General features: G+C 42.7%; 6 protein-coding genes across 8 annotated transcripts in view; 2 read left to right on the forward strand and 4 right to left on the reverse strand.

Moving 5' to 3' along the window:
* Positions 1-1,214, reverse strand: part of LOC125500929 — a 2,646-nt gene extending 1,432 nt beyond the window's left edge. Inside the window, exon 1 of the mRNA XM_048655166.1 lies at positions 955-1,214. Within this exon, the coding sequence (XP_048511123.1) occupies positions 955-1,144 (190 nt within the window). The 5' untranslated portion in view covers positions 1,145-1,214. The remainder of the gene's footprint in view (positions 1-954) is intronic.
* A 13,732-nt stretch (positions 1,215-14,946) lies between these two features.
* On the forward strand, positions 14,947-20,288 carry LOC125501083. The gene is made up of 4 exons (XM_048655981.1): positions 14,947-15,445; positions 18,032-18,142; positions 18,236-18,763; positions 18,985-20,288. The coding sequence occupies exons 1-4, from the start codon at positions 14,947-14,949 to the stop codon at positions 20,286-20,288; spliced, it is 2,442 nt and encodes an 813-aa protein (XP_048511938.1).
* An 18,256-nt stretch (positions 20,289-38,544) lies between these two features.
* LOC125501084 lies at positions 38,545-39,578 on the reverse strand. Its single transcript, XM_048655982.1, has 3 exons — positions 39,276-39,578; positions 38,686-39,209; positions 38,545-38,596 (listed from the first exon to the last, which is right to left on the reverse strand). The coding sequence occupies exons 1-3, from the start codon at positions 39,576-39,578 to the stop codon at positions 38,545-38,547; spliced, it is 879 nt and encodes a 292-aa protein (XP_048511939.1).
* Positions 39,579-41,138: 1,560 nt separating this feature from the next.
* Positions 41,139-45,113, forward strand: LOC105683896. Its single transcript, XM_048655983.1, has 4 exons — positions 41,139-41,256; positions 41,312-41,538; positions 41,618-42,516; positions 44,924-45,113. Exons 1-4 carry the CDS (start codon positions 41,139-41,141, stop codon positions 45,111-45,113), a joined length of 1,434 nt encoding a protein of 477 aa, XP_048511940.1.
* Positions 45,114-49,841: 4,728 nt separating this feature from the next.
* Positions 49,842-57,381, reverse strand: LOC125500950. Of its 3 annotated transcripts, none has more exons than XM_048655192.1 (4): positions 55,590-57,381; positions 53,125-53,305; positions 50,359-50,464; positions 49,928-49,993 (listed from the first exon to the last, which is right to left on the reverse strand). In XM_048655192.1, the coding sequence occupies exons 1-4, from the start codon at positions 55,671-55,673 to the stop codon at positions 49,948-49,950; spliced, it is 417 nt and encodes a 138-aa protein (XP_048511149.1). In that variant the 5' UTR covers positions 55,674-57,381; the 3' UTR covers positions 49,928-49,947. The 3 variants fall into 3 exon arrangements, with proteins under 3 accessions (XP_048511151.1, XP_048511149.1, XP_048511150.1); XM_048655193.1 differs by lacking the exons at positions 49,928-49,993; positions 55,590-57,381 and adding exons at positions 50,000-50,269; positions 55,285-55,583; XM_048655194.1 differs by lacking the exon at positions 50,359-50,464 and having other exon boundaries at positions 49,842-49,993; positions 55,590-57,028.
* A 4,312-nt stretch (positions 57,382-61,693) lies between these two features.
* LOC125500951 (cyclin-dependent kinase inhibitor 1C-like) lies at positions 61,694-64,045 on the reverse strand. Its single transcript, XM_048655195.1, has 3 exons — positions 63,496-64,045; positions 62,724-62,839; positions 61,694-61,958 (listed from the first exon to the last, which is right to left on the reverse strand). The coding sequence occupies exons 1-3, from the start codon at positions 63,500-63,502 to the stop codon at positions 61,725-61,727; spliced, it is 357 nt and encodes a 118-aa protein (XP_048511152.1). The 5' UTR covers positions 63,503-64,045; the 3' UTR covers positions 61,694-61,724.
* Between the last annotated feature and the right edge of the window lie 7,022 nt (positions 64,046-71,067).

Consider the following 71,067-nt stretch of genomic DNA (forward strand, 5'->3'; position numbering starts at 1 on the left):
ATGATGGAGTGGAAACTCGAAAGAGGTTTAAAATTTCTGAGAATCCAGCGTCTGTCAACTCGTTCCCGAATTTTGAATAAAAACCCAACGACAGTTATGATCACCGAAAGGTTGTGAAACGTTATTTTTCAAGAGTTAACCGAAGTAGGTTAACTTTGGAACGTTGCCAGTCGTTGAAAAAGCGTTCACAAAATTTGAATGGATTTAGAAAGGTTCCTGAAAAGTTTCTCAAAATAATCCTGGAAGATGATTTCGAACATTTTTTGAACACCATGGCGTCCAGGTGCACCGAGGTACAAATATTTTTTCGTGCCGTACAATGTAGTCAATTTCTTTGACAAAGCCACAGATGGTTATCAGCTTTGCAGCGACGCTGTAGCAACAGGGTCGCTTTCAATTTTCCAAAATGTCAAGGACGATTGCCAAAAATTCAGCAATACGAGTTATTTGCCGTTTACAGCATTGAGAATTGTTAACTTTCCTGGCAATTTCCAGCCTGCGCAGATTTATTTCACTTGAACCGTTTCCGAAATCGCCTCTTTGTTACTCTGGTGCACCTGGGCGCCATGATTTTAAAAATTCTAAAAAAATTTTCAATGGGATTATTCTGAGTAACTATCCGGGAGCCTCTCAAAATTTATTAGAATTTTGTCAATGCTTTTTCAACGACTGGCGACGTTCCAAAGTTTACCTACTTCGGTTAACTCTATGGGAAAATAACGTTTTTTGACCTTTCGGTGATCATAACGGTCGTCGGGTTTTTTTTTCGAAATTCGGGAACGAGTTGACAGACGCAGGATTCTCCGAGCTTTTGAACCTCCTTCAAATTTCTGCTCCAGCATTTTTTTCTTCGTAGGTCAAGTCTCCAAACTGAGGCGTCTAAATTTCATGCCCTGACATGACAGTAGGGGCTGTATGGCGCAGTTAACAGTCGATTTCTTGGTTCGTACTCACTTTCCCATCGGTAGTCGAACACTGGACTCATGGCTTCCACCAAAGACTCCACCAAATGACCCTCGATTGTGGATGCATTCCACTCAACTTGGCAACTATTGCCATCCCAAACCGCACAATTAGGGTTGTCCCGGGTGGGACTTGGTTTTAGTGGAGAGAAAGGTAACCGTAACCAGTCTGAATCATACATTATTTCCTGACGCGATTCTCATTTTTCACAGGGGGAATGCCATGTCAATTCTATGAATCAAAAACAGTGATCCTCTAGGTTTAAAACACTTCCCGATTTCTTTAAAAATTTCTTTGTTCAGCCGTTTTCGAGTTAATAGTGTTCTCAAACTCAAAACATCGTCCTAATCGATTTTCTGATAAGGAACTCAAAAGTGTCATGATCGACGATAAACGTTTTCCGATTATAGGAAAAAGTACGGTGTTTTATTTTCATGTTTTCACCTTTTTTTCAATTTTTTTCAATTTCTCATAATTTTTTTTTCCAATCCTATTACTAGTATAGGTCAACAATTGACGGTTCAAATGAGAGATCGTTTGTATTGTAAAAGAAAATAAGCAAAATCAAATCTGCGAAAATGTTCGTTGTTCACCTATGAGATATTCAAAAATTTTACGAAGAAAATCAACTTGACAACTTAATAACGGTGTTACCACTGAAATATATCTTGAGGTTATTTACGTGTTAACCGGGTTATCGACCGAGTTTGGACGTGGAAACGTTAAAAGAGGTTCTGGTTTTTTCACCCTGTGAGTTTGTAATGGTCGAAGTTTCCTTCTTGTCGAGAATTTGTCGAGTAGATTTTTTTTGTGAATTTATCGACCCAATTATTGGTAATATTATCGACCCTCCACAGTATGGCATAGTAAATTTTGTTCGTACCGACTGATAGATTGATTTATCTTGCCGTAGGGTGAAGTATTGCTTAGTTACCAGCAAAGGTCATTTTCTTTTTTTGTGATGTGTTACTCCGGTAACAAGGACCGAATTCTGTATTTTCGCGGTTATCATTATTTCTTCTATTATAATTGTTCACATATCAAGACTGACTTTGATTTTAATATCGATTCTTCCATATTGTGATTGTGTGCAAACTATTTATTTTGATCATTGAACCACATGTTGCTATGATGGTGATATTTCGAGTTTTATTCATTTCAATTTTATTTTAATTTCTTCCCACTGAAATCAACGGCACGACGCTTTCGACTGACAATGAATCAGCTGGTGCATTGTTCGTACGGTTCATCCGGGTCGTGTTCCCCGTGCGGCTCGATGGGCTCGTCACATCGTCTTATCGAAAATGGGATCTTAGAGTTTGTGAGTCGAGTATTAGCTTATTAGAAGTTCTGTAAATGAGTTTCACAGAATGATGAGAATAAATGAGTCTTGAATGAATTAAGTGGAGATATAGGTGTAAGACGGGGTATTTTAGCTGATTTTCATGAATTTTTCCAACGTATAAGGAATTTATATAAATTTGTGAAATGTTGGGGTTATTTCATAAATATACTCGAGAGTATGTACAAAAATTTCCAAACATTTTGCGTGAAAAATGACGTGGATATCAGCTGACGTGCATAGTAAGTCACCGCACGGCCGGCCATTTTGCGTACATCTTGGAGGACAAAATTTTAATGCGAAATTAATTTGTCAAGAAAATTCACTTTTTACATAAGTCAAATCTTTTCTATATGAACCTCAATCTTCACAAAAAAATTGAAAATCTCTATTCTCTTGAGCAGTGTAAAAATTAAGTTCGAATTTTTACCATGTTTTTATTCTTACTCTCTTTTGCAATAAAAACATAGTGAAAAGAAAGATATTTCTTAGGACGGAGTTTCACATGGAGCGTATATGTATGAAGAAGATATTTGGAAAGTTTCATCACGAATAATCAAAAACTCTACGACCTAAAGTGTACGCAAGTTCGAAAAATGTAGGAAAAACGCGTTTGAAAATTAGTTTAATTGAAATAAAAATCAATGTATCGACCGCAGGTACTTAACCAAATTCTTGTCACTCCCGAACCAGCTTACAATTAGATTTCGCTTTGAAATTTTCACAGTATATTTTTGAATGGTTCTACTATCTATTTATGAAAAAAAAAAAAAAATGGATTGTATGAAGCCGCCACACCTATTTCCCCCCTCAAAAATGAGCGTGAGTCGAGATTGATGCTGGTTTTCATGATCACATCTGGAGAAGTTGTTTTTTGGATAATCGCGTGGGCGCGGTTTTCCACTATTGGATGCGGGTGTTCAACGTTTTCTGTTCTATGGACCTAATTTTATTTATGATATTTAGAATATGGGGTGTACTTCTTTCGAAAGCTTTCCTCAGTACTAAGGGCTAGCTACCGTGCAGCTACATCTGTTAAGATTTTTCAGACTACCTGATGAATTTCGTTTATACCCAATCATTATAGAATATTTGTAACATGATTAAAATAGTTGCAAATAAATAAAAGGAGTGTTCGAAAGCAAGATCTATCATATCGAAAATGGCTGAAAAAATGAGAGAGGGTCACCGTTCTTTATTGATGGAATCGACGGAGAATTCCCCATGCATGGAATTAACATATTTTTCTCATTTGTGAACCACAGCGTCATGATACATTACTTTTTACTGTATCGAATGGACTCCAAATGAGTGCAGCGTATCCATTTTCGGAGACACACCAGTAGTCGAATTTCGGAAATTTTGACGTCCCACTGAACGCCAACAGCTTTCCATGGTTACTCGAAATGCATAGGATCATAAATGCAACGGCAATCGTGAAATCCTTCATGTGAGAGGCCATGGTTGTTATTTTTTTTGCTGATTGGTGTCTTGTCCAATGATCAGTTCGAAGCTGTCGTTTGTTTTTACGTCCTCGCCGTACACGCAATCATCATAAATAATCGCCACAATGGTAAGGAGTTTTTCTGAAAAATCGCCAACCTTGAATTAGCAACGGTGCCAAAACAATCAGTTCTAGTAGCAGACGGACGAAAATTCATTACAATTTGAATTTGATTTCCTTCAATAAGAGCATCAGCTGTGATGTCGAAAACAGTTGACAAACACAATTCTTTTTCGTCTTGATACCAGTGCTCCGCAGTGAGGATTTTACCAGTGAATGAAATCGAATACAATATTCGTTATTCGAAAAACGGTAATGTTGTTTTGAGGGATCAAGATTCGCGGCAGCCAATCGCTGCCAAGTACCGTAGGCGGCGATCGCGTTCACGATATCTCAAAATCTAATGTTCGGAAAAAGTACGAAATTGTCTTTTCTGACAGAAATAGGGCTCTCATTCAGGAAATGTCCACTGTGCTTCATTGTGTATAGCAATACAAAAGTTCAAACTGATGCTGTGAAAAATGACATCAACTATTTGATGAAAAAACCGAAGACATAGCGCTTCTCTGTGTTGTGGAATCCAAATTAGCGCCAAGTTCAAGAACTCATTCAATCGTATCGATTGCGTAGTCGGTTTCCGATTCCGATTTATTCATAATTTACGTCACAGGTCATTCGACAATGATTGTTTCGCCGTCGAAGTACAGCCCGAAGAACGTCTGAACCTTGTAACGATACTACAGCTTGTTGGGTATTCATTTGTTTCGACGCTCATAGAAGCGGTTCGATTTGTTGGCCTTCTCTTTCAATGCAAACGTCAACACAAGGCGAGATGGACGTCTGTGAAGTTAGCACGACATTTTGCTAAAACAAAAACCAATCGTGGGAGTTCTGACAGCACTTCAAAGAGTTCTACAGTTCCTGATGGTTTTCAGAAAAAGTTCCGCGCATCCAAGTCAAAAAACGTGACCGAAAAAAATGGCGTGCCAACTTCTCGTAAACACCCAGTGTCTCCAAATTCAATTTTTTTTTTTTTGAATCGATAGTTCTCGCGGAGTTCTATAGTTCTGGCAAGGCAAAAAAATAGTTCTGTTGATCTGTAGAAGTAACGGATAAAAGAAAATTTGAGTTTTGGAGTGGGTCGCGGCTAGCTTGGGAAGAGTTGTGACGAGAATCCGAATAACTTTTCTCCGTAGGACCGATACCCAAAGAGTTCCGGTACATTGAAGAATTCAAAATTCAGGGGTGGTCAATTTTTTGAAAGTTCTCGGAGTTCTGTGATGAATTCTGGGCGGATTAGAAAGAGTTCGAAAAAAATTTAACCTAAATTTTAAAAACTAAAAAACGTTTGTAACTTCTCCAATTTTGGTCGGATCTAAAAATTTTCAAGGGAATTATGGGTAGCACTCCGGTAGCGCTACTAAGAATTGAGGTCTGAACACCCAGAACTCAGGGTGTTCAGGGACAGAATGTTGTAAGACTATGAAAAAGTGATTTTTGTGAGCAGCCATTGTAAATTGTGACAGCAAAAGCCAAAGTCACTGGCGGTTTCATAAAACTGCATAAATTGTTGACATCTCCGCAAGTCCGGACACAAACTCATCGATCCGTCATAGGAAAAAATTGAGCGATCTCTCATACAGTGCGTATCGGATATCTCTTTTTATATCCACCGGAGAATTGACACGTGACGAAATGGTACGCGTGCGTCACGAAAACGGACTGATCGACCCCGATCGAGGGCAGTTGGAGATAGCGAGTCAAGGTAAAGTGGCGAAGAAGTAGAGGTGAGGAACACGATGAAAGATCAGAAGAAAAAACTATATTGTGTCTGTGGATGTGTATATGCAGGCTGAGTGTGGTGCGCACTAGGTCCACTAGAATGAGTTGTGTTTGTATGGGTGTTGTTATGTACGGAAGAAGGCATTCGTTGCTGAGCAGTTGTAATTGTCTGCGTATTAGCTACCGACGACTGTATTGCCGATACCGTCCCCCCCCCCCCCCCCCCCCGCAGCACTTTCAGACATAGGTTGATAAGAGCTACGAGATGTAATAGGGTCGGCAGCAGGCGATGGTGTTCGTGAGTTTACCGTTATTTCTGAATTTCGCAAAGAGATTTCCATCATTTTCGTAAGTTTGTCAATTTTGAGCTCATACGCTGTTACTCTCTCTGTTATTTCCTGTCTAAATTGATTGAATTGGTCCTGTACCGAATTTCCCGGGACTGAGTGCGGTCAGGAAAAAGCGTATCTCCCGAGTTACTCGTCATGACTCTTGGTCGTATGTTTTCTATTGTTTCGTGATCGTTCTGAGGCGGAATAAGATTCGGTAATGAAGATCTGGTATTACATTGTTAGGTGTACGTATTTGGCATTTGATTATAATTTGGTGGTAGATCTTGCTGAAATTGAGCTATGAAGCTATCTAAAGGTGCAAGCTCGTATACAGATCTATTGTGCATTGACTCTTCCGAACGTATGGATGCGGAACTATTTGCTCTTGGTGGTGTTCGATACAAACTCATATTATGCGAAATGGCCGTTAGCGAATTTAGCTCGGTTTAAAAGTCGAACCCTTTATGTACAGTTTACGAATATCTTCGCGATATATTGCCTCGTACAAGCCACGTATCAAGGTTATTTAAACCCGCTATAACAGTCGGTGTGATGTACACATAACCGAAGAATTATTTAAAACGAGAGAATGTATATAATGTGGTATGTATATCAAGCAGCAAAAATTAAATTAACATATAATATGCACGGACAAACAAAATTTCTCACTTACAATTAGTCTAATTTTTCTTTCTTGTGAACGATTCGATTTTTTTTTTTTTTTGTCTCACTTTTCAGCAATTCCACTTCTATCGCGTATTGTCTAACTGATTTAAAGGTAATATTGTTGTCAGTAAATGTTTTTTCTGACCTGTATAACTTTGGTCAATTACTGCCTGCGGCGGTGGATCAGGAGAACAACAGATGTCTTGAACCTTTTTTCTTTTCTTTTTTTTTTTTGTATTGTGTTGCGAATAGGCTCAATTTTGAACAAGAATTACGTTAGACAACGGTAGATTCAAAATTGAATTACGTGGAGTTCCTTCATTTGAAAGAAAAATTAGAGAATTTCCAACATTCAATTTTTAATAAACAATTAACTTATAACTAGTGTGTTTGATCCAACGTATCAGTCTTGTTTCTATTTTCTACGATTATTAATTTTCGGATTTTTGAAACAGTAAAAGAACTTTGCAATCCCGGAATTCAGCACTCTCGTATGCAACTAGCACGTTGGGCGCCAATGTAAAAGTGACTGTCCTTAGTGAGGGTCACCTCAGAGGAGAAATCCGAAACGTCGCTTACAAATGGCTCCCCATCTTCGATTTCTTTGTTAATTAATTGGAGCTGATCCCGGCAGCTCGTGTCGAAATTCAGCCCTTGAAAATGGGCGCCACTAAGAGAATTATGCAGCTCTTAGTCTGCTATCCGGCTAGCTAGCGATACGACGGGAGTACGAGAGATGAGATTTGAAACGATCTGGGCGTTGGTCCTTGCTGCCGGTAATCCTGTAAGACCTAGTTCAGGATGGGATGAAGAAAAATTTCGTCGTAACGAAGTACGTAATATTATAAAAATGTGGACAATTCAGTATCCGGGGGATAAGTCTTTAACCCCGAATAGATTTCTAGCAGCCTTAGAATCTCGGGCCATGCGTTTTGACATTTATAAAGAAGAACTGCTAATACATTTAGGCACATTTTTAGTTGGCGAAACAGCCTTATGGTTTGATCAAAATTTCCACCGGTGGAACAATTACGAGCAATTTAAGATCAACTTCCGTCAGACCTGGAGCTCTTCTAGCAACGATAGTCAAACAATGAACGAAATTTATAACACCTACCGCAAGCCTGACGAAACTATGATCGACTACTGCCGTAAAATGCAGCAGAAATACCAATTAATGCAAAACCCGCCACCGGAAGCCGCACAAGTTGAATTAATCCGTAGCAGGTTACCATCCGAAGCTCGGAACCTCATTTTCTCAAGTGATTGTCGCACATATAGCCACCTTAAGCAAACCATCCAAGAAGCTCAATTAGCGATTGAGGTAGGCAGAGTCTCTGATGGAATTACAGGCGAACTGCAGGAGAGGTCATCCAAGCCAAAAGACAGTAGGTCACGTTTCTCAGCTATGCAAGTAGATACCGAGACCACGATTTGGTTAGACCACGAAGGTGAACTGGTTCCCTTGGCGATCGAAAGAATCCCGACCGACAATGAGGATTACTCCGATAATGCTACCGTTTTAGCAGCCATGACAAACCGGAAAAACTAGATCAATAATTATAGACCAGAGTTCCGAGCCCAAATTAGACGCGACACACCTACACGCACACTCCCGTCAAGCGCTAACAATAACTTTGGAGGGGGGAATTTTCAAAATCGGTCAACTAGCAAGCCCACCAATACTACCGCTAGCGATAAGAGGGACAGCTTGCCCAGTTTTGAAGCCCGACTTGACGAAATAATGAGAATGAGAAAATGCTCCCGAAGAAGAACACATTAACGATAGCGAATGGGAAGATGAGATAGAACCAAACATAGATCTCGAGAAGAAAACTCCATTACCTCCCATAGAATACCTAAACACCGAAAATACAGAATCGAAAGCGTTATATCTCCCGGAGATATTGAGGGCAAAGCCACTATCCACGCATGTTTTACACAGGCTCGCATCTCGAAAACAATTCCTCGAGGGTACAGGACCTCGTCCACCACGCGTCACGGCCCGGTTGCCCGTGGCAGTTTGGTTATTCGGTATTCGCCTAGAAGGGATCATAGATACCGGTAGCGAAAGGTTCTACCTCAACAGCAAGGTATACGAACAAGTACGCGACCTCGCCTCTGGTGAACTTGCTCCCGATGACACATCCCGTAGAGGTGTTCAGTTAGCGAATCATACCGCATGCCAAGGTAAAGGCGGTGCACCGTTTGTACTCCAGATCGGCGACACTGCAGGGGAACAATGCCCTCTCATTCAAATTACATATCGATTGTGAATCTAAGAGTTGGTGGATAGGTGAAAGCGCCAGCAAACGGAGATTCGAACTAATTAATTGTCAAGAATATTCCAATAACTGCTGCATTCTCGAAAGCACAGAAAAGCAGGATTTTGAACAATTCCTCCTACAGGAATTTGAAAAATTTGAAGAAACGAGAAATCAAGGCCTAACCAACTTGGTACGTCATAAAATCGAAATAATCCCAGGTGTCAAACCTACTCGTATAAAACCTTACGGCCGTAGTCCAGTAGTAACGAAAGCTTTGAATGAGGAGATTGAGTCACTATTGTCCAAAGGCTATATCCGCCGTAGTACTAGTCCTTGGTCATTCTCACCAGTTGTGGTTAAAAAAAAGAATGATTTTTGGCGATTTTGCGTTGATTATAGACCTTTGAACCGAATAACGATACATCCCGCACATCCGCTCCCGAATATGCTACGTATTCTATCTGCACTACATAGCGCTGTATATATCAGCACCATAGACCTTAAAGATGCCTTTCACCAAATATTGATGGATGAGGAAAGTATCCCGCTCACTGCCTTTACAGTCGAAGGTAAAGGATTATTCGAGTGGACGCGGATGCCTTTTGGCCTCACGGGTGCTCCAAGTACATTTCAGCGCGCCATGGATCTAATTAGGGAACGAATCGAACATTTGATTCACGAACGCGAACTACCAGCGAAATGGAGAGAAAAGGTTTTCGCGTACCTTGACGATTGGGTAGTTATAAGCGACACACTGGAAGAACATAAGTCCATTTTGAGCTTAGTTTTTGAAGTCTTCCGAGAGGCAAGATTGCTCATCAATCTAGCAAAATGCGAATTCGCGAGACCCGAAGTGAAGTTCTTAGATTTTATCGTTGACCAATATAGGTTGAGGCCAGATCCTCAGAAAATCGCTCCTATCGTAAATTTTCCTCGACCAACTAATCGAAAACAAGTTAGAAGTTTTTGCGGCATAGTGAACTGGTACCATCGCCACCTCAAGAACGTAGCTCGCTGTCAGGGTCCCTTCAACAAATTATGCAGCCCTATTTCCGAATGGAAGTGGACTGAAGCCAAAGAACAAGCTTTTCAAGATCTCAAAAAGACCCTAGTAGATGCCAAACCTTTGAGCGTACCACAACCAAATCTACCGTACTTTCTTCATACCGACGCAAGCGATTCGGGGTTAGGTGCCTTCTTAGTCCAGAAAGACACGGAAAGTGGTAAAGAATATCTGATTATCTGTTTAAGCCGACCGCTTAGAGAAGTGGAAACTAGGTATACCACAACCGAAAAAGAATGCCTAGCTGTAGTATGGGCTGTGAGGAAACTTCGTTGCTACCTCGAAGGTGTTCCCTTCACCGTTATTACGGATCACTCATCCTTATCGTGGCTACACTCGCTTAAAGATCCGAATAATTGTTTAGCTCGATGGGCAATGGAACTTCTATCGCACCGCACTAAAATCGAACACCGTCGCGGAACCGAGAATGAAGGACCAGATGCCTTGTCGCGTATGTTTGAAAACGAACAACCCGTAGATTGGTTAGATATTATGCAGGGCCTCCCGAAGGGTGAAATACTCCATATCCAAGTCAAGAAATGGTATGACCAAAAAAGAGCGAACGTACGGAAATCTCCTGAGCGTTTCCCTGAATGGAAAATTGAGAACGATCGATTATTTTACTACCGTCCTAATTATACCAGAGAAATATAAGGGGACGATATAAATGCTTGGAAGATGGTCCTAAGAGACTCAGAAGTTGCGGATGTCCTAAGATCCAATCCCGATCGCCGGCCACTTAGGTCGAGACAAAATGCACTCCCGAATTAAAGAAAAATACTATTGGCCAGGAATGTCCCGGGACATCCAGAATTATGTGAACGACTGCCGAATCTGTCTTTAGGTGAAAAACAAACAAACTCCCGCGCAAGTCCCCACGAGGACAAGACAACCTGTTTCACCAGGGGCATTAGTAGCAGCTGATGTTGCAGGTCTATTTCCTCGGTCCAAAGGCGGATTTTCTTATGTTTTAGTGGTGCAGGATTTGTACACGCGATATGCTGAGATTTTTCCGTTGCGAAAACAAACCGGCAGGGAAGTTCAAAAACGACTCAGCGAAGTGTTTTGTCATTTGGGTGTTCCATATATCCTCATTACCGATAACGGTACAGAATTTGCAAACTCGGTCGTAAAAGATTATCCCCAAGAAACCGGCGTAAAATTATCTACAACTCCCGTCGCACATCCGTAAGCTAACCCTGTGGAGCGTATGAGCAGAACCATCAAACCAATGATTGCCGCATTCATAAAAAAGGACCAAACCGAGTGGGATAATCACCTCAAAGAAATTCAATTAGCCTACAATTCTTCGTACCATGCCTCTACAACTCTTACACCTTTATTTTTGAATCACGGTCGTGAACCGCGTATAGGAGGACAAATAATCGAGATTGAACTCAAAGGCATTGAAACTACCGACACCGACAAATAATGGGAAAACCGAATGAAATGACTAGACGAATTGCGCCACGCTATAAAACTTTAGATAGCCCAAGCCGCCGAAAGACAAGCCACTTATCATGATAAAAATCTTAAGGATATACCTGATTTGTCAGTAGGTGACGTAGCATACTATCGCAACCGAGTCCTAAGCAACAAAGCCAACAACTTCACTTCAAAATTAGCGGCCAAATACCTGGGCCCCGCAAAAATTTGTAAGTTCGAAAGTCCTGTCGTAGTCTGGCTAGAAGACAATTCTGGTAAATCCTTAAGCAAACACTACATATCGGACTTGAAGGTACCCCGAAAGAGCAGCGGATTAAAAAAATGAAATGCCTCCTTTGGTATATGTATATCGGAAAGCAGCAATGATTAAACAACTCCCGTTAGCGCACTTTCGCGAGAGGTACATTTCCTTGAACTAATTATGTTGTGGTGTCCTCTGTGTCAGTCTCAGAGGAAAAAAAAAAAAAATTTCTCGTCTTTGTTGATTAACCACGTTAAACGTTCTCATGACCCAATGTGTGATGTTCTGCGTGAAATGAGAATTTATTTGAACTATATGCTTGTGAATTGTTAATGAATGATTTGTCAGCCGATGAGCTTGGGTCCTTGTGATTATGTCGAAGTCAAGAGGAGGGAAATGTGACAGCAAAAGCCAAAGTCACTGGCTGTTTCATAAAACTGCATAAATTGTTGACATCTCCGCAAGTCCGGACACAAACTCATCGATCCGTCATAGGAAAAAATTGAGCGATCTCTCATACAGTGCGTATCGAATATCTCTTTTTATATCCACCGGAGAATTGACACGTGACGAAATGGTACGCGTGCGTCACGAAAACGGACTGATCGACCCCGATCGAGGGCAGTTGGAGATAGCGAGTCAAGGTAAAGTGGCGAAGAAGTAAAGGTGAGGAACACGATGAAAGATCAGAGGATCTACCAACCCGTGGAAAGGATACTCCCGTGATTCTACCGTGGGCGAACTAACTCCCGTCAAGGAGAGAGTGCAGTAGTGCAAAAGTGCATCTTGAAAAAATACTCCCGCCGACATCTTCGTGGTGGAGATCGCTTCGACCGTCACCGTCTACGCAATCGTCTTCGTCTCCGTTTTACCGTTTTGCAGCAATGTCCTGCTGCACGTCATCGTCTTACGTGAAATTACGTCTTCGCACCCGAATTCTCCTGACAATGATGGAGTAATGTAAGTGGCGGGGATCCGTTTGTGTCCCAGAGATTTTGTTCCAACGCTTCAGAACACGTCATTGACTCCCGTATTAGAATTTTTGTAAAACGTCTTTGCTCATCCCGATAATCACGTATTATAATAAAGCCTAGCTCTCGGAGCATTATTTGATCGAGAAAAGACGGCTAATTGGTTATTCCATTTCTTGCTACCTTGCCCAGGTACGTTGTACGTTTCAGATGATCATTTCACGTGGTATCTAGCACTCGGGATTGTGTGGGTCCAGTACGCAGCAAGGACCAACGCCCAGATCGTTTCAAATCTCATCTCTCGTACTCCCGTCGTATCGTTAGTTAGCCGGATAGCAGACTAAGAGCTGCATAATTCTCTTAGTGGCGCCCATTTTCAAGGGCTGGATTTCGACACGAGCTGCCGGGATCAGCTCCAATTAATTAACAAAGAAATCGAAGATGGGGAGCCATTTGTAAGCGACGTTTCGGATTTCTCCTCTGAGGTGACCCTCGCTAAAAGTCTCTCGGAACGAGGGGTTCGGGACAGTCACTTTTACACTATGTCAGCTTTTTGATACGGTCTGTCCGGGAAATGGTCTACGACGAAAGGTTTTTTGAAATTTCTTTTTTTCTCGATACAATGAGGGAAAAATTCTACAACATTTTCCAGCTGAGTGCTGAGACCAAGCCACCAGACAGATTGTTTGACCATTTGATCATGCCTAAGTGACCTGAGTCGTCCACTGTGCTCCCCGGGAAGACATCATGGCGATACGAGATGGTAGACGCTGATCTTCGTCCGTTTCTGGCGGCAACCAGAGCTGCGCGTCTTTTGGGGCTACTTTTACTTAGTCCGATGCAGTTGGGTCCGTGAGCCTTCCACAGTAGCATCCGTCGGGCTGTGGTATTCCCTCGGTGATCGGGCTCCAGGACATGGGGAGGGTTGGAATGGGAAAAAAATACCAAAATTAATGCTATATCACAAACTACCAAAATCTGTCACTGTTTGCCGAGAGTATCCCGCCTATCCGGCCGTATTGTCGCGAAGTTGCATGACCCTGTGACGGGCATGCAAAATGCAACGCCTGCGGTGTTGACCTCGCTGAATCTTTGATCTCTTACTATTATATTTGCTGCCCTTTTCTATTTTATTTTCCGTTCCTTATATTATCGTATCGTTCCGCTTATTCTGTATTTTCTCGCCCTCTTTTTCTATCGTATTGCCCGAGACTCCCTCTGAGTCGTGCCGTAGCATAGAGTTTGCATTGTATTGAGACTTTTGGGCCAAAGAGCCATATTTTGTGAATTTCGAATTGGGAATTTTGTATTTGGAAGCTCTGACACTTAATTGCATTAAAGCATAATATTGTTAGAACTGAACTGACTGTTGTTTATTGAGTCGTACATTTTATCGTACCAAATGACGCCCAACGTGAGGTCAAGCCAGTGACCGAGGAATTTTGTTGCCAAGGATTTTGCTCTAGATTTTCGGTTTAATTGGTATAGAACCACGTTGTGCATATTTTGTGTTACAAAATGGCGCCCAAATAATTATGAAAATGAAAGAATAATTGAATTGGCAACCCTGCCCTTCTACCACAACATCTGTCGCGGAGGTGAGTTAGCCGAGCGCATCCGTCGTGAGACACTATTGCACTTTTGAGTATTTTGGTTAGTTTCGTAATTTGTTTGATTTATTGACGCAAAGTGCGTCTCGCGCCCAGCGGTCTAATTCTGAGATTTGCGTGAAAAATTTAGAGTTCTGATTTTTGGGATTTTGAGATCGGAAGTGCATAGAGAGAAGCGCCGTAGGGTGCGTCGTGAACCGTTCTTTGTATTCCTTCGAGGAGCGGGGAGCAGCATCACAAAATGGCGCCCAACGTGGGGCGAAGCCATTAACTAAAGAATCATAGTTTGGAGCCGACAATCACGAAGGAGTTATAATTCAAAGTTACGAATAATTTCGTATTAGTTTTGTAATTTTCCAGTCATTTCCAGTCAAGTTCAGAATAGAGTCAAGCTTAAGCCGATTATTCGTCCTACGAGCTAAGTTAACGTTGCATTATATTGTTCTATCTATTGTCTAGTTTCTATTGTTCGATTATAGATCGCAGATCTGTAATCCCCAGCCAAACACTCACACATATCCCCTGACCACACAGAGCTAGTCAAGTCGAAAAATAGTAAACAAAACCGGGTCGCAAGAAAGTAATACCGCGAGTAACTGCGTCGAAAATATTCTTATTCCGCACCGAAAAAAAATAAAGGTTACCGCGTGTATCGTCTCGTTACCGTTGCCCTCCCTTCTCGTTTTTGCCCACCTTTGTCCGTTGCCAAGCCGTATAGCGTGTTTATAAATTTGCTGCTAATACCCCCTAGACTCAGCCATGGCCTCTACCGCTTTAGAGGACGAATGGATTTATCTGTTGTCCGAGGAAGAGTTACCAAACGAATTGATCCGGAGATCTCTCGATCCAACGGGTGATCCGGAAAAACAACGGAAACGCTTGTTATTATATTCGCGTTACGTGCGTGGAGAAATAAATTCAATGCACCCCGAAAGACCTTCAGAACCTCTTGCAGGTGCGCAATTATTGCAACCCCCACCTGACGCTCAGGAAAGTCCCCAGTCGACTAATGTCCCTGTGACCCCTGACGATCACAATCCTGCACAGGAGCAAGGAGAAGAGATACGTGACCTCCACCCCGCGATGCCTACCCGAGAACTTCCGCTAATCACCCCAGGACCACCCGCCCCGATGCAACCAGCACCTCTCGTACCGTCTCCTCCGATACCTCAGATAGAATCACCTCGAGAATCTGCCCATACCGTACCGCGCGATTCCCTCCATCAGTATCGTCTCGAGCCCTCCCACGAATTTTCCCGTGAAATTCGTACAGAATTTCCGCGAGAACCCCAGTACGAGCCATCAGCTGACCCCCACACACGCTATCGTTTCGCCCCTAGATCCCCTGCAGCAACACACTCCTTTATTCCCCCGACTAGACCCAATTCGACACCTACCGCTATAGCCGCTGTAACGTAGCGTTTTCAGCCCCGTTACTACGGCACCCAAATCTCCCGGAATTTCCTCCCGTTTTTCGTCAATAATATAGAAAACTGCAGCACACCGAAACGAATCACCAAGGCTAAATTGAAATAAGAGATATTCCGTATATTAAGCTAATTTTCGTTGTTGTTCCGAATATTCTTTTATGTGACCTGGGAAAATACCGACGAGTTGAGCCAGGACGACCTACGAGGACCTCCCGGGCCCTTTCCTCCAAGGGTACAACTCTGACGTCATCCGTGCCAATTAGACTACCGATGTGCACTCTCCCGCGGTGGACAGGACCACCAGCTGATGACAGCATCGCCAACATCTCCCGCCTCCCGATCTACCGAATCGCTACCGGCGTATAGGACCGCAAGACGACCCGTCTACGATCTCCCGCTAGACGATAGGTGCGTAAGAAGCTCTGCTATCGACGAATGGATGCTACGAAAGGCGGCGTATAGGGTGGCATGAACCGAGTAGTGTCACCTCCCGTCCCGTAACTTACTGGCCAGGAGCCAGACCAAACTAACATCTACCGTTTCGGAACTGATCCCGTCACCGAGTAAAACTTGGTAACCTCCCGAGATGACGTTCTGCCTAGGAAGACATGTAGCAGCCGAGGCACAAGTGAGCCCAGGACTACATTCCGACTCCCGAGACGACATAGGATAGAGATGTTGCTCTTAGGATGAGGACTCCAAGTGCCTGAGTCGACGCAGCCTTGGATGGCCTTCTGAACGCAGATTTCCGAGTAAGAAGATCCTGGACACCGGCGCTCAACTCGTCCTACTCTACGAGATACCGCTGTACCAACAGGACGTTTTTGGCTAGATCCTTCCTCACCAATTCAGATCTTCCTTTTCCGCCTTCCTAAATCTACCGTCTCTCTACCGTTTTTCACCGAACATCTACCGCTACCGTTGAGTTCAGATTCATTCCCATCCGCCCTTTAGTTCGCAGTATATTTAAATCTAGAGTCAGTTAGAATATTTGTATCAAGTTAGAGTCAGTGGGTGCCGAACTCCTTCGATAAGGTAAGGTTTTCCACTTTCCGAGAGAGGCACGAAGTAGCCACGTGGGGATTGCGAATTGCCTAAAGCATTACGTATTTTCGTTTTATTGTTTTGTAAGTCGGTGGGAACTAGCCCCACCGCAGTTTATTTTGAGTGTAAGTCAGTGGGTAAAAGGCCCACTGCATCCCGTTAATTTAATAAGTCGGTGGGAACGAGCCCCACCGCAATTTGGTACGGTCCGGTCCGTTACGTATTTCGGTTTTTGGGCAATTCTGTAATTCCTCCCGGTGCACCTCGTGGCCGAATTCAGTTACCGTACATTTTGTATTTTCGTTATCTGAGCATTTAGTTGGTCTTCTACCGTTTCTCCCGTGCATTTGCTGCACGTGGCATCAGTTAATACGTTGAGTCATTGAGTAAAATTTAAGTACTACGTTAAGGAAAGCCTTGGTGATATTTGGTGATGCTGTATGGTATTTTGTTATAATTTATGTAATATTTTCTCCCGTATTAATTTGTCATTTCTTTGGGTAATTTGTTACCCCTACGGTAAATCTTTCGTTCCGTTACGTTCCCGATCAATTTGGAAAATCTATTGTCTGTTACCGTAGAGTAGCCACGGAAAAGCGCTCCGTGTAAAACCGCGCCGTTTCTCCCGTTCGTAATTATCGCACATTCGGATAATTTGTAAAAGAATCAGTAAACTCTCGTAGGCCTTTTGAATATTGAAATTATAATTCTGTACTCCCGTAAATGATCTCCCGCTACCGTTAAACGAATTATATTTTGTTACTCTCGACCTATTGTAAATCTACCGATTCTGTATTTCCTGCCGAATTTGTTAAAATACAGTCTCCCGAAATTACGAATTTGGTTTTACGTTATCGTTATTTTATTCGTGCCCGAATTGTTGTTGTGAATCCACGCCACTCTACCATTTATTCCGCTGTTGAACAGCCTGTGCCTAGCCAGCCACTTCGCCGGATCTGCATTCGTTTATTCTGTAAGTTTTTGTTATTTCGTTAGGTGACGCGACACGCGTCTGGCGCCCAACAATCTTTTCGTTTCGTTTTCCGTTTTCCGTTCCATTCTCCGTTTTCCGTTTCGTACAGATCGCGCCGAAGGCACGTGGGTTTTCCCGGGTCCAACCCGCCTGGGGAATAAAAAACCTCAACGTCGCACCGCGTACGATGTTATGCTAAAGTGGAACCTAAAATTTTCCGGCCATAGAAATGAAGACGCCGAAGCGTTCTTAAACCGACTTCAGGATGGTCGTCTGTTATTTAACCTTCGCGATACCGACATTATCAATAGCTTACCCTTTTTCCTATCGGGAATTGCTCTGTATTGGTATCGAGATACCAGACATCGTTTTCGTTCATTTAATGATCTATCTGTAGCATGGCGCGACCGATTTGGAGATCCGAACTTGCAATTTGCCCTACGGGAAGAAATTAGGAGACGCACCCAAGGCGAAAATGAACCTGTAGCCGACTATCTGACTTATATGCGTGCGTACTTCAGCCGAATACATCCCCCGTGGTCTGATGAGGAGTAAGTAGAGTACGCGTATCGGAATTTGCTACCCCGATTCCAACTTTTAGTTAGGCGCGACGAAATCGAACGTCTCGAGGATCTAGAACACCTCACTCGTCGTCTAGAAGTGAATTTCCGTATCGCCTCCAAGTACCAAGCTCCTCCGACCCCGGAGCAATCCTTGCTTCCGGAATTATCGTATCGTGGCCCTCGAAATAGATTGCGTTCCGCCCTCGCAACCTTGGCACACCTAACGTTTGAGGACGAGAGTAACAATGACTCTCCTCAAAGTCTAAACGCGACGCAACAACCGTCGCCGCGACCTAATCAGTCCCCTTCCGCTAACGTAGGAACTAGGAACAGGGAACGAGGAACCAACTCGCGTACCCCACACCCTAACGATGCTAGGACTAATCGTCCTTCTGCCAGGACTGACCTTCGAGAGTTACCAGAGGGTAATATCCCAACCGTTACTTCTACCTCGAACAATCCGTTTTTGCCGGTCAATCAAGCCGTCGCTTCTGCCCCTCGACCAATTAGATGTCACAACTGTAAGCAGGTGGGACATCGTTTTAACGATTGCCCCGGACCTTTAGGTCTGTTTTGCTACGGATGTGGGACCGCGGGCGTAACTAAACCCAATTGTCCCCGGTGTTCGGGAAACGCACCCAGGAACCCCCCGAGCGGGCGATAAGGAATTCCTGTAACCAGCCCGAAAATGAACTTCGTAGCGGAACTCCTAACACTCCGCACTATTGCAGTCCAGTGCAAGTAGCGACAGGATCACCATTGTTGTTTATCGTGTTCGACCTTCTAGGACACTCAATACGCGCATCGTTTGATTGCGGTTCATCAGGAACTTTCCTAGGATCGGAAGCTATCTCTCTCGTAGAGTCACTAGGGTTATCATGTCAACAATCTCGTTCCGGACCAGTAAAAATGGCCGCGGGTCAAAAAAGTCCAGCGACTTTGGAAGTCGTCTTGCCAGTAGATTTACAGGGAATCACCCGCGAAATTAAAGCCCACGTTTTACCGTCCTTGAGTTTTCTATGCATAGTTGGTTTGGATTTCATCCGTGCATTCGACATCGTGGCAGATTTTACCGCGTCCGAATGGCACACTAAAACCATTTCGTTCGTAAACTTTGCATTCGCGTCTGATTATCGTATCGATTCCCCGACCGCCTGTAACGGAATCTTAGCCTTGACCAGTGCACAGGCTACCGAGTTAAACACCGTGCTCGATGCCGAAATACCCCCTTCACCTACAACCGTAGGCGTCACAAGTTTGGCCCAACATCACATCGATGTAACCAATCACCCGGCGATTAGACAAAGAGCCTTTCGCGTCTCTCCTAAGATTCAAGAAGCCATCGACGCTGAGGTAGATAAAATGCTCGCGGACGGAATTATAGAACCATCCCATAGTGAATGGGCCAGTCCCGTTGTGATGGTTAAAAAACCCGATGGCTCATATCGGTTTTGTATAGATTTCCGCCAAGTAAATACCGTTTCGAAGAAAGATGCGTATCCTCTACCACGTATGGATGGAATACTAGACAAGATACGTTCTGCGCGATATATCTTCACCGTGAATCTAAGTCAAGCGTACTTTCAAATTCCCCTGGCTAAAGAAAGCCGAGAAGTCACTGCCTTTATCGTACCGGGAAAAGGCTTGTTTCATTTTACGCGTATGCCGTACGGATTAACCGGTGCCCCGGCAACCTTCCAACGTCTGGTCGATCGACTGATAGGACCGGAAATGGAACCCTATGCGTTCGCGTACCTGGATGACATCATTATCACCACCACCACGTTTGAGAAACACCTCGAGTGGCTACGCCACGTTCTCCGTGCCATCGACCGCGCCGGGTTAACCATAAATAGAGACAAATGTGAATTCTGTTGCTCTCGCGTAAAGTATCTCGGATTCATCGTGACCGGACATGGACTCCAAGTTGACCCGGACAAAGTCCCCCCCGTCGTGGAATATCCCGTGCCGTGTAATGTTAAACAAATACGACGATTTCTCGGCATGGCGTCATGGTATAGACGGTTCATCCCAGACTTTGCGACCATCACCGAGCCCCTCACGCGACTGCTAAAGGAAACCCAGCTCTAGATCTGGAAAACGGAGCAGAACGAAGCATTCCTTCGAATTCGGAAATGTCTAACTACCGCCCCTACGCTCACGTGTCCCGACTTTACCGTACCGTTTGTCCTTCAAACCGATGCAAGTGCCGTCGGTGTTGCAGCCGTGTTGACTCAAACTCTTCACAACGTAGAACATGTAATCGCGTATGCGAGCAGGACGTTAACTAGTGCCGAGCGTAAATATTCAGTCACCGAACAGGAATGCCTTGCCGTGATTCGGGCAATTCAGAAATTTAGGCCGTATATTGAGGGATATCACTTCACGGTAGTCACTGATCACAGCAGCCTGCAATGGCTACACCGCCTTCAAAATCCTACGGGCAGGTTAACTAGATGGTCGTCAGAACTCTTAGGGTACGATTTCACCATCACGTATCGGAAAGGAGCGCTTAATCATGTCCCTGACGCTTTATCGCGTATTCCTCAAGGAACCTCGGAAGTATTAGCCGTCATAATTCCCAACCAACCCACCTGGTACACGCGACGCAAACGTGAAGTTGAGCTTTTCCCAAAAAGATTTTCCCAGTGGAAAATAGACGGAGATCGCCTCTATTTTTATCGTCCTGACTCCACCTTAGAAGCCGTAGTGCGCGACCCAAATGCCTGGAAATTAGTAATCCCGGAAGATCAACGTGAACTAATCCTTCGCGAAAATCACAACACTCCGCAAACCGGTCACTTAGGCGTGGAAAAAACTTATCATCGCATCGCGAACACCTATTATTGGCCAGGACTTTTTCGTACCGTTGCGAAATACGTGAAACGTTGTGACACCTGTCAGAAGTGTAAAGCTAGTCAACAAGCCCCCCCCCCCCCCCCCCCCCCCCCGAATTAATGGGACGCCGTGTTATTGACGGACCCTGGACAGTAGTTGCTATGGATATCATGGGACCCTTCCCTCCGAGCAAATCCGGCTTTGCTTATGTTCTAGTCATACAGGACTTGTTTACTAAATGGGTAGAATGTTGTCCCTTACGCAAAGCCAGCGGCGGTAAAATCAGTGAAGCATTTGAAGAAAACGTAACGTCTCGCTGGGGAACGCCCCAAGTCCTTCTGACTGATGACGGCACCGAATCTAATAATGAAACCATCAACGCCCTCGCGGCCAAGTATAATCTGCTACACACTACTACCCCGCCGTATCACCCGCAAGCGGATCCCGTCGAGCGCGTGAATCGAGTTCTAAAAACAATGATTGTATCCTTCCTCGACTGTGATCACCGGGAATGGGACGTACACCTTTCGGACTTTCGTTTCGCCTACAACACCGCTTATTATACGTCCCTGGGAACCAGCCCCGCTTTTCTGAATTTTGGCCGCGTACCCAAGCCAGCGAATTCCCTGCGACAACGCCTGAAAGGTCACCCCGAAATTGACTCTTAGCCACCGCCTTTGTGGGCTGAGCGTATGCAGTGCTTGCAGTCCCTGCAAGAGTGGATCGGTGAAAATCTCGAAAGCGCGTTTCACCGGCAGTCTCGACATTTAAACAAAAATCGCAGACCCCAGTTCTTTACGGTTGGAGACCTCATCTTGAAACGGCACCACACCCTGTCATCAGCTGCGCAGAATATTGCCGCCAAGCTGTCCCCGAGATTCAGCGGTCCGTCCCGAATCTCCAAGATCTCGTCACCTGTTGTGTACGAGATCAGCCACCCCGAGACCGATAAAATCATGGGTAAAATGCATGTAAAGGACCTAAAGCCCTACGCCCCTGTGCATGATGGGAATCCCTGAGTAGAAATAGTGAACCCCTGTACTAATTCTGACTTGTGGTTGTCCAGACTATCGTACCGTTCCACACCCTCCCATGAGTGACGAGTTTCGACCCCCGTCTGGTCCACGCGGGTAGCAACGCGTCGACCAGTATCGGGAGTCCTTCGAATCGTTCGCTCGACAACACCCGGACTTCTGGCTTGAGATGTCCGCTGCAGCTCGTGAAGTGCAGGAGGCACGAGAAAGGGTGCCTCGGAACATCCACCTTGCGGTGGTCAGAGAATTCCCTGCCACGGTGGATCAGGGAACGCGAACCGACCCGCCACCACGCCCGACCACTCGGGCGACGCAAAGTCCTCCGCCCCCACGGGAGAGCCCTTCAGCTGTTGCCAGCACCAGCTGAAATGTGGAAGTAGGACGAGCCACCCCGGCAATACCTCCGCTCATCCCAGGACTGGTGGGACCCAGAATGGTGCCCTTCCGAAAGTCCCTGGCCGGCGCCAGACCACCGCGTCCGCTCGTCGAACATCCGGACCTTACCGACGCCTCCAGAGTCGGGTGTTGGAATTGCAATGCCCCAGCGCACGACTACGCGCACTGTCCTCATCCGGCGCTACGTCGATTTTGTAGGCGATGCGGCTGGCGTGGGGTAACTCTCAGCCAGTGCCCGAAGTGCTCCATAGCGTGGCGTAGGTCCCAGGATCAACCAGTGCGCGACCCCCCATCTCGTCCGCGCTCGCCTTCACGGCATCCTCGGGTACGCTTTGCGGACCCTCCGTATCCGCGACCGCGCGCCGTCCGTTCACGTGAACGCCGGCGATTCTCGGGACAATTGGACCCCCGTGAACTATGTCCTTCGCCGACCCGCTTCGATTTTCGGCGTCAGGACTAATAAGTGTCCCGAACCTCTCCACCTCCGTACCCGCAATAAAACTCTTGCTTTCGTAGCACCACACTCTAATATCAGGGTACGGAGTCAAAAAAAAAAAAACAAGAAAATAAAAATCCATAAATCTAACACCGTCAACGCACATCGACAAATATCGTCTCGTACCAGTCCCTCCTTTGCTATTTTCCCGTTTTGCAACTCTTTTTTTTAACTTAACTTCAACCCCGTCGAGTCACACCTCCCTACCGGCATAGCCACTTAGAACAATACCCTATTGTTAATAAAAACAAAACCCATACATCGTCTTCCGCCCATAATTTTTCGTCTCGTAGCATACCACTTTGGTCCCCGTAAATTTCGAAACCCTATCGTACCGTACCTGCCCTCCCAGTAAATGCAACACCCCCTGAACTTCAAAAATTTCGGCCCTGCATTCAAAATTATCCCCGATCTAGTAACATCACTGAGGCATCGACAGCTAAACTCTTTAAAGTACGCCGTCATAACACGCGAAACCCCTTTCCGTCGACCACTGCCTCTGAGTGACAACACGTCCCCACACAACACACAAAACAATAATAGAGTAAACCTCGCGTATCATTTCAGTCATTTGAATTTATCCTTTTTTCTTGAGTCATCGCTACCTACCGCTACATTAATACTCCGGAAACCTGCTTGAGTGAAGTTCGCGTTTAAATACTCTCAGAATCATAACATAAGCTGTCATCTAGTCACAACAGAAGTGAGTTCGCTTACAACTGAACGTGGTTTTGCAACGATAAGTAAGACCTACCCGGTCTCCCCCAGGAAGGGAAGAGTTGTGACGTTGCATTTTGCATGCCCGTCACAGGGTCATGCAACTTCGCGAAAATACGGCCGGATCGGCGGGATACTCTCGGCAAACAGTGACAGACTTTGGTAGTTTATAATATAGCATTAATTTTGGTATTTTTCTCCCATTCCAACCCTCCCCATGTCCTGGAGCCCGATCACCGAGGGAATACCACAGCCCGACGGATGCTACTGTGGAAGGCTCACGGACCCAACTGCATCGGACTAAGTAAAAGTAGCCCCAAAAGACGCGCAGCTCTGGTTGCCGCCAGAAACGGACGAAGATCAGCGTCTACCATCTCGTATCGCCATGATGTCTTCCCGGGGAGCACAGTGGACGACTCAGGTCACTTAGGCATGATCAAATGGTCAAACAATCTGTCTGGTGGCTTGGTCTCAGCACTCAGCTGGAAAATGTTGTAGAATTTTTCCCTCATTGTATCGAGAAAAAAAGAAATTTCAAAAAACCTTTCGTCGTAGACCATTTCCCGGACTGACCGTATCAAAAAGCTGACATAGTGTAAAAGTGACTGTCCCGAACCCCTCGTTCCGAGAGACTTTTAGCGAGGGTCACCTCAGAGGAGAAATCCGAAACGTCGCTTACAAATGGCTCCCCATCTTCGATTTCTTTGTTAATTAATTGGAGCTGATCCCGGCAGCTCGTGTCGAAATCTAGCCCTTGAAAATGGGCGCCACTAAGAGAATTATGCAGCTCTTAGTCTGCTATCCGGCTAACTAACGATACGACGGGAGTACGAGAGATGAGATTTGAAACGATCTGGGCGTTGGTCCTTGCTGCGTACTGGACCCACACAATCCCGAGTGCTAGATACCACGTGAAATGATCATCTGAAACGTACAACGTACCTGGGCAAGGTAGCAAGAAATGGAATAACCAATTAGCCGTCTTTTCTCGATCAAATAATGCTCCGAGAGCTAGGCTTTATTATAATACGTGATTATCGGGATGAGCAAAGACGTTTTACAAAAATTCTAATACGGGAGTCAATGACGTGTTCTGAAGCGTTGGAACAAAATCTCTGGGACACAAACGGATCCCCGCCACTTACATTACTCCATCATTGTCAGGAGAATTCGGGTGCGAAGACGTAATTTCACGTAAGACGATGACGTGCAGCGGGACATTGCTGCAAAACGGTAAAACGGAGACGAAGACGATTGCGTAGACGGTGACGGTCGAAGCGATCTCCACCACGAAGATGTCGGCGGAAGTATTTTTTCGACGAAGACCTCGGTGACGACGATATCCGGCTCCTTTTCCTTCCCCTTCACGCCCCCTCCGGTCAAGCTACCGGGTGCGTAAAGATTCGGGTGAAGCACGAAAGATGCACTTTTGCACTACTGCACTCTCTCCTTGACGGGAGTTAGTTCGCCCACGGTAGAATCACGGGAGTATCCTTTCCACGGGTTGGTAGATCCTCTGATCTTTCATCGTGTTCCTCACCTTTACTTCTTCGCCACTTTACCTTGACTCGCTATCTCCAACTGCCCTCGATCGGGGTCGATCAGTCCGTTTTCGTGACGCACGCGTACCATTTCGTCACGTGTCAATTCTCCGGTGGATATGAAAAGAGATATCCGATACGCACGGTATGAGAGATCGCTCAATTTTCTCCTATGACGGATCGATGAGTTTGTGTCCGGACTTGCGGAGATGTCAACAATTCATGCAGTTTTATGAAACAGCCAGTGACTTTGGCTTTTGCTGTCACAAAAACCTCGCTCTCTTTTCTGAGTGACATCGTGAGAGCTGCACGTACGTGAAACCTTTGATGTACTGAGACCAAAAAATTGAAATCTAAAAATTGGAGGCCAAATAAATCACAGGACCCAGGGAAAATCAACCGGCATATCGAAAAATTACTCATCTGCATCATTCACGGAGAAGCAGCCAACGATCAGTCATTAAAAGAAAAATAACTCGCTCACGTTTCGTCTCTTTCTCATTCTACGAACATCGATGTTTTTATAATTTTATATTTTTTTCGTTCGTCTACGTATCTATTTATACATTGTATAATGTATAATTCAATATCGTCACGTCTAATTCATCTTTTATATTTATGTGTCGTTAAAAATTGATTCTATTTGAGTAATTAATACGCATAAATTCATATGCATATACAGATATTATGTGTTTATAGTTATCAATAGAGACACCTAGCGGTGGAAATTTCCATGGAACGTGTAACAGAAGAATACAATAACAAAAACAAAATAAGCTAATACCAACGACGGAACGAAAGCCAAACTCTAACCAGATTCGTCGGCAGTGAGAATTTGAAAATGATAACGACTCACCGGTGCCGCGTCGATTGTGAGGGGACAGTGGTGATTGGGCAGGCAAAGGGACCACATCACCTGTCTCAATAAGTGTGGGAGTGAAAATCGCAGTTCAAATAACTACCAAATAAATAAGAATGAAGGGAATTTTCATCCCACTAATGTGATAATTGACGAAGCCACGCTGTCGGCAAAACACTTAAAACTTAATAAAAACGAAAGTGCATCCACCACCACGACATCCGACGGAACCACGCAAGTACCGAAATAATCCAGTCTAAGTAAAACTTTAAATAAATCTGGGACGTATTATCCTGTTATCTTTACTATCAATAGGTGTGTCGTCCTTGTTATCATTATGTATATCCGTTTTATGTGAATCCGCCTGATGATCAATACTGGGTGCCGATGCAATAAATAAATAAATAATAATTACCCCACAAACGTACCCCGAATCAATGCAGATAACCAATTGTTTATACTTGCCATCTATAAAATTGGGCCGCTAGGACCTCAAGCACGCATTCAATCTCAAATCAACTGTCAGTCAAGACCTCAGTTCTGAATACCTCTGATTCGGGACCTACGTCCTTTTAAATCGGGTATTAGTTATTTTCAAATCTCTTAAATCGGGACAAACGTCCTCGAACTCGGATATTGAATCAATTATTCATTTATTATTTTAACTTATATCGATATCTTTGTGATCATTTACTTTCCGATAACCTATTAATATTAATAAAATCAGTGAAAAAGCATCAACCATTTACCATCACTTTATTCTCGACGTCACCTTATACCACCTTAGATCATCCAATCATCAAGGTCAGAGTTACTTTATCATTTCACTAACTCTTTACAGCTGTCAGTGTGGTATCGTAGCCCTCCTATATATTATTTCGGAAAGATCCTGATCAATCCCAACCCATATTACCTCCTTTTCCCTAATTCGCATTCATCTTTCTCCTCGCTTACACTAGCGAGGTCACGAAACGCTCCCCCTTTTCTCTCTCACTAGAGAATTAGTCTTTCGCATAACCATCACCCATACCCAATATATTCTGATTCCGCGAGCTCCATTTCAACTATTCACACCCGCTACGCCCCAAGATCGCTCTTATCTGCCTCAAATAGACTAATACAAACCAATCCGCTCACTTATTCCTTCCACATATCATATACTCTTACCACCTTATGAGAGGTGATCAACCAAACCCGTGACTATGAATGATAAAAATAATAGTAATAATTGCAATCATTTATAATCGAGACCATCAAAATTCCTCCTATCAACTACCCACATTAAAGTCACACTCCGGATGTAACAGGAGTATTTTATTTAAAAATTTTTTTTCACTTTAGTCTGAATAAATCGAGTATCTAGCTAAGACGCCATGACCATTGACGGTATTTTCTGAGAAACTTTTCAAATTAGAAAAACAAGTCAAACATCTTATCTGAATTTTGCTTCTTTTGGTCAACAAAACCAATCTGGACCCATGATATTAGTCATCATTGTATGCAATTCAAATAATGAATGAAAAAAAGTGAGTTTCTTCATCATGTTCCAGAATTTTCAAACAGTCAGGAATAATTTCTAGCTCTTTTTCCATTTCATATACCTATATCACCAATGATGTTCAAGTATTATCTTGTTTGATAGGAACAATTGTAGAGGATATGACATTGAACATTCATATTGAACGAATTGATAGTCATTCACAGCTAATCGATAATTTTTCGACAAATTATTAAACAATGTGATCAAATCGTTAATTTCTAGAGAAATCAGTATTTCATTTCAAAATCTTTTGTGTTCATGAAAATAAGCAATTACTTCTGTGGAGTTCACTAGTTTGAGAAAAAACATTGATTGCTGGAAATAGACAATCTTCTCTTTTGCCGATCACGGCCTGATTCTACTGATTATATTAACATACATGGATGGTATCTTACCTTCAAAACGATGCGAATATTTGACCTATGATTTGACCGAGAACACGTAAACGGATAAAACTATGCAGGATCAAAAACTTGTCCGCCTCGAATCGGATTGAGGTAAAATTGTTCCGAACACGGAATTTATATCTTTCCAGTGTGGTCGCATAACCGCGATAACCGTCACGCTCTTTTGCTAAAACTCAAATTGTCTTTGGTATTCTTAGCTCACTGCGATGTCCGATCTCTATACTGACAGCGCACGAAAATTGAAATAATGCATATTTGACTTGGAGTAAATTCACTTGTTCGTAGAAGTTCTTAATGCACCAGAGAATCTGCACTTGGTATTGAATTTTGAATCACTGATCCAAAGAATTCTTGATTTATTCTTCCTTTTGCTGTGTAGCCGACCTCTCGTCCGATTTGAAATTAATCGTACTAAAAGTGCACCGCGAGTGAGTATTAGGAAGGTTATTATTTGAGTAGCTCGGATTTTCAGTGCTCGCAGAGGCTCAATGGTTCGGAATGGAGAAAAAAGAATTCACTCGAAGTTCTAGGTCTTCATCTCACGATGAATGTCGAACCAATCCGCTCAATTTTTGATTTTCGTATTTTTTAACACGGCTGAAATAATTATCCGGAATTTTCGAACTTGGCAAACTTGTGATGTTCTTTGATCATCCAAACTAGAATATCGGAAGATTTGTTAGGGTTTTGAGGTGCAGCTACTATTGGAAAGATAGAGTCGTCAAGTTTCAAATTTTTCTCATAATCATTTCAGCCGTAATAACAAATTCAGATGAAAATTGAGATGAAAACCTAAAACTTGAATTATACTTTTTCTTTTTATCTCGAACCATTTGAGCCTCTGCAGTGAAGAAATTGGAAGACACCCCGGAAAAGGATTATCCTAGTGTGTATGATAAAACACACGTTTATATTGGGAGTTTAGCGGTGGAGAAACACAAAACATATGGTTTTTGCTCTAGAGTAATTGGGAAAGAGGCGTGGAGTCGAAAAGCTTGCGGATAATTCACGGTGGCTTACGAATCAATATCAGTGATGTGAACCTACGATGAACTTGTCCGATCAACTTATCTAATCGCGTCACACGAAATAAAAAAATTCTTCAATTCTTCTCAATTCTGGCAACAGTTGTTCTCCCTTTCCGGATCGAATACCAACGAAGACTCGTCAGAGACCATTTGAAGAAATATCAGTCGAGAAGGCGGACATGAGCAGAAGTTGAGAATTTTGCAGGGTTTGAAATAATCACATCAGAATAATTGGTGTTTCCGAACTATTCCGACAAGTCATTTATTTATGTATATTTTTGGCTGTGCCAGAAGTTACAGGATTGATGACAAATATAACATAGTATATTATGACGTCAGGAATATTCAACATTTTTCACTCTAAAGCATTTCCCAACGATAATCACTGCAAGAAACTAGTGGGAAGGTAGGATCTTCATGTTTAGACATTCCGGAAGTGGTTTGTCGACTGTGTGCTGAAATACCAATGTTCCGTAATCTGAGTCACACCTTCCATAGTAAACATAGGATCGTGTCCCGAGAAACTACCTAATCCCTCCGGTCTTCCTTATGAGAATTTCTTGCGATACTCTCCTTTCTGCGTCCATTCGAGCATCTACTTCATGACGGCGATGGATAACCTTCCGCATCGTTGGTGTCACTTAATCTCAACTAACCTACCGAAAACCAATTTCAAATATTGCAAGGATTATTGAATCGCGAGCTGGAGGTGATTTTATAGTTCCTCCAGGCGTCATTTCATTTTCACGAACAATCGCATACCTCTTGGTCATAAGGAGTGCGCTGACCCTATAGTAATAGCTTCCTACAGTCTTGCGAAAAATCATCGAATCGATCCGACGAATGAAGTGTTATTGTTGGAAATATCGATGAATTTCAGTATTCCAAACACTGGATACTGGTGTGAAAAAAAAAAATCTCCACAGCTCACATAGAAGAAGTGTGAACGTCGTTTTGGAATAATATTTCTTGGAATACTTAGAAATCATGTCTTAACATTCTAATAGATGATTGGTAAAATAATTCAGTTATTCGAATACTTTGTTTTCTGAAGTTCAGAGTCGTTTTTAAGTGATAATATTCTTGCGGTCTTCTGGTTTTCCGTCCGGGTCGACCTCAAACGTTTTCATACGCGAATGGCGAATTGTATCCTTGTAATTCCACGCTGCTAAACACATTTTGGGCTCCATATTCGACATTTCGGTGATGCTACAGGTTTCGGAACATGCGTCTATCCGACATCATTGGTTCTGCTGCGTAAAAAATGGTCGCCGAGTTCCACGAACAACTATTATCAAAATTGATACAACATTCTGGCAATCACATCTATGAATTATTATTTATAACCGTGTTCGTGAATTTGGACTTTCCATACATGTAGGATTTCCATCTTTTACATAGTTTGAAAGCAGATCGTTTTCACATTACACCATCGTATAAGTATAATAGTACACCGGCTGGCGCTGCACCACGACCGTGATGCGCGGCCCCATGAGTGAGCACACTTTTTTGACCAGCTCTACCTAAGTACCCATTGCATTTAGACCATATGTGTGTGTAGACTTTTTGGTGCAGAATTTGATTTTTTCCCATATTTTGAAGAAAAAAATGTGTAATCTTATGTATAAAATTCTCGTGTCACAATGTTAGTTACTATACTCCGAAACGGCTTGACCGATTTGTATGAAATTTTATATGCATATTCAGTAAGTCTAGAATCGGCTACTTTTTTTTTCGTTTGGCAAGAATCTCTCGATGGTGTGAAAGGCGTTAAAAAATATCGAGTGGTTCAAAAGTTATGACATGCTGTATGCAGGTATAACTGGGTCGGGCCGGGTAAAGGATTCTCGGCTAGCGCCCGCTGCTAACATTTCAGGTCAGCAGGGGAAAAAAATATAAAAAAGATGAAAGAATCGATGAAGAATCGGGAAAAATCAGAAAAATCAGGGGTTCATGAATTCATCGCAAACAAATAAAAAAATGTTGAAAAAAGGGGGAAAAAAAAATTAAAAAAAAAAGCGAAAAAGTATAAGAGGGGAGCCTACGGGTACTTGGCGGCGATTCGCTACCGCGAATCTTGATACAGTACGATGAGTAGGTTTGAAAAAAAACAAAAAAACAGGAATTTGCACTTGCGATAACTAGAGATTCCCTAGAAATAATTTATCTGGCGAAACAACGTTTGCCGGGTCAGCTAGTTTCGTCTGAAAAAAACCAAACTGATCTTGATTCAACCCTTTTAAGATCTCTCCAAAAAAATTGATCGACGTCAAGTTTTATCAAGTTTTATTATAGATTATAAATCTAACTCAACAAACGGTATCATCGGAAGGTGAAAAATAGTAGGCGATACGGTAGATTTCGGAAACGAAAAAAGGAGATCTGAATTGGAAAAGAAAGGTGCTGATAGTACAACGGTAGGAAGCAGAGTGATACAAGTCGATCGTCGGGTTTCTGGATCTGCTTTTCCGGACATCGTACCGGATTAGCGTCGCTTCCTCTCCTGATTACGCCTCAGGAATGTAGGGCGCAATTCTTCGGTTGACACCAGAACTCGACTATTCAGCGCAACTCTTTCCCTTGGACGTCATCATCTATGTTCTCCCGTAGGCCGCGCTAGCTGTTGAATACTGACCGGCTGGCTGTCTGCGTTCGGAAGGCCATCCAAGCCTGCGTCGACTCAGGCACTTGGAGTTCTCGTCTTCAAGAACAACATCTCTATCCTATGTTGTCTCGGGAGTCGAAACGTAGTCCTGGGTTCACTTGTGCCTCGGCTCCCACATGTCTTTCTAGGCAGGATATCATTTCGGGAGGTTACCAAGTTTCACCCAGTCACGGAATAGTTTGGGGTCGTTTTACGCCTTTGACATACCGACCATCAAATTAGTCCAACTCAATCGTTTTTTGACAATCTTGTGTCATTACTGTCAATTTGCAAAGCTTGGTAATCGACCGTTTAAGGTTACCACTGGTAATCGAGAAGATTTATTTCTGCCAAAAATCGTTACAAGTCTCAGAAAAATATGATCGATGACTCATTCGCTCCAAAATGGCATCCAGAGAAAAATGTACTTTGGATTTTTTCTGTTATAAAAACTGCTGCGCAGTTTCGGCATGCGCGCGCCTCTGCCGTATTGGAGTATTGCTTCCAACTAATCTTTTCATGCAACTGAATATTCATGAAAAAATTTCAAAAAAATCAGGTATCATCTAGAGACTCCAAAGATCATGACCCCGCAATTTGGAAAGTTTGATCACCATTTTTCGAAAAATTATGTTATTGTTAATTAACAGTTTTTTTTTGTTGATCTCCGCTGTCATAAAAGGCGGTATAAAAATTTGAATAATTTTTCTAAATTTTTTTGGTCCCGTGAAGTTCTTCTTATCAACATATTGCATAATATGGCGTGATAAAAAATCAAGAATTTCTCTTTTTCATCAATTATTAATTTTTAATTATAAAAAATATGACAAATTGAAAAAGTATTCTTTGAACAATTTTTTTTAGTAATTGTGGACGACGAGCAGAAGGCAGTGGGGGCAGGGCCGTTTGAACTGATGATTGAATTGTATTTGTTTCGTTCGTCAGAAAATATATTGTTTTTGTTTCTTCGAATTCTGTCGGTTGTGTATACCCGCACACCCAACCGGGGGGAAGGTAGGAAAACGAAGGCGTATGATCAAAGATCGAGGCAGTCGGTTCGATCGGGGCAGCCTCGGACTGCGCCGACGCGAGGAAAGACCGAGATCCCGATCGATGGGACAGGTAGTATTGACTTGTCAGCCGGCTAGGACGCACGCCGAAGTAAGTGAACAACGTACGGGGTAGTAGGAGATTGACGTTGTCAGCGAACTGACAGTATACGCGGGCGAAGCGAGGTAGTGATGCGTAAGATGATGGCCGTGTCGGGATACCGAAAAAGGTATAACGGACGCAGCGGACATGCTACCAAAGTAGCATGGAAGGCAACAAGGACAGCAGCGGGGTGTGGTGAGGTCCGACCCGCCTGGGGCGTACCCGCATGCGGACGGCTCCGGGTTGGGTTGACGCGTTGGGAAACCAACGCGGAAGGAGGACCCTCCACGAGGTTCTCTGAGTCCAGCGCAGGGTCTCACCTGTGCGCATCGTGCGCACAAGCACAGATGCGGTGGTGGACTCGTCGGGAAACCGGCGAGGAAGGAAGACCCGGTGCAGGGTGGCAAAGAGGTCTGACCTTTCCCAAAGCGCATCCGACGGCGGACGACTTTGGGATGGTCGACACATAAGGAAACTCATGTGGATAGTAGAACCTGTCACCGTAACGCCAAGATCACTGCCTTGCCTTCACTCGCGGGAAAAAACGTGACAACGGGGCTCCCGTTCTTCGGATCATTGAGCATATCGGGAGGGCGACGGTGGCCCGCATGGTGGCTTCAGCAGAGGCAAACGGAAAGGTCGCTAACAGTAATGTTAGGCTTTTTATGATTTCATATTTATTTTCGGCAGCATATTTTAACTTTTGAAATTCGTTTATACCATTTGTTTATAAATTTTGTATAAACATTTTTTAGAAATTTTTTTTCACCATGTTGTTAGTCTGAGGAAATAATGATTTAGAAGAAAATTTTTTTCTTGATAACAATATCTTATTGTTTATAATCAATTTTGAATATGAGTATTATTTAGATAAATAATTGGCAAATTTTTTTTTCTTAAAAATTAGTTGCATTTCTCTAGATAATGGCAAGAAAAAAATTTTTTTATCAGTGATTTGTTCATTTGTTTATTAAACAATTTGTTATCAGCAAATTTTTTTTCGTTCTAATTATTTTCTGATAGATCAAAAAATGAGAAAAACAACGATCTGCAACAATAGGCGGAAAAAATTTCTCTTCTATTTATGATTTAATTTAGTTATGTTACAGTATGACCAAGTCCAAGCGTTCACTTGTTTTATCAACTAACAAATGGCTGTGACTTTGCAACTATTGCAGATACGGTCTTCGACCTTCAGGTCATTTTCATGCAACATGAGTTGAGCTTTCTAATTAATTTTCAATCTGATTCTCATCCGCTATTGTTTAATAGTGACACGCATTTGTTTATAATAATTTTCCATATCCTACATTTATCTTCTAATGCTTATATCTCATAAACAAATAATTTTATGACAATTATGCTTTAGGACTTTTTTGCTGTATGATTATTAAACTTTTCAAGGATGTTACTTTTATATTTTCAACCTTCTTTGTTTATGAGTTTCTCAATTTTATTCACATTACCAAATATTCTTTTGTCATTTCATGTCAGAAAATATCTATAAAATAGGAGATTGGGAAATCATTGTGGAAATAAGTAGCATTATTTGTAAAAAGACGGATTTTTATTTTTCAAACAAAGAAAAATAAACAAGAAAAATTTGTTATATTTTTTATTTCAATTTACAACTTTTTTCTTCCCCGCTTTGATGGTGGACGGTCGTCAGATGTTGATGGGAGAGGGATGAATACATCTTGGACAGATTCTATTGTTGTGTCAGTTGATGAATTATTATTTTCAATCTCTTCAGTGTCATAATCACAATCATAATCATAATCATAATCATAATCATTATTATCATCATCATCATCACTGTCACTACCATAGATACCTTGGATGATTTGTAGGTACCCAGGTTTGATAACGATTTCGCTTGCTGGTGTGACCTCTTCTGGATGCTGATCTTCTAAAATGTTTTCTTCGTCATCGTTTGTCGGGTATTCGAGATCGAATTCTCACCCGTATCTAATTTGCAATTATGTATTCGGAGTAAGAATCCTCGCCGATCTTTTCGAGGTGAACACGCGTTCCATCGTCTGACATTCCTGACAAGGGGCAAAATGACTCTTGTTAATCGATCGAATACGAGCGTAAACCGGATTTAGCTAGGGAAGCCAAATAGTTTTGCGTATTTTCAATAATTCAATCTCGTTTGCACCTACATCATAACCATAAGGTCAAACGGCTGCTCAGACGACGGACATTTTCAGACACGACTTTTGGGAAAGTTACGTATCGATTCCATCATTCATCATCGCACTTATATCATAGTGACATGCTATCACGTCTTTCGATCTATTCTTTGCGAGGTTTGGTATGAGTTTTCCGTACTCGCATAACTTGCGAGGGCCATCTGAAACATGCTGCGTGGGCGTGACGGATTTAGGCTTGATGCCGCCCTAGGCCTTGTTTTGTCGCGCCGCCCTTAATGTTGGAATAAATTTAATTAATTCTGATACAATATTTTTATTTTGAATTCAGAATAACTTTATTTCGTTAGAATAAAATTTTCAATCATAACTAATAAATATTTCAGATGTATAAGTAATAAACGTTAGAAAAATAGGTTTTTACTATTTCTAAAGAAGAAAAGGATCTTTCTCCTGAACAATTTGTGGCTGGAATACTCAAAAACATACGTAAAGCAATATCAACATTTGGGTAAACATCTCGAAGGAGACGTGAATGTAATACATTGCATATATTTTGTGCAGAGCGTACATCTTCCGTATTTGCTGATGAATCTTTAAGTTGGTAATGTAAATGAATACATTCGTTACCTAATGTCTTTTCTAAATCGTTAGGATACTTGTCGGCTGATTTATTGGCCAGATTTTTTAATTCGGTTGTATGTATTTCAGATGAATTATCGAAGAAATTTAATTTTACGTAAAGCTTTTCATATGCACTTTTACGTCCAGCCAACTGCACACTCTGAGTATTCAAAAGAAAGTAATAAACATTTGTGCGAAAATTTTCTTGTCCAGAAGAAGGTATTCTTTCATTTACTTGTGATTCATCTGGCTGAATTATTCTAGTTTTTTTGCGACGAGTATCATAACGATAAAAATCTTGGACTCCAGAAAATGTTTTGGCATTTTCTTTATACTCAGAAAATGGTCTGTCTCTCATGTCCCGGAGAAATAGAGCCAGAGAACTATAGATCTGCACAACGGATGATAAATCAGCTTGAGATTTTTGAAGCCTCTTACTAGCAGCATTAAATCGATCTAAAATTACATTGCAAACGATGACTAGAATTGCTGTTTCTAAATGCTGCAACTTTGGCTGCAATCCCGTAGCTTCAGACCGTGTAGTCGGTTTCTCATCTTCGCTTTCAGCAATAAAATCCAGTGCATCAATTATTGCAGACCATTCTTTTTCTAACGCGTAACAGGCATTATGTCGAGCAGACCAACGAGTCTGAGAAAGACTCTTAATTCTTGAACTTGTACGCTGCACCAAGATTTCCCAACGATGGGTGGATATAGTGAAGAAATTATATAGTTCTTGCAAAGTAGAAAAAAAATCGACTGCTTCTGTGACGGATTCAACCGCACATGATCCTACTAGATTCAAAGAATGAGCAGCACAAGGAACGTAATCTGCTAGAGGATTGATCGTTCTGATTCGTCATTGAAGGCCTGAATAAATATCTGACATATTGCTTGCATTATCATAAGATTGACCATGACAGTTCATTATGACCAAACCATTATTTCCTAGAAATTTTAACAAAGCATTCTCAATATCTTTAGCTTTATGGCCGATATTTGGTATAAATTTTAGAAACCTTTCAACAATTTCACCGTTATCACGTACATATCTAATAATTATAGTGAGCTGATCGACATGTGCAATGTCAGGCGTAGAATGTACAATTATACCAAAATACTTAGCAGATTGCACCTCACTAGAAATTTGTTGTAATACTTTATCGTGCATCAATAATATGATTTCTTTATAGATTGTTTTAGATAAGTACGATGTATTTCCTCTACCAGGGTGCGCGTACAATTTTAGATTTTCAGACAAAAATGGATCAAATTCAGCAAGAAGCTCTACTGTTCCTAAAAAATTTACATTATGGCGATCTCCGATTCGTTCTGCATTTCTTCGAAATGGCAATTCTTTTATTGCTAATGATTTAATAAGTGCAATGACTCGGTGTAAGATTTTTTTCTAGTATGTAATTTCCTCGTCGAGCTGTTCGATTAGACGTTGATCAACACGCCCATGAATCAAGCTTTGAAATAACTAACGTTAGTCTTGTGAAAATCAGAATTTTCATGACCTTCGATGCGTGTTTTTGAGTTTTTCCATTCACGAAATCCTTCACCAGTAAAAGCATTAGTTTCAACACTTCTACCAAATAATAAGCATGGGATACAAAATACGGAATCCTTAGTTTCTGAATAAATCAACCACTTACGGCGTTGAAACCCTAAATAACGTACCTTCGTGGAACGAGTCAGTTCCGCTCCGAAGATCGTGATCGGTCCTAGGTCAAAACGTCGTTTCCTCGTGAACAGTACCATCTCGGTCTTGCCTGGGTTGATCCTGAGCGACTGTGATGTACACCAATCTTGTACGAGGTCGAGTGCTTTTTGCATCCTATTCGTCATACGTTGTGGGTGATTACCTGTGACGACCAGAGCTATGTCGTCAGCGTAGCCTACTGCCGTCACTCCGATCTCGCTGAGCCTCGTCAGAAGCCCGTCCACGACCAGGGTCCACAGGAGGGGGGAGAGTACTCCCCCCTGCGGGCAGCCTCTGTCAAACTGAGCTCTAACCTCGGTCCCACCGAGACTGGCAGTGACCGTCCTTGTCTGCAGCATGTTCCTGATCCACTCAACAACCATGCTGTTGATTTTGAACCTGGATGCTGCTTCACATATAGCGTTGGAGGATGTGTTATCGAAAGCTCCTTCCACGTCCATGAACACGCATAAAGCTGCAGCCCCTTGCCGGAAGAGTGGCCCCTCCAATTCCCTTATGAGAGAGTGAAGAGCCGTCTCCGTGGATTTACCTGCTTGATACGTGCGTGCTGTGTGTGTGCGATTGGTCTTGCTACCAATGCCCCGTCTCTTATGTATCTGTCCACCAGCCTCTCCAGCGTTTTAAGTTGGAAAGACGTTAAGCTGATTGGTCTCCAGGACTTGGCCACGTCGTAGTGTCCCCTTCCCGGCTTGGGGATGAAGACTACCTTGACGTCCCGCCACGCCATGGGGACATATCTCATTGCCAGACAGGACCTGAAGATGATGCTCAGCCTGATGTCTAGGTCTTTCCCGCCCTCCTGCAAGAGTGCAGGGAAGATCCCATCAGCTCCTGGGCTTTTGAACTTATCGAAGGTATCAATCGCCCATTTGGTTTTGTCTGGTGTCACAATCTCCGCAGCTGTTTTCCAGTCCATCGTTCCGCGCCCGGCACGGGTTAGGCCCGCCCTTATGGGCAGTCCCCCGCCGGCCGGCAGCGACCCGGGGAAGTGGGTTTCCAGCATGTGGGTTAGGATTTCTGTCTGGTTTTCGGCTGTTCTGCCATTTGGCAGGGTTAGCCCGTCCAGCTTGATTGGCGGGCCGGAGGTGAATACCTTGCGAAGCCTAACTACCAGTGACAGGTTCTCGGTCTCGCTGCAGAAATCCCTCCAGCCCTCCTCCTTTGACTTTCTAATCTTTTTCTTGTACGTCTTCTAAGGAGCTTTGTAAGCTTCCCAGTCCGAGTCTGTACCTGTCTTCAGGGCCCTGTTAAGTAGTTTTCGGGATCTGGTCCTTAGTTGGCCCAGCTCCTTACTCCACCAGGTCACCTTTCTGCTGCATTTCCGCTGCCTTACGCTGCTTTGTGAGCCTGGTTAATGGCGGTCTGTAGGGTACCTACTGCGCCTTCAGCCATGCCTATCGTTCTTGGTTTGCAGGAGGGGCCCCGGAGTCCCTTTGCTAGCTCCTCCCTGTAGGAGGTCCAGTCGGTTGCCCTGGGGTTCCTGTACATTACCGTCGGTTCCCATGCCGCGTCCCCGTCTATGTAGAAGGAGATTCGTCTATGGTCGGAAAGAGTGTCTTCTTCCCTTACCCTCCAGTTTTTGGTCATGTGTACCACCTTACTGGTGCACAGAGTTAGGTCAATCACCTCCCTCCTAAGGGAGTTGATGAATGTGGGCTTCGATCCCCTGTTGAGAATTTCCAGCCGCTCCAGGGTGAGGTACTCCAATAGAGCTACTCCCCTCCTGTTTGTATTAAAGCTGCCCCATACCGTGTGGTGCGAGTTTGCGTCGCACCCCACCAGCAGTTCGAGCCCTTTGCTTGTGCAGTACCTTACCAGCGCCTTGAGTTCCTCCGTAGGTGGTGGATCCTTCGAGTCCTAGGGCAAGTATGCTGATGCCACCACCATGTCGGTGGTCCCTCCCCGGGCAAGCTTTAGTCTTACTAATGCTGCCACCAGGTCTCTGTAGCAGAACTGGTTCAATTTAAGTGCCTGGTGTCTACTATTAATATAAATAGCCGCCCTGGGGCCCGGATCGTCTGGCCCCCCTATTTTGCACAAAATTGCTCCGTTCCTTGATTCCAACCCCCTTACAAGCCCCTTGTATACCCATGGTTCTTGTATGAGTGATATGTCTGTGTGCTCCACTGCAAGGTCCCTGCTATGTATAGCTGAGGCCGCTTTGCAGTGTTGCAAGTTAATCTGCGCGAAGTTAATCCTGACTGCGGTCATAGGACTGCCTGCCATTCGGATGTACTTTCGCTGTCTGCCCTGTTTACAGAGCCTCGCCTGTCCCCCCGGTGCCTCGGGCCCCCGCGTCAGGTGTTACCCCGGGTGTTGTGTCTGCAGAGCCTACTGCAGCGACAGCAAGAGTCTTTTGGACCCCCGCTGCCACGTCAGCCAGCCCTGCCCTGCCTATCTCGCAGGCCCTAGTCGGGCGCCCCCTAGGCCTGCTCGATCCCCCCTCTACTTTTTTGTAGGGTGGTACCCCTCGGCTCGTGTGCCCTGGTCTGAGGACCTGAGTCCACGAGCTTTTGAGGTCCTTCCCTCCCCCGCTACTAGCTTTTGCGGTGGACGTGGCCTCGCTCCCGGGGTCCCTAGCCGCCGATGTCGGCGGACTCGGTCCCCCGGTCTGCGTGACCCCGGCCACCACAACACCCTGGCCAGTGGGCACTGAGAACCCCTGTCCCTCGCCGGTACTCGGTCGGGTTTCCTTGAGGGTCACCCTTCCGAGTCCATAGTGGGCCATGAAGCCAGCCCCCCTCAACCAGTCCCTAGACTTTGCGTCCACGCCCAGCACCGGAAGGACGGATTTTGGTCCCTGTCCCAGACCCGCCAAAGGTGAGTCTGAAGACCGGCGTTGAGGCGCTTCAGCCTAGTCAGGATGACTTCAGTCTTATCCGGCAAGCCGGGTATGACCGTCGTCATCTTTTTTAGCCTTGGGAGTTGTCCCCTTTCCAGAAGCTGGAGTGAGGCCCCCTCCCAGGGCTTTGTTTTAGGCACCACCCGCCTGAGCCATTCCACGGCCCCTTCGTTGGAGCCGGTGATCCAGAGCATTCCCTGGTCGCACCGATACTCATCGAAGCGAGGAATCTCCTCCCCTTCCGGGATGGAGTCCATCGCCCCGCAGAGCGCCTGCACCACCAGGTCGGCTTCGCCTGAGCTTAGGGTGGCAGCAGGGTAGTCCGAGGGTGTAATCGCCATCCCCCTTCCGCCCTTGGCTGCCTCCCCATAGCTCTTCGGCCTGAGGACTTCCCTGCTCCTCTTGGGAGCCGAGTATGCCTCAGGCGGAGTGCTGTCAAGAGGCCTTGGCCTCTTGTTTTGTCGCACTCCGCTTTCAGGTTGCCCACTTGCTGAGCCTCCCTTGACGGAGTGCGCTGGTAGGGATGTTGCCATACTTGCAGACTGGGTGACGTCCGAAGAGGTCACGGCAGCCAGCCTGGCCCTACGCGCTCTCTTCTTCGCCGCCCCAGATCTGTTTTTGGGCTTGTCTCTGATGCTCTGATTGCTCGCGGCGGTCCCAACCGAGGTCGGGCCCTCCGCTGCACCCTGCTGTTCTGAAACCGTTAGGCAGGTGCGGGCCCTCGAGGCTAGTGCCTCGATTTCCCCCACTACGCCAGCGGTTTCTTCTCCAAGTTCCTCGAGTCCCCCTGAGTGGCAGCCTCTTCGGTCCTTGGTAGCTCCGACACCGTATCTGCGAACAGACTATCGCTGCTGGAGCTGTTAGTTTTTGTTAGACTTGTTGGTTCTATATTTGATCCCACGAGTAAGCAGTAAGGGGAAGGGGACCCTGGATAGCAAACTGACATGGAGGGCTCACGTCCTCAAACAGGCCCAGAAGGCCACAGCTACATTCTGGGCCTGCAAAAGGATGATAGGCCAGACATGGGGGCTGAGGCCGAGAGCGGTGAAGTGGATTTACACGGCAATCTTACTTCCACAGATCACATACGCTGCCGTGAAATGGTGGCCTGCCACAGGCAGAGCCAACAACCGTAAGGCTCTAGAAAGGGTCTACAGACTAGCGACCTTGGGGATAACGGGTGCTATGAGAACCACCCCTACACTCGCCATGGGGGCTCTCCTTAACCTGACGCCTCCACACATAGCGGAGGCATGGAGGGCGGCCCTTCGACCCAGATTCTCTGGGTTATGGCGAGGCTCGGGCAGGGGGCACACGTCTATACTCCGACTAATGGAGGAGTTGGTGGGACCCCCCCCCCCCCCCAGGGGGAGGCGACAGATGCCCCAATCTCTACCAATTTGAAAGGCCCTACGAGGTACAGATTAAAGAAGACATATCCAGGAAGGAGGATAAACTTGCGCTCCTCCACACAAAAGGGCTCGTCTGGTTCACAGACGGGTCAAAGAAAAGAGGAGGAGCGGGAACTGGAATCTGGTCCGGAGGACCCAGGCTAAGCATGTCGCTGGCACTAGGGAACACCACTACAGTATTTCAGGCAGAGGTGTTCGCTATACTCTCCCGCGTCACGAAAATCCTGACGCTGGGATACAGGGGCAAGTACATCTACATCTGCAGTGACAGCAGAGCAGCGCTTAGATCGATAGATACATGCGTGGTGAGATCTAAGCTCGTGCAGGAATGCACAGCCCTGCTGAGGCAACTAGTGCAATCAAACCGCGTGAAACTGCTCTGGGTGCCGGCGCACAAAGGCATCAAGGGTAACATTGAAGCAGACCGACTAGCTAAAAGGGGAGCTTCACGACATGGCCCGGAGAGGGGCTGCCAAATCGGGGTCCCTACGGAACATGTCAAAAAACTAGCAAAGAGGATTGCAAGGGATAAGTTCGCAGAGCTTTGGGGCAATGCACCGGGCATGCTACACACGAGGGGCCTGTTTAAAGGACCCTCGAGCAGGCTCGGTGAGGAGCTGATCAAACTAAGCAGAACCGAACTGAGAAGCGTAACAGGGCTTATCACGGGCCACTGGTACACAGGCAAACACCTCGTCCACCTTGGACTCAGGGAAGAGGCGAGCTGTCCCAGGTGTGGCGAAGAAGCGGAAACACCATATCACCTCTTAGTGCGGTGTGGGGGTCTAGTGGGCCCCCGTACGGAGGCCTTCGGACCTAACTTCACCGGCGAAGTGGGTATAGAGGGAATAGGAGTTGGTAGGCTCCTGCTCTTTGCCAGGGCTGCCAACCTAACTACCTTCCCCATTGTGTAGGTTGCCCGAAAGGGCTCGGGCACAATGGTCCTCGAGGACTGAGCGCCCGGATATATCCAAATAATACGAATACGGCGTTGAATCTCTCTATTTTTCAATGTACGTTGGAATAAAGTTTTGGAACAATACCTTATTTTATCAATATGAACCTTTTTAGAATTTTCGAAATCCGTATTATCATTTCGTGGTATACCGTTCATAATTATAAAATCTCGTGTTTCTTCATTTAAATTCCATAAAAAGGGATCACTATTAAATCATAAAATATCAGTTGTTGACTGGAGTTCTTTTGCATGTGTGATGAAGAAAAATTTGATGGCGTCCTGTTCGTATCTTGTGACGGAGAAGTGTTAAACTGTACTTCTTCGCTATCTTGTGCTGAAGTTTTTTCCAATTCCGACCATAAAAAAAAATAATTTTAGACACTTGATATTCATTCACTCTTTATCAAAATTAAAAATTTATTATAAAAAAAAGTTATTCACAATTATAACAAAATACGACAGATGAATATGACGGTTGTTGGTCATTATTAGAAGAATTAGTTGAGCTTGTAATAAAATTGGATATTTTGGGAATTTCTCTAAGTAAACTGTCTATTTTGGTAGATTCTTCCGCTTTTTTTTTACGATATTCTGCACCACTAATTGTAAGTTTTCTTCGGTAGCCACTCATATTCAATAGAAAAATAGAATCAGAACTATGACCGAATGAACTAAAAAACACCATTAACATCTCATTTGAAGTTATCAATCAATTATTTTTTTAATATTAGGAAATAGAATAAAATGATCCGAGACTTGTAGACATGAAGGGCATTCGTCAGACTGGAACGATTTCTGTAATTCTTCTACAGGGCGATGCTTTGTTTTCTGCATCAAACAACACAAAGTCAAACGCGTCAAGACCTCTGTTAAGCGTAGCGCTCTTGTTTTGAGTTTACAATCACATAAATCAAACACTCGAAAAACAAAATTCTTAATTTTTTTTTTCATACTTATAATAAACACATGAATGTAACTATATGTATATGTGAATTGTTTGAATATATATCAGCTTACATGAATAAACTTCATGTAATTCAAAAATTCCAGATGAGGAATATCGAAAGATGTTTTTCTGACTTTGGATGAAAACTAGAATTTCAAATTTTTTTTTTTAATTAGTTTGAGAATGCAAAAAAGTTGAATATGAAAAAAATAGGATATATGTTTCATGAAAAATTGTTTATGTTAATAACGAATTTTCTGACATTTGAATAAATACCGCAATGATATTTAATACGTGCACATCTTCAGTATTTTTATTCAATGTTAAAAAAAACTTCATCAGCATATGATCAAGTTCAGTAATGAAACAAAAAGTGAAGAAGATTATTCGATAAAGACTAGAATTGATCTTCTCAAAAATTAAAATCTTATTCATGAACTGTAGATTAAATGAAAAAATTGATCTAAACTCATTTTCAAAGAAGACTATCTTCACTTTTTTTTCGTCTCTGAAATTTTTGAATTTCAAAAATTTTGCCGCCCCTCAAATCATGTCACCTTAGGCCCGGGCCTCGCGGGCCTAGGCGTAAATCCATGACTGTGCGTGGCAGTCTAAATAGGGAAAGCTATGCTCTAATATGAATAAGGAGACTCCTCGGGTCCGCGCAAGATTAGGTACAAAAACTCGCCACTAGAGGGCCAGGCTCCCCAACCTAGCCCATAGGCGAAACCCAACGCTGAGAAGATAAGGTTTCGGCGGGCCAGATAGTCGGAGGTATGGTTCACTCTAGCGATTCTACATAGTAGAACTTCCGTATTTCCCTTTGGGATGATTACGTTGTTAGTAGAAGGTAATATTTGAGCTCTTGCTCAGGTTCACGTATCTGTGCAGATGTTCTTTCACATAACATCATATTTTCTTTACCTGTCCATATATCACATGTTCGACTTGGTCAGTATACTACATTCCCCATCCAACATTTCTTCAAAAAACTTCTTCTGCGACCAACAGTTTTTATAACATTTTGCCAGCTGGCCCCGTGAATACGCGAGCCATTCGGGAGCCGTAAAAGTTGGTGCCGCTGCTGATACACCTTAGATTATTTATCGTGATATACCACACCTAGCCTTGAATGTTAGAACGTTTGTTTACTGTTCAAGTTATATACATCTAATAATCCACCGTGAAATAAGAAACTGTATTTTTTCAATAATAATTAATGAACAAATCCAATATTAATAATTTTATTGCCGTTAAATTGTATATCACGAATATGCAAAAAAAAAAAATGTACTATTTCACGGAAATATATTTTTGGCTATTCAGTGATTAGAAATAAGTGAACAAGACGGGCGTTCGGGGTTTGAATGTCTATTAGATCGCCGGCTGTTAACGTGTTAAGAACACTTTCAGCAACCAACAGATCTTACAAGAACTCCTCCAGCAATCAATAGTTCTAGTCTATAATTCTCAGCATCGCTCCACCAGCTCGTCCCAGAGCTTCTACACGTCCTCACGAGCCGTAACTGTCTGCGACGGGCGGCAACTCAACTACATAGCTCAGGGACGATATGGGAAGGTAGAGGGGCTGGGTTTGCCTTGAATCACGAAATGATGATTTCCTTCTCTGGGCTTTGGCCCGTATATTCAATTCACAAAATGGCTCGTTCAATAATACATAAAATATCGATCAGTCAGGTGGTTACAATACTCGAAAATGTGCCGGCAGGGCCGGTACTATGATAAATCCCACAATAACGGTACGGCTATTATAATTCCAATTTCAGCGCTCTTTCTCGGAGCGGTCGTAAACACGGAAAATCAGCTATCGGGAATTGTGTCACTTGGACAGGCAAAAATATGTCACAATATACAGGCGAAATTGTTACGTAATCGGGAATCAATTATCTCAGCAAAATACCACAAAAGACAATTATTACGCTGCGTTAAGCAGCAGGCGTTGAGATTCATTAAGCGGATTAACGTGGGGTTTTAAAGCACCAACCGAAAACAGATAGATCTTTGAGATACGCGCGCTATTCCCACGGCTACAACTACGGCGAAAGTCTCCAAGAACGGTGGCAAAACAGTAGAGCGGTAATAACAGAAATATTAACAAAATCGCAGGTAACCAAGTCAAAGCGGAATAATACAATAGAGTGTAAGCGGGCGATAGCGATAGCCAAAGTAGGGACGGTTTGATTATAATCTACCCTCAGAAAATTCAGATCGGTGCGATACGATACGGAAATTCGGAGAGGAATCCCTTGATCCAACACTCCGAGCAATAAACCAAATAAATTTTGCCTCGCTGAATTATCGTCGGCTTCACATTGAATATACGGGTTTTTTACCTTGCTGGCGGTAACGGGATGCACTACACAATTATCACTCGAAATTAGCAGTGTTCGAAATAGCACAAACAAAGCAAAAAGGCACTAGAAAGAAAAGTAAATTAACCGAAAAAAAAAGAAATTAACCGGAAAGAAAACTTAGCAAAAACTAAGGAAACGGCTAAAGACCGGATTCAGGAGCTGATTAGATACGACAGGTCACAACGACTGTCGGTGTAGAAGAAGATCGAGATCTTTGCTGGTTTCGGGGATCAGGCGATGATTTCGGTGTGCGATGATGGGGGTTGACCTCGTGATCCATAATTTTGGCAATTATTGATTATTGGTTTCCCACTCTCGGTAGATCCTTTTTTGCGTGCGCAAAACGCGTGCCGCGGTTCGGGATGATTGGTGGGGGCAATTAGCGATGCATGGTGTCACTTGGGGTTAACTGTTGGCGATATGACGTGTGATGGGGGTCAGCATTTGACTGGCGTATTGCTGGCTTCAGTACTCCTGGTCCTATTGCCATCTCCGAAGACTTCTCCGGGTCCCTCCGCGGGCAAACAATGCACCGTAGGAGCGGGATCGTGATGCGCTACACCAGGACTTGCATCCACGTCCTTCCTTGCAGTCCTCTTGGACGGATCACGGGAAGCTTTCGTGGCCAACCACGGTGATACTCCAACGGCCGAGAGGGTAGGTTTTTGAGGGGTTGGTCCAGCTCCTGGCTGGTGAGTTTGGGCAACAAAAGGCTTATACCTGCGCTCTTCAGAGGACGCACAGTGCTGTACGCCGTTGCAAAGGCATCCAACTGCATTGCATTGGTCTGGTTCAGCTCCAGGCTGATAAGTCGTTCGATGACGGGAGATCTCGGCAAATTGGCGTTGACCCTGTACGATGTTAACGTGGCATCCAGATGCGGTTTCACACTTCCTTCTCATCAAAGCGTCAGGTTAGATATTACGGTACTTCGGTAGTTAACCGGTTACAAAGGTCCAGATGTTCTCGAAGTTCCAGAGGTTCTTGACGATCTCAATGATATTAATGAGTACAGGCGAAAAAGGTTACGAAATAATGACGAGAAAATGGTGATAAATCTGAATGACCACAAATTGGCTAAGCATAGACCGTTTCTTGGAGATAACGATACAACGGCTGTAGCCGGGCGTAATTGAGGAAAAAGGAATGATATGTAGTGTCCTGGAAGAGAAGTGAAAGAATTGAGCGAGCTTGACCCGGTCGATATTACGTGCATCACCCATGGGGTGTTGTTGGGCCTGCACTAGTAAAAATTCAGCGGGTTTTCTCCGGACAATAATATAGGCCATATAATATCACAGGCCTGGCACAAAAAAAGTCCACGGGTCTTTCCCGGGCACAAGCTATCATGAGCGAAGAAATGTGTTACGAGGCCTGAAAATAAAGGACAAAACTCGACGAGTATTTGGCCCAAAATGAAAAAATAAAAAAAAATGCTCCAAGGATTGTGGTTGTTGGCCAGATCTGACAAGCGATGCTGCAAAATTAAGCGGGCGTCTCACCCGGGCGAAATAATATTATGTCTGAAACTGTAGGTGACTGTGGCCTGCCTGAAAAGGTAAGACAAAATTAAACGGGCATTTAGCCCGGGCAGAATTTCGAGTTCGGGTTTCTAAGCCCCCTCTTGGTTGGGGGCATCGCCACGCGATGCCGGGCGCGGGATATTACCCTCCCAGCTCCAGCTCTTCGTCGGCAAATGGGTCCCTCCTGCGGCTGGGGGCAGAATACGTGGAGGTGATTTCTGCAGCCGCAGTGCCAACACCTACCCCGCCGGGGTCGGGTGATTCTATCCCGACGAGCGCCGAAGAGCCGCTGGGGAGCCGGCTGGTCGAGCTGCCCCCGGTATCGAGCTCGGAAGAGCCCTTCTTCGGGGTCGGATTGTCGCCCGAACGGTCCGAGGACGGGAGGACGGTACGAGTCCGGTCGGATACGGTGCAGCCCAATATCGGGGTCCGTCTCCCGTGGCAGCGAGTTGTTGGGTGGCGGCGACCGCGGCATGACGGTTCCCTCGCTGAGGGTTGGGGGTGTGTCACACTGCGTGGCGCAGGTGTTCATGTGTGGCCGGTCGTTCGGTTTGGTCACCAGGTCGCACGTGGGTCCAGCCCGGTGGATCGTCCGGGGAGCCGGTGTCGGTGGCCCCCCGTGTCCTCCACGTCGGACTCGTCGAGCCCTGGCTCTGGGCTGCAGGGTTGCGTGGACCTGTCGTCCTCCATCTCTGAGGGGTAGAGCAGGTCCTCCTCCTTGTCCGACAGGTTGATGACAAGGTGCCCATCCTCGTCTATCAACGATAGCGGTTCTTGGGCGGCCATTGTCGGGCTTTTTTCTTCAACTCTTTGCGGTGGTTACCGGTCGGAGCTAGGCAACGAGAGTTGCGGCGTTATGATAGCGCTTTAGATCTTTTACATGTACTGTTGTTACCATGCAATGCCCAAGAGTGGGCGAAGCATGGGGGTAGTGGAAGAACGCTACTCGGCAGGCTGCCAAAGCGGAATATAATACTTAGCGTGAGACTCTTCAGTCTGGATAATTTTGTAAAAAAAAAAAAAACGGCGGTTGTTCCATAGCAGCTGCAAATTGCGAACGCGAAATATTTGACACAATATTAGTTTCTGCAAAGTAGATTGAAGCTATTCAATGTAATTGACTTTATTTTCCCAATACTTGCAACTTTTATCCTAATGATATACCAAAGGGCTAAGCCTAATTATTTGGCATGAGTATACATGTACACAGATCGAAGTTGGTGAAAATTTTTTTTCATAAAAATCCAATTTATCCTAGCTTGTACCGCGCCTATTAAATCTGAAATCCCACTCTTAGCCGATGGCAACTTACTCATCGTCCACAAGAATCAATCTCAGAAACACTGATCGTGAGATTAATTCATGATAAAGTAGATCGCTTCATCATGCATATTGATACATTTGAATATAAATTGAGATACTACGTTTTCAAATCATTATGTCTATACGAACGAAAAATGAAAGGTGACATCACTCAATGGAAACCGCGGGAGGGTGGTGGGTGTTCTTCCATCAGATAGCATATAAGTGAATAGATAGGATCTTGGGTAAGGGTTAAAGGAGAAGGACACGTTAATAGCGCATACAGCGATAAGCAATCGAATGTAGTTGAATCTATAGGTTGATACAAAGTTATTGTACAAGCCATGCATGAAAAAAATACTGCGGGTTTAATATTTCTAATTGATTAAAAAGTGCATGCAAATTATGACATTCTCGTAATGATTATCAAAAATATATACGTATAGAATGTACACACTTCGTACAGATAGAGTAAAATTTTAAATGTATTACTATCACTATAGAGGTATTGTTCATACTTGAATTGACGAATGTCAAAAGCCATGCGATGGCACATTCATATAAAAAATAATACAATACAGCAAGCTCATATCATTGAAATTTGTACTCCGAACCGTACATAATCCAATGGATATTGCACGATTCTAGATTCAAAGTGACTAGGACAGATATGCAAAAGATGTTGTACTCCAACTAGAGTTATTTTAGGGAACTGAAGGCTCATTCACAAGTAGAACCTACGAAATAAATTGTGAGATTTTCGGCAAATTATAGAAAAATGTGAAAATAGTAGAATTGAATCACCACAGCGAACTGACCGGGAGACGAAGAGGATCTGGTGTTGTTAAAATATGTGAGATACAAAAAACGTAAAATCTCAATGATGAGACGTCACGATAAAATAGTGAATGGTAAATGATGAGTGGTCAATGAAATACGCATATGGAAAGTGACGAAAAGTGAATGGTAAATGGCGAATGGTACAACAATATGGGTCCCGATTGATCTAGCATCTATTGATGTGTGCTCGGATGTGTGATTTTCAGGGGGTATTCTGGTCTAGAGCCCTACTTTTTGGGTATTTTTCAAACTAGGATAAAAAAAAAATTGAAAACATTTTTACCATCCATTTTTTTATATAATATTTATTGATTTTTAAAGTATACAAAAAAAATTGAAAAAAAAGAAAAAGTCAAAAATTCATCCAGTGACAGGTCGGTGAAGTGGGGGTTGCTAGTCAAACAGTGCTCCCTGGTTGACATGATTCCAACCCTTGTAGTAATCTAAATCGAACAAACAAAAAAAATTCTTAATTAGTAAAGATGTCGCTACATCTTGAACTACGGCCGAAAAAAAAAAAAATTCACAAAATGGCGTCTACTTGAAAAAAAAAATGTTTTCTACCCCTGTTTTTCGACCTTTACGAATTTTTTCAAAAATACTTCAAATCAAAATTTTTCAAAATCCTTAGCTCCAGTGATGAAAAGATGTATGAAGAAGATTCTCACGAAATTTTAAAGGAATCGGTCAGATAGAACTTGAGATATCGTGTCAACCACCTACACAAAAGGAGTTTTGAGAAAAACGCGTTTGAAGTTCGAGAAAAATTTCCAGTTAAATAACTCAGATAATTATGTTTAATACTCACTTTGGATTAAGAGTCTTGGATACTAACATATATATTGCGACGTTGAGGTTTTTTATTTTCCCCAGGCGGGTTGGACCCGGGAAAACCCACGTGCCTTCGGCGCGATCTGTACGAAACGGAAAACGGAAAACGGAACGGAAAACGGAAAACGAAACGAAAAGATTGTTGGGCGCCAGACGCGTGTCGCGTCACCTAACGAAATAACAAAAACTTACAGAATAAACGAATGCAGATCCGGCGGAGTGGCTGGCTAGGCACAGGCTGTTCAACAGCGGAATAAATGGTAGAGTGGCGTGGATTCACAACAACAATTCGGGCACGAATAAAATAACGATAACGTAGAACCGAATTCGTAATTTCGGGAGACTGTATTTTAACAAATTCGGTAGGAAATACAGAATCGGTAGATTTACAATAGGTCGAGAGTAGCAAAATATAATTCGTTTAACGGTAGCGGGAGATCATTTACGGGAGTACAGAATTATAGTTTCGATATTCGAAAGGCCTACGGGAGTTTACTGGTTCTTCTACAAATTATCCGAATGTGCGATAATTACGAACGGGAGAAAAGGCGCGGTTTTACACGGAGCGCTTTTCCGTGGCTACTCTACGGTAACGGACAATTGATTTTCCAAATTGATCGGGAACGTAACGGAACGAAAGATTTACCGTAGGGGTAACAAATTACCCAAAGAAATGACAAATTAATACGGGAGAAAATATTACATAAATTATAACAAAATACCATACAGCATCACCAAATATCACCAAGGCTTTCCTTAACGTAGTACTTAAATTTTACTCAATGACTCAACGTATTAACTGATGCCACGTGCAGCAAATGCACGGGAGAAACGGCAGAAGACCAACTAAATGCGAAAATACAAAATGTACGGTAACTTAATTCGGCCACGAGGTGCACCGGAAGGAATTACAGAATTGCCCAAAAACCGAAATACGTAACGGATCGGACCGTACCAAATTGCGGTGGGGCTCGTTCCCACCGACTTATCAAATTACGGGATGCAGTGGGCCTTTTACCCACTGACTTACACTCTAAATTTACGGGATGCAGTGGGCCTTGTACCCACTGACTTACACACAAAATAAACTGCGGTGGGGCTAGTTCCCACCGACTTACAAAACAATAAAACGAAAATACGTAATGCTTTAGGCAATTCGCAATCCCCACGTGGCTACTTCGTGCCTCTCTCGGAAAGTGGAAAACCTTACCTTATCGAAGGAGTTCGGCACCCACTGACTCTAACTTAATGCAATTGTTTTAACTGATTCTAGATTTAAATATACTGTAACGAAAGGGCGGATAGGAGTGAATCCAAAGTGCAACGGTAGCGGTAGCGTTAGGTGAGAAACGGTAGCGAGAGACGGTAGATTTTGGAAGGCGGAAAAGGAAGATCTGAATTGGTGAGGAAGGATCTAGCCAAAACGTCCTGTCTGATCGACGGTATCTCGTAGAGTAGGACGAGTTGAGCGCCGGTGTCCAGGATCTTCTTACTCGGAAATCGTCCGGATTGGCGATTCCCTCTCCTAATTAGGCCACAGGTGTAGGGCGCAATTCTTCGGGTGACAATTGAATTTGCCTATTCGGCGCCTCTCCTCTCCTCTGACGTCATCATCCATGCTTCCTCATCGGCCGCGCTCGCTTTTGAATACTGACCGGCTGGCTGTCTGCGTTCAGAAGGCCATCCAAGGCTGCGTCGACTCAGGCACTTGGAGTCCTCATCCTAAGAGCAACATCTCTATTCTATGTCGTCTCGGAAGTCGGAATGTAGTCCTGGGCTCACTTGTGCCTCGGCTCCTACAATATGTCTTCCTAGGCAGAATGTCATCTCGGGAGGTTACCAAGTTTTACCCGGTGACGGGATCAGTTCCGGAACGGTAGATGTTATTTTGGTCTGGCTCCTGGCCAGTAAGTTACGGGACGGGAGGTGACACTACTCAGTTCATGCCACCCTATACGCCGCCTTCCGTAGCATCCATTCGTCGATAGCAGAGCGTCTTACGCACCTATCGTCTAGCGGGAGATCGTAGACGGGTCGTCTTGCGGTCCTATACGCCGGTAGCGATTCGGTAGATCGGGAGGCGGGAGATGTTGGCGATGCTGTCATCAGCTGGTGGTCCGGTCCACCGCGGGAGAGTGCACATCGGTATTCTGAATGGCACAAATGACGTCAGAGTTGTACCCTTGGAGGAAAGGGCCCGGGAGGTCCTCGTAGGTCGTCCTGGCTCAACTCGTCGGTATTTTCCCAGGTCACATAAGAGAATATTCGGAACAACAACGAAAATTAGCTTAACATACGGAATATCTCTTATTTCAATTTAGCCTTGGTGATTCGTTTCGGTGTGCTGCAGTTTTCTAGATTATTAACGAAAAACGGGAGGAAATTCCGGGAGATTTGGGTGCCGTAGTAACGGGGCTGAAAACGCCACGTTACAAGTTTTATTTTACTGAACCAAGATTGATTGAATTGGAAAGCTGAGTGCTACATAATTTTCCGTCGGTGATTTGGTTTTGAAGAGTCACGATTTTTTTGTTATTGAAATTGCGTAAATATCCGAACTCTTCGAAAGAATAACTGGTGTTTCCATAGACCGATAATAAAAGTATAGCGAAGATAAAATTGGCACGCATTTCGGATTGACGAAAAGCACGACAATATACCAAAAATGCTATTCACAAGCTAAAGACTTGCTTCCTATGCCTTTGTAACATGAAGAAATCCACGTGGAAATGATTATTCTTACCAGGGGATGGAGCTGCCACCTCATCCACCTGGGGCCCCGCCGCCGCCGCTTCGCACGACGACCCCGCCGCATCGCACGACGACCCCGCCGCAGTCGGAGCTGCCACCTCCGCTGCGGTCGTAGCCGCCGCCTCTGCCGGACCCTCGTCCGGGTTTATTTTTTTCGTAAAAATCGTTCCCATCTGCGAAAAAATTCCAATGATACATTGTTTCGGAATATACGTAAAATGATACCGATAAATAATTCGGGATCTGGTATTATGCCGACAACTATCAGTATGCTGAAAGGTGTACGAAGGGTGCATTCCGAAATATACCTGAATTACGGCAAGTTCGTGACAAGGAGAGATAGATAGATCCAGACAAAAACATTGTCAATGTAAAAATGAGCCGCCAACTACCAAATTTGAAATCCTTTTGCCAGTATTTGTAATGAAATCAAAAAATAATGCCAAGCACTACGAGTTTCCGGCAAGCATATGTCGTTAAGTTCGACCTCGCTGTTTCGTGTACTGGATATCGAAAAATCATTTCAACGGCTGCATACTTGGCGGGCGCATTTTTAATTATCGATCGTGCTCATGCGTTCATATTAAATCAATATAGAGTATATCGAAGTATGCTAGAAACACTAGAATATATCATTATACTGGGTATCGGACCTCCTTGAAGCATTTGATAGAAAATAAAATTCGTCTGATTAACATAAGTACAAACTAGTTCAGAAGATTGCAATTGGATTGAGAACTGCATTTTTAATAATTAAGAACTGCATTTTTAATAAACAAGACAGATTTCACAAGAGTAAAACATATAAAATAGGTAAACTAGAGAAAACGTTAGTGAGTTAGTAATAGCTAGTGATAAAAGCGGGAGAATAATTCATCAGTTTTCTGTATAAGATTGACAAAACGTGTAAAAAAAAATTCTCAAATGTCACTCTGCATTATTTGTATTCAACCACTTTGAACTATGCTTTGTATATCAGGTAGTAGTATTATTTATATATTACGTTAACCTGTGTATCTGTTTATTAAATTGCAGTCAAAAGTCATAATTCTTTTTCATTCCTTGCCAACCTGATAGTTCCATATCCTAAATTATTATACATTTAGTATAATATATACTGGTTATACATATTCATATATTTATTTATGTATGACGTCTCTTATGCTCAGATATATATATATATATCAAAAACACTAAAATTCGATTGCTCGCTGCTTCTACATCCGTCATTCTTGACAAAGAAACAATATAAGCCATTTTCATTTTGATTCGCCTTTGTTTTTACGGAAAATCGAAAAGTTATCAGTAACTATCGATGAGATTATCAACTTATAATAGTGATTAACATTTTTTTAATCGCACAGCATTATTTTTCACCGTTATTTTGGTCGATATAAAATACCAATGACAAGGTATGCATAAAATGAACGCCAAGGCAAAACTCCATCAACACGAACCTGTGTCAGGCGATTTGAACTAATAGTAATGCAGCTAAGGGTGGACTCATCTCTTACACAATGAACGATTCGAAAAAATAATGATATCCAACGTGAAAATAATAAATACTATCGATGCGTACGAATAGGTATTCAATGCGCCCGCCAAGTATGCAGCCGTCGAAATGATTTTTCGATATCCAGTACACGAAACAGCGAGGTCGAACTTAACGACATATGCTTGCCGGAAACTCGTAGTGCTTGGCATTATTTTTTGATTTCATTACAAATACTGGCAAAAGGATTTCAAATTTGGTAGTTGGCGGCTCATTTTTACATTGACAATGTTTTTGTCTGGATTTTATTACTTTTTGTAAGTACGAAGAGGTTTTGCACCAATTCCATCACTGATGTTCCATCCCAATCCCCCATTTCAATTGAAGTTACTTGGTTAATTCTTGTTTTTTTTTTTTACATTTCGACTACATCTTACGAATACCCGTGTTATAAGCAAATATTATTGATTTGTTCTGTATTTCGATCGTATTTCTACACTAGGTTATTCGCAAGGCACAAAAGTTTATCTTTAAGTATTCTACGTTCAAGTCACTCAGTCCTCGTTACTTTTGAATCTTTCTTATGAATTGATTTCACAGAATAACATAATATAACAAAGCACTTGTAAGTTACAGTCGTACGATTGAAAGAAAACTTACTGGCACGTATACAATCCTCCAATTGTATAAAGTCATTTAGCAGAGATGAATTGGCATATCTTACAGTATATTCAAGAATTAGTGTCATTTATTTGAACTATCATTTCCAGAACAAGGTCACATGTTCAGTTATAAGTGATTAGCAGCTGTGATCATAGTAGTTTGACAAAGATTTTTTCAGAGCACAAGATATGCAGTTATTTCTACGTGAAAGGCAAAGTTTCTTCTTGATTGCTTAGAATATGTTTGAAAATTATGTATCTAATGTCAACAATCTTGTGGAATACTCGAAAGCACCTCCTTACACTGTGTCGAAAGAGTTCCTTGGCGGCGGTTGCTTCAGGTACGTAGTATACTACTTTGCAAAATAAATTTGTAGCTTCATTCATATGTGATAATCTAGAGCTTGAAGTTGTTTCAAATTGTTATTTGATACAAATGTAGTTGCTAAATGAGTAAGATATTACAAAAGATGCAATGAAATTTTAACAAAGGATAATCAGCGGTAATCTTCGAAGGTGTTGTAACTGACAACGACTTCACTAAGAAATAGCAGGAAGAGATCTTCTCAACAGCAGTATTGTCGCAGCACAGATATTTACTGGGAGCATCATAGCGTAACTGATAATACTTCGCCTCCTCAATCCAAATGTAGATAATTATTTGCATATTCCCACTTTGTTGTTTGATTTCAGCTGTAGTGAAGAATTCCAATGTTTTGTAACATATATTTTACAAAGTACTGGTACCAGATTAAATCACATATATGGATACAAATACGACCCACCTGTTCAAGTCATATAACACTTGTGCATACATGAAATGACGAATAAAGTTTGTACCTGATTTGTGGGTTACTTACTTGCAGGTCTGTCTTCAACTATTCTTTGCGACTTGTTATTCGAAAATAAATTGTGTTAGTACCAAAGGAAATCCAGTGTAATTCGACTTCTTTTGATCCAGTGTGTCTCCATTTCTTTTGACCTTGAATGGATTATAATAAGACCTATATGTACTGAGGTTTTATGATGCCTCATGATTGAGCTTCATGATTGAGTTGACGACCCATTTCCTTTCTCCTGAAAAATCTGAAATTTATTGTTCTAATTTGCCTTTTACAAATGGTGGAGCAAAGTAAATGTCCGTCTGTGGTAGGTATTATGTGTTTATGAGTGAGTGGTGATTTCAGTAAGTATTCTTTCGGTTTAGTTTATATGTATGTATATATGTGTTGATTCATTGCGAATTCTTTATTTACAATTGAATATAGTATAGTAGTTGATTAAGTATAATAGTAGTAATAGTGTTAAATGTAATATGTAATATAGTAGTAATAGTGTTAAATGTAGTATGTAATATAGTAGTAATAATGTTAAATGTAATATGTAATATAGTAGCGAATAAGTATGTATATATATATATTTGTCCAGGGGTCGTTTTGGGGTCAGGAAATTTGAGTATGATTTTTCAATGGAAAATCATAGCTGAGTGGTACACAAACAATAATCAATCCAAAATTCTCAATTTGATTCATTACTATTCCTAAAATCTCGCAACAAAATCGTAGTGGTCCTTTCCAGGTCAGAAATCGGAAAGGTCGTTTCCAGGACAAAAATTAGCAGATCAGTTTTTCATGGGTAAAATTTGGGCTAATCACTAGCCGACGTAATTCTATTAAGAAAATTGAAAAATCCGAATTAGGTTTTGGATTATAGGAAAATGCATACATGATGGTACTTTCCGGTACCTAGTCGCAATAAGTTTTCGTGATCAAAGTCTGAGCAGTGGAAGGCCCTATAATGACTGAAAACTCCATTTTCACTATCCCCCTAAAACAATTTTTGAATTCCATAGTAAAACAAACAATAAATCAAATATATGTGGACAGAAACGCTAGCAAAAATCACCAATACGAGGTGGTCCTGGAAAGCACCTTATAACTTTTCTGAGGTCTCTTCCAGGATTCATTCAATTTCCGAATGGTATTTCCCAGACCCGAGACTGAACATATCCCACGGCATTTTCCAGGTCATAACCACATACCTTAATGGTTATTTCCGGGACAATTCAGAAATCGTAGAAGGGTTTCTTCCAGGACTTATTTTGATCACGCGAAATTGGAGTTGAAATTTTATCATGGACTCTCCGGTCTAGTAATCATATGATGAATATCAAAAAAATTATACTGAAAAAAAAATATAAAAAAGCCAGGTTAATCGCATCCTGAACCACAATGATCCCCCAGGTATCTTCTTGTTACGAAAAAACTGTCCTTTTAGGACAAATCCTGAGACAGACCAGTGGGCCGTTTATGTACGAAATGCATTTCAACCAAATCACTTCGTGCACATCGACTGAAACCGAACCAGTGTTGCCGGTTTCCGAGGCATGCTGTCGAAAATGCACTTCGGTTACGATTGCGTGCACGATAATCGTTGGTTTTTCACTTTCAACATCATCAAGGCCATCAGCTGATCTCTAGCTGCGTCGTTGTGCCACGCATTTTTTTCGTAGAACAGCCTTGATGAGATAATCGTTCAGTCCGTGTCGTTTTCAGTCGAAGCGGGTATTTATCCAATAGCAGTGTGAGAAAACAGACATCCCAGACTGTTCTGTCTACCTGATTATCGTTATTCGATGTAAAAATCGTATTTTTCATCAAGGTCCTGGAATAGACCATTCGGCCGTTTATATACGAAATGCATTTTATTCGAAATTCTGGGTGTCGATGAACGGTAAACGAGTCTGTTAGCCATTATCCGGAAGCTATTGGCGTGATAAGGGACGGGTTCCCATTACGTGACATTCTGTTACGTAATTTCGATAAAAATGGTATTTTTGTCAAAATTTCGTTCGCCACGTCGTTTCTCGTCGGTTCGAGTTTTGGAATTCCAGCAAGTTGGAGCATAGTGCGTTTCATACCACAACGATTGACCAGGCGATGTTATTTGACGAGGAAACTGCATTTTCGATAAGAGTCCTGGAACGGACCGTTGGGCCGTTTTTCACAAAATGTGCAACAGCCAGGTTTTTTGGTTTTGAGAGATTGAAACCGAACCAGTGTGCCGGTTCCCGAGGCATGCTGTCGAAAATGCCCAATTAGCTACTAAAAATAACGTTTTCTACCGGGATTACGTGATCAATGGATATTTAACTTCAGGTCAATCCAGGGTACCTCTGATTACAGGTGAGTTCGGTACATGTATTACATTATGCTTTGGCGAATCTTGATGTGGAATTTAATCAGAAAACATACACTCGTTCTATTTCTTGCAAGTCATTCCAGGGAATCAGTATGTAGGAAAAGAACGGTTCATAAATCACGTCAGTGTTCAAATCTAGAAAAAAGAATCCGCCATATATCTGCTATGTGCGTTTAATTCAAGATTCTAATACACTCATCATATATACAGGTTTTCCAATTACAACGGAAAATATTATTTTTGGTTCGCTTTCACAAGGGGAGGCCGCCAACTCGTCATCACCGATTTCGACCAAATTTATAGTATATGTAGGGTATGACTTGAAATGACAGTCAGCCAAGCGGGACCGCGCGATACTCAAAAATAAAATTGTTTAAAGATTTTGGGTCAGTAGAAAAGCCTTTTGAGTTAAATAATTGTCAAGGAATAGTTGGCGCAGTGGCCAGAGCTCGGATTCGAAATACGAGTGTCGTGGGTTCGAATCTCCGCACGGGGGCTTTTTTTGTTTTTTTGCTTTTTTCCTCCCCTTGTCAGATAATAATGTTTGTAGTTGATTACTGTACATACATCAATCTAGTGTCTCAAATCTAGAGGTTAGACATATTTTGATTCTACACTTATCATGTTTGTTTTTTGTTCAAAAGGGACAATGTCACTCGAGCTAAAGTTAACCAAGAGTTATAGGTGAAAGATTCTTGAAGATTTTGATGAGCAGCATGCCGTTTGGTATTCAGTAGTTCAGTCAGCTTGACAATATCATTAGTTCCCGGAAGCTCTACCCTTTTTTTGACGTTTTTTCATGACCTGCGTTTCGGTTACAGTTTTATTTACGGAACATCCAAAATCTTCATCAAAGAGTTTGAGGAAGTCAGCAGTATTAGTTTTCTTAGTTTTGTCATGCTGTTTGATTGACTCGCTCTCCATAATGAGTCCAATTTTTTTAATGCAAGTCCCAATATTTGCAGCTACCGATGGGGCGTTATAAATTTCTAACTCTTCATCAAAACCAGCAACTTTGTTCACAGCTGAAACAGCTGTGTCGTAATATTTGGGATCATAAAGTGACTCGAAGTCAATTATTTCTGGATTGATATCTTTTAAAGCAAGTAGAAACCGTCCAATCAATCTGAGGTGTGATCTTATCATATCATGTTGGTGCTGTAATCTATACTTTTTGCACATCTTATTTCCATGAAGTATTATTAGGCGATCATATCTTATCAATCTGACGATATCATCTTCTCTTATGACTGGAAAAATCTCTTGCCTCAATTTCTGGCATGCCTTCGAATGAATGCGACCCATAATCTTGCGACTAGACATTAGGATATTTCGAGTGCCTTGACCACGACCTCCGACACAGCGATTGAAATGATGCCTGATGTTACTTCTTGAGAAAAATCCTTTGCATTTTGCGCATGGTACATAGTCCAGACCAGCTTTATTTAGCCTAGCTAGTGGTCTGCGAGAAACGATGAGTTCACCATTGTTGAAGTCTGTATTTTTGTTATGCAGAAATGTTCCCATGTTTCTTAGTTTTTTTATTATTTCAGACCGTTCAGCACTTTTTTTTGGTAGCAGCATAGATATATTGAACTAGATCGGACAAGATCATGGCGGATTCTAGTGTATGGGTTTAAATGTAGGCGGCGCGCTCGGCGAAAAAACCCAAATTGAGGATTTAGCTTCAGGCCACTGTTTTACTTACAGAACGACCTGATAACTCATGAGTCGCGCGATTTCGCAAATTATGTTTCAGACCGATCGAGATGGTAACTTGTTGAAACTGTTCAACTTGACCGACAGATATATGACTAAGCGAAATGAGCCATATTATACACGGTGTATCCATGAATTTTCAATGGTTAGATACTGGTACCATAGTACACATAGCTGCTATACCCGTGTTAAGTTATAATAGATATCGATATATCACGACTAAGATACTACAAACGTGACAAGCGGTTGCCTCAAAACCTGAGGCATCTGCGTTTTTTTTTTGAAAAATCTTTGAAACAAAAGTTGTAGAGTCATGAAAGGAAAGGAAAATCCAATAATGCACGATAATACCACGAATTTTGAATTCTATCTGTATTGTAATATAGATATATCATGATATATGATATATATCGCACCTGATATAATTCACTAACATTTCAGTTCTCTACTTTAGAAGTTGAAAAAAGTTGAGCGACTTGTAGAAATCAAAATATCGACTGGATATTTGCAGAATGTCTCTATCATTTTCAACCCAGACAATAATACAACAATGAGAAAAAGAAACTTAAAATTTCGGACGATCTTGCGAATTTTCTCAAATCTCGAGTGATCCCCAAGATTTTTTTGTTGGAGCTGATCATTAGAGGGGGCTCTTAAACCATGTTAATTTAACATATTTTCATATTTCATCGAAGACGCAAACAAAGTAATATCATATCTCTGGTAATATCATCTTTTTTTTGCTACCCTAATTCACATGGTTGATCGATTTCTGATTGAGAAAAAAATACTTTGGAAAATTGTAGTCTTAAGCCCAGAATTACGATATAATCGAAGAAAACCAGCTGCAATATTTCTCAACATTTCCACGATACCGTATCTCGAAATACTAATAAATATCACTGAAATTGAAAATACAAATCTTTTTCCGTTCCTAGATATCTAATAGTTTCAGAGGTACGCATAGATATACCCCAAACGTTGCTGTGGTAAATAGTGGTAGCAATGGTAGTGAAACATAATTTCACGGCTTATGAGAAGGTTCTAACATAGATAAAGTACCCATGGTTCTAACTAGGTTTCTACCATTTAATAGGTAATAAAAATGGTGCCCCTCTGGGAGCCAAATCGGTGACCCATCTAAAGCGACCTACCTTGTTGAACGAAATCATGACACTACATCTATGACCTCACTGACAATTGCTCAATGGAACCCGTGACCAAACTTACAAGGTCTTTCCTTCACAATTACTTATAGAACTAAGATGATCTCTGGAGACTGCTAATTTAGAAATTGCTATAGGATTTTCAATGGCTCAAACTACTAATGTTAAATATTTTCAAATGAACAATTAATATGGTATTCATAAAACAGACGTCAGATATGTTAGGACCATAGATATATTGTAGGACTACATGGAACTACCATGAACTACTATCGTACTATATTTATGGTGGCAGATGGTGGCAGGAAAAAAACGAATACAAGCAATATTTATATTTTCATTCTTTTAATGATTATCGGTAATAGTATTGGACAACCGACCAACCGCCCCCTCGGCACCCCCTCCTTCTTTTTTTATTGCGGCGCTGCCCCGCCGCTGGTGCCGCCGCTGGCGCCGGTGCTGGTGCCGGTGCTGGTGCCGGTGCTGGTGCCGGTGCCTGCTGGGGCTGCGGTGGAGGCCTCAATATTTGAGTGAGGGTTGCCACCGCAGCCCTCAGCGCGGCTAACTCCTCCACAATCTTCGCCATCTGTGAATGATCATGATTATCAGCTATAATTTGATGTAGAGAGAACACTGAAATTAGAAACTTTTATTCGCACTATATCTTTTCAACTTGAATAGTTCTATCGTCTTGGACTAGTTTTCCAATTCAAAGTATGCTCTGTTTTGGAATTTTCGCTATGACGTATAAATATTGGTCGGGTCTTTTCGTACTACATCAGAGTCAGTACACTTGAATATGTATACATATAGAGGTAAGCAGGGCAAAATGGGGTACTTGAGGAAAGGCCGAGCTTTGTGAAACTTGAACGTGCTGAAACTTTGCCCTCTTATTTATACTTGAAGTCAATGAGAAAAATTATCAGTTAGCATCAGTAAGAAGAAATTCAGAATTATAGTAACATTTGAAATTATTAACATCCGTATTTCTTTGAAATGAGTTATAAAAAGCAGTAATTCTCAAAATCCAGAATGATGGCCGAAGTCCTTTTGATAATTATTATAACAATTTTCACAAAATTTTTGGGGTACCCTATTTAGCCCTGTTACTCTGTTCGACCCCATTTTTCTCCATGTATGAATTTGTGTCAAGTTTGTATGGTATAAAATAGCCAAACTTTTCACGTATAACGAAAATAGATGTAAAGAACCATCAAAAGGGTAACTGTTATGATTATGAAGATAAAAAAAATGTATCATCTTTGAAAAACGGAATACATGATTGAAGTGTTCAATTGGATACGGTATCAAACTAAAATGAGTGTATGAACATTAAAGAGCTGTTACGTACGTTTGGTGCGGCGGGTGGCTGCGTTGCCGCGGGTGGCGGCGCTGCCTCTGGCACTACTACGCCGGGTGGGGCCACCACCTCGGCGTAGCTGCGACCGTTGTCATGTTCGTTTGAATCTTTATGAACAACAAAATATTACATTAATGCCAAAATTATTTATTTGAAAGGGATATATCTCAACACGGTCAATATATGTAGAATGTATCCATACGACCGCACGTATATTGAATATATCTGTGATGCTACCATGTGCTACCATGCCACCAAAAACGCGGGAAGACAGTTCACAACCCATTTTACACGATAGCCTTTTCTCATGATCGGATGAATTTCATGCGGTAAATTTTAATCAACAGAGTAAAATTGAGAAAAAGTAAGGAGAGAATTTCTGGGAAAAAAATTTAGATACCATGTGCTACCACGCCGCCAAAAAAGCGGGAAGAGAGTTCACAATACATTTTGCACGATTGCCTTTTCTCATGATCGGATGAATTGGATGCGGTAAATTTTAATCAACAGAGAAAAATTGAGAAAAAGTAAGGAGAGAATTTCTGGGAAAAAAATTTTAGATCTCGAGCATGAATTTCACAACTTTCTATATATCTCAGCTAGAGTTGGAATATGTGTTATTTTTGTATTTATATCCCATAAAAGACATCACAGTATATTTCCGACCTCAAAATGTTGAATATTTAGTCTAAATGAGAAAATTAAGGTTTGATGTGCGACCGAAAAAATATTAGTTAAACATGGTAAAACAAGCAGTACTCACCTCTCATCTTCGCAGTTCGTTCAACAATAACGAAATCGGTTGGTGTTATACGGCGTCGGCTGCGCGATGCGAATTCGCTTCAGTGCTACCAACTCAATATTTGACGCCGCCCCTTCGCGAAACTGTAGCGTCATTCGCCAGAATGACCCAGGCGAAAATACAGTTGGTACCACGTACCACTATGAGGCGTCAATTTCGGCCGATTTCAATTCTGTGCATGCGCGAGCTTTACCGCGTATCGCGACCACATTTCTCTTTTTTGGAAAATAGTCCAGGAGGAAACGGCGCATGAGTACCAAAAACTATTCCACCTCAATTTTTTTATGCGATTCTCTTCAAATTACCCTACTGATAATATAAATGCATGTTGCGAGGGGGCAACCCCGTGCCATATTGTTTAAACCGAAATTGTTTGAAAAATTGCAAGGAATTGTTATTTTTCAACCGGACAAATTTTTTTTGTATTCTTTGTTAAGATACAATTAATAAAGGTCCTATAGCTTTACACGATCAAGTTAATACTTTTAGAGATATGAATTTTTAAAGGTTCGAAAAATCTTTAATTTGGGTACTTTAGACCCATGAAAAATATATGAAAAAAAAAAAAATATATAAATAATATATTTTTTTTTTTTCTCAGACAATAGTTAACAATATCCTTGATTGCGATTTCTAGAAATTTTATTATTTATACCTATTTTTAATTGTTAATTTCGCGCGTTCACAAGTATGCGTTGCTTACCTATAAGTATCGCTGTCTCTCTCTGACTCATACGCTGCGTCGGTCTCTCGGTGTCCTGAATCATTATTTTACATTTATCTTATAAACTATAGACCTAATCAGAATTTTGAGGAAGAGCAATGTTATCCATAATTAAATTATCTACAATTTGTTCACAACAAATTTTTTTTTAATATCACTTTCTCCAACATTGCTTTTTTTAAAAATTCTGATTAAGTCAATAGTTTTTAACATAAATGTAAAATAATGATTCAGGACGCGACTCATAGAGTAGCACCCGAGAGCGCCTTCATCACTTCGGAACCATTCGGATCCCACAGTAAATGGTTCCGAAGTGATCGCGCGCGGTGCGATCGGGCCCAGCGCGACACATCGACTGATGAATAATTCTATAAAAAATAGACTCCATCAGAGCTCCATGGAAAAAAAAAATTTTCTCTATTCAGAATTGAATGAGGTATCTGGACATATTTTTTTCAGAATTTAAAAAATGGCTCTTTCCATAGTGAAAAATCATTAAAGATTTTATTTGTTAATAACAATTATAATTTGCAATGATTTCCAGGTAAATAAAATTTTGTATGAAAGCTTATTCTTTCACCTTTAAATTGCGCTGTCAATCATCTTTCTACGACAAATAGAACCGAAGATATTAATTTTTGAAACTTAGCGGGTGTCATTTTGCATCAAAATTGAATATTTTGTAACTTTTGAAAAAAAATATTTTGGACGAATGCCGGACTACGTATCCGCTCTTTTTGCGTATATAATACGCGAAAAAAGTTTCGTTCGATTTAAAAAATACGAGGTCAAAAAATCACTAAATCCGTCCGGTCTGACGTGGAATTGCCCATATATCCGGACCTATAGGTGGTATCGGACTTTGTTGCTGGGTCAATTCGTTTGTCTCGAACCCTACTTTCCGATGCTTGTTTCACCGATTTTCACCTGAATTCTCAAAGTCCATTTTCAGCATTTCAAAAAAAAAAGATCGATTTTTCGCAAAGTATGCCCAGTTCGAAAATGTTTAAAATAATTTCCAAAAACCTTCGCTCCGAAACGGAATTTTCAAGACTAATTGGATTGTCGGCGAAAGTATTCCTGATTTTTGGCGAAGTTTTTTTTTTATTTTTTTTTCTCGTCACGCACGTGGCCTGAATTTGGAACAAAATTCTTCATTTTGCGCTAAATTCGCCATTAATATTTCGAAAAAATTCTTCAAATGTATTTATCTTTTTGTCGAATTCGAGACCAATTGATTCGCGGGCCAAATTTTTCCCACTCATGAGACGAATGTCAGAAAAGATCGCAAGAAACTTGGTCAGGGTCGGCGGCGTGCGAGTTGTCTTGGAATGCCTCGTATTTCAAGGAAAAAAATCCCTGAATTATAGTAGAATGGCAAGAATTTAATTTTCCATATGATGTGATAAATAATTACGGAAATAAATTCCTTACGTTGCATGACTTATAGTAATTACTGCAGAATATCAATGAAACAAATGATCTTCCCCGGATAATCAATAATTCTAGTAAAACAAATGTTGAAGAAAATGATTTGGGCTTCGCGGGCTATATTGCGAAAATATTAAATTCTGGTATGATCATTTATCGTTATTGTAAAGTACTTAGTGACCAGGAATGAGTAAATTACAATAGTGGCTCCTTTCTACTCACATGTGTAGTAGAAAGGAGTATTTATTTCTGGTTAGACATTCGTCTTTCATGGCGATAACAGAACATTTATGATGAACTTTATGTGCCGTATTGGTGTCTCTGATGAAATTCGTTCGTTATCCGACAAATGCGGGATACCAAAGTATGAATATTTCACGCAGGAGCCATAAAAGTACTGCCAATTGGACGACAACCTTTTTGTTTTTTTGTTGTACCGGTTTTTCACCTGATTGAATTTTTTTTTAATTGCACAGGACGCGAAAAAGAGGCGACGCAATATGCCACCATGAAGCGTGGGCGACTGTGCTCGCTTCATTTCCGATCGGATAGCTTCCTGACGCCGAAGCGAGACAAATTGACCAGGCAAGCTATCCCCATCGACTATCGTGCCGTACAGACCCACGGCGAAATGCAAGGTTTCGAGAATAGTCGAGTTTTTCGGACTTACGGTACCATCCCACGGGTACCTTCAGCCGAGCCGGTGTTGGATTGTCATTATCCCTATAGGTCTTCCCGAGCTGCAAGTCCGACGGCTTCGAGCGCAGATCCTAACGAGGATGAAACTCTGCGCCTACGGTCTGAAAATGAGAGGTTGCGCAGTATCATCCGAAAAATGGAACTGCAAATGAGTTCATGTACCGCCACCGCTTCAAAAGTTTCAGGTGATCCAGTGGATTCGAACCCGAGGCCTTCCACTTCCATCGATATCAGTGGAGTGAAATCTGAAGTCAATCGCACGATGATTGACATGCAGTTGCGTCCGGACAACACCACCATGCCCTTCCCTGAAGATCAGCGAGATCTCGCCATGAAGATGCAATATTATTCCGCATCGGGATACGAGAAGTAGCGTCGAATGGGGTTGAAGTTGCCAGCGGAGAGGACGGTTCGCAGATGGGTTGCAGAAACCGAAGTCAACGTGGGGTTCTGTGAGCACGTATTCGCAGCGTTGAAGCAGGCCATGCTGGACATCCTTCCCGAGGAGAGGTCTTGTGCGCTCAAGTGGGATGAGATGTCCGTGATGGAACGGGAGGAGTATGACGTGAAGACCGACGTCATCGAAGGCTTTGAAGACCTTGGACCTCTGGGTAGAACTGAGCGACGCGCTAATCACGCCTTCGTGCTCTGCTTGAACGGACTGCATGCGGGCAACCAATGGCGAACGATGTTGGCGTATTTTCTGCCATGCAACAACGTGTCGGGCTCAGACATTGTTCGTTTGGTGAGGCAATGCATCGGCAAAATCAATGACGCCGGAGCTGACCTCAAGATGACAGTCTGTGACCAGGGAACGAGTAACGGCAGAGCTTATTCCGAATTGGGAGTAAGCGAAGACCGGCCTTACTTCTTTCACGGAGGGAAAAAAATCATCGCGCTCTTCGACTTTCCGCACGCGGTGAAAAACGTTCTAGGATTGTTCCGTAAGTGGGGTAAGATCAGTGCAGCCGACAAGGTTGTTGCATATTCCGATTTCACGAATACTTTCCGTAGCGATCTTGGATGCGCGACGTCTAATCTTTTAGGTCATATCACAGAAGCTCACATGTGGCCTAACGCTTTCGAACGTATGAATGTCTCTCGAGCTTTCCAGGTTTTCAGCAAGCGATTCGCTTCTGCGATGGAATTGGCGCGTCATTCGGGAGCTGTGAGATCAGAAACAATTCCTGAGACCGCAAGATTTTGCCGGAGTATGGACAAAATCATAGATGCTTGCAACAGTTCGAGCATCTTCAACGAGAACCCCGCAAAGAGACCTTTGAGCGAGGAGAACCCACAGGTGGAGCGAATCCTCGTAGAATTCCTATCTTGGGCACCGGACATGAAAGTGTGCGCTAAGGGCAGATGAAAGCGACCTGCATCATTCGCAGGAATGGTGCAAACTGTTCGCGGCATTCTCATGCTGTATCGTCAGCTGCGAGAGCAGTTTCCAGGTTTTAAGTTATGCACAGCATTATGTAACCAGGATTCAGTGGAACAACTCTTTTCCAGATTCCGAGGACGTGGTGGTTTTAATCCGAACCCGACGTGCAGGATGTTTCGACTTACCGCTCGTCACTTGATATCGGTCCGCAACATTACTTCGTCCGAACGAGGTAATGTCGTCTGCGCCGATCTTCCATACTTGGCTGTTGCGACTCCGAACGAAGAACCACCGATAGCCGGCGATCTCACGGATCGGCAATACGAAGCCGGTGTAAGTGCCGTCGAATTCTTCGAAGATGGGGAATTCGCATCAGCTGCTGACGACGAAAACAACGAGCTTCTCGATGCAGGGAGCGAAAGCGACAGCGACAGCGACGTTGAGGATGACGATGATCTCGACTTAGCGACACGCTTACGCATGTTCCGACCGGCAGAAGCTCCTGCAGAACCAGGATCGTACGAGGCTAACGCTATAGCCTTCTTCGCTGGCTATACGGCCAACAAGTTGTCCAAGGTGCACCCTTGTGACTGTTGTCGGGATATTCTGGCCAAAAAGGTATCCGATACGGTCAATGCTAACGAAAGGTATACGATATGCCGAGAATACGTAAGTGACGACACGTACCTAGTTACGTCGTTGAAAAGACCAACTGACAGGTATTATAAGATTGTCGAAGCTCAGCTTCAGTCTTTTCTTCCAGTGTTCATCCAGCACAAGCACGAGGGTGGCATACTGAGGAAGCTCGTTGCTCACGCAATTGATGCAACGACCAAAATTGACCCGCAGTGGTTCGACGAATCTGATCCGTGCAACAGCCATAGGATCTTCGCCGTGCGGTTCATGTTGAGGGTGAAACTTCAACGTTATTGCCAGCTCGACAACCGGGCTGCCAAATCGAAGAGCCAAGAGAAGCGTCGTGCAGCTGCGGCGAAACGAAATGCTCTCAAGCCAGCCAGGAAGATGCGAAACATCCTCCATACCTACGGTTGACACGTACACTCGGCACTTTTGTCGAGTACACGTAGCCGATGGCAGTACGTACATGTGATACAGATGCTTGTTACGTAATTCAAATAACTCTGTTGATTACAGCTTGTTCAGACGAACATGTCTCATCGTGATCAGCATTGACGTTTTTGATATTCCCGTTGCAAATGATAAAATATTGACGAGCGGAGTAAATATTTTTACACAATATTACCATAACATTACTTGGAGAACCATGATGAATAGAAAGTGCCTCCGGGTTTTCTAGATGTTTTGAGATGAATGTGTTCCAAAAAAGTATCGTGGAGTCGCCATTTTTTTGCAATTGATTATGTGATTTCGGTATATTATTAATATGAACGTATTGATATATTATTATTATGACATGATTATATATTAATACCAACATATTAATATCTTACTATTGTCACACAATTATATGTGAAAAGGGAACGTTGGATTCTAGCCGTCCCGATCCTACCGAGAGTTCAGGGTGAGCTGCTCGTGCGGTTATATTGCAGGGATTAATACCCATGTGTAAAACAGAGCTGTGAATTCGGCAGAAGTTCTTGAGCGACTCCGCGGTATGAAAAAGTCGGTCGACTTACTCTTTCCTAATAAGAAAGCATTTAGTGTGATAACGATCCGTTTGGAGCAATCCAAATGTGAGCTCCCTGTAGTATGGCTATTCTGTTAGGAATAGTTCTCCCTGTTCTCTCAGGTAGGATTGGGACATTGTTGACCGACGCACGTTGATCTCATGTTCTTGTGATCGGTTTATTAAACCGTTCACTGTAACAATGGTTCTCGGTATTTTGTTGGTCTGCCGTCATCTTGCAACTCGAAGACTTTTCGCACGTCGAAAGCGAAAAGACGGGGGAAGACCGGGAAAAGTGGACTCCATTTTACTCCGGTCTCCTTCACGAAATTTCTGATACAATTTTTCATGTTTTTTTTCTTTGAACTAGTATACAGATTGTGCGTGCAATCGATACGTGTTTGCCTTTGATCTGGCGATACTCTTAAAGTGTCAGACAATCGTAAATGTGTATCGAGTGTAGCGTGACGCTTACTATCCAATCTAGGATTTCATAGGATGCAGAGTACTTCGATGGATGCAAATCCCAATGTTGCGGCAAAACTTCGTTCCCTAATATCGATGCAATGATTATAAAACATGCGATTATTACTAATTCAAATTTTTGACTTCCAGATTCGGCGAACTAGAGTTCATCATTGCTGCTGGACGAAATCGATGGACCATGCTGTACTTTACTTACAATCGGACTCAAACAACAGCAATCTTTTGATTATCAAAATACCAGTCGTCGTCTGTATTCATATTTCAGGATTCGTGGGTTCAATAAAATAATTTCTTGACTTTAAAATTGATTTTTGGGCCTTTTTGTATTGCGATACCTTAATTCCCTATAAAAATATGTCTTGAATCTATGTTTATAGCCATTCATAGCAATGTAATATATCTGTGCTTATAGGATCACTCTCATGTCTGTCCGTCTGTCTGTCTGTTACAGCTAATTTTCGTCAATCTATTGGATGAAAAAAGTTGAAATTAGGTACACATGTATGTAGAGTCAGATGACCCAATCACGGACGTATAGCCTAAATAAGCGAATTCCGATTTTGAGAGATTAAGTTAGGGGGGGTCAGTTAGAAAATAGCAAATTATTGTTTTTTCAGATGCATTATTCAACATATCAAATGAACGGGCTCGTTGAAAGGAAAAACAAATTTATTTTTCCTTATATTCATGAAATGCATAGTTTAAAAGATATCGAAGAAAATATACGAACACGAGCATTCCCCCGCTTGATCTCGAAAACTATTGAGCGTAAACTTATAAATAAATAAGCAATATAGGGCCTCACTCATAGTTTACAGGAAAATTGAAACGAAAGTCCCAAGTCGTGAAGGTTCCACGGAAAACGAAATGATACGGAATCCTCCCCACGCGAGTTCGGCTCGCATTTTTTTTAAATGCGCCGAACAAATCCATCAATCCACAGCTATTTTCTCCAAGAGATTCTGACGGATAGGTTTCTTATTAAAAACGGAAATGGTATAAGCACCACCTAAATTCATGAAACGCTATGAAATACTATAGAAATGGAAATACCATCTATCTTTCCAAAGACCGTCGGCTGGCCAACTACATTAAATACTGAAAGAATAATTTTCCCAACATATAATCTTATATATATGATATAATATATCTATGGATATC

Source organism: Athalia rosae, chromosome 5 (assembly GCF_917208135.1).
Source record: "Athalia rosae chromosome 5, iyAthRosa1.1, whole genome shotgun sequence".
In the NCBI taxonomy this organism is placed as follows: Eukaryota; Metazoa; Arthropoda; class Insecta; order Hymenoptera; family Athaliidae; genus Athalia; species Athalia rosae.

What these genes read in the sequence shown, in the direction of transcription:
- LOC125501083 (XM_048655981.1), top strand. Translation starts at nt 14,947, where the DNA reads ATGGCCTCTACCGCTTTAGAGGACGAATGGATTTATCTGTTGTCCGAG. An exon ending in CGACTATCTGACTTATATGC is followed by an intron (nt 18,143 to 18,235) that starts GTGCGTACTTCA and finishes TCCAACTTTTAG; the next exon opens with TTAGGCGCGACGAAATCGAA. An exon ending in CGATTGCCCCGGACCTTTAG is followed by an intron (nt 18,764 to 18,984) that starts GTCTGTTTTGCT and finishes TCGACCTTCTAG; the next exon opens with GACACTCAATACGCGCATCG.
- LOC125501084 (XM_048655982.1), bottom strand. Translation starts at nt 39,578, where the DNA reads ATGGCAGGCAGTCCTATGACCGCAGTCAGGATTAACTTCGCGCAGATT. An exon ending in GAGACCTGGTGGCAGCATTA is followed by an intron (nt 39,210 to 39,275) that starts GTAAGACTAAAG and finishes TACTTGCCCTAG; the next exon opens with GACTCGAAGGATCCACCACC. An exon ending in AACCAGGCTCACAAAGCAGC is followed by an intron (nt 38,597 to 38,685) that starts GTAAGGCAGCGG and finishes ACTACTTAACAG; the next exon opens with GGCCCTGAAGACAGGTACAG.
- LOC105683896 (XM_048655983.1), top strand. Translation starts at nt 41,139, where the DNA reads ATGGAGGGCTCACGTCCTCAAACAGGCCCAGAAGGCCACAGCTACATT. An exon ending in CGGTGAAGTGGATTTACACG is followed by an intron (nt 41,257 to 41,311) that starts GCAATCTTACTT and finishes GGCCTGCCACAG; the next exon opens with GCAGAGCCAACAACCGTAAG. An exon ending in CTAACTACCTTCCCCATTGT is followed by an intron (nt 42,517 to 44,923) that starts GTAGGTTGCCCG and finishes GAACACTTTCAG; the next exon opens with CAACCAACAGATCTTACAAG.
- LOC125500950 (XM_048655192.1), bottom strand. Translation starts at nt 55,673, where the DNA reads ATGAATGAAGCTACAAATTTATTTTGCAAAGTAGTATACTACGTACCT. An exon ending in GGTGGCAGCTCCATCCCCTG is followed by an intron (nt 50,465 to 53,124) that starts GTAAGAATAATC and finishes CGTTTCGTACAG; the next exon opens with ATCGCGCCGAAGGCACGTGG. An exon ending in TCCAAGACTCTTAATCCAAA is followed by an intron (nt 49,994 to 50,358) that starts GTGAGTATTAAA and finishes TGTTCGATTTAG; the next exon opens with ATTACTACAAGGGTTGGAAT.
- LOC125500951 (XM_048655195.1), bottom strand. An exon ending in AGCCACCCGCCGCACCAAAC is followed by an intron (nt 61,959 to 62,723) that starts GTACGTAACAGC and finishes GATCATTCACAG; the next exon opens with ATGGCGAAGATTGTGGAGGA.